Below are 70,707 nucleotides of genomic sequence, written 5' to 3'. Positions count from 1 at the left end.
ACCCGATGACTTGCCAGCATCCACTGCTGAAAAATGAATTCATTTTTACTACAGTGGTTGTCCCTTGATGCTTTTATGAATCCATCATTCCTTCTTCACTTATTAGTTGGCATTCTTCTGTAAAGAAGAGCTTTCCCTCCTCCTCCTCCTCTCCTTCCTTCCTTCCTTCCTTTTTTCTTTATTTTGTATTTATCAAGGTGAATTCATGGATTCTTCTATTCAATATGTCATAATCCATTGTCATCATTATTCAATGCTCAATTGTCTCCAATAAGTCAATACTCAAATTGTTCCATAGTTGGCAGCAGTGGCCACTTCAGGCTGGCTCCTGCACCTTTTTGGTATATCTCCATCATTCTTTGGTCATTTCCATACTTTCTGCCAAAACTTGATGTTCCAGGCTCATTTGTATTTTTCCTGTTTCGGCCTTGGAACCATCCATTTCCCCAAATTGCCACAGTTCCTTTTACTGTGGAAAGACATTTATGAGCTGAGATCTGTGTGCTCATTGTTACGGGGGTGTCATTGATCCTGTACCTTTCCAGCAGAAAGAACCAGAAATCAACATTCATTTATGTTTTAATGTATTTATATTGTGAGCTCATACTTTCACCTCAAATTCCAGTCCAATACCACAGGCTTCTTTTTCATCATCTCCCTCCCATATTTGGACCTTCCCTCCTGAAAACCCTAACACTTCGACATTAATTAATGTATTTGCTCATTTGCTTGGTGCTACCATAACTGCAAAACACCTTTGGACCTGGTGAGCAACAGGAAACCCGATTACGTAAAGTTCAGGCTGTCTTTCCAGCTTGGATTTGTTCTTTGTCCCCTCTCTGTCATATCCTGCTATCACGGGGGTATGATATCAGTTTGTTAGAGTTAGATGAATTTGTTTTGGTTTGGATTTAATTTTAGGTTTTGCTGAGTCTTACTGATTTGATTTAACACCTTGCTTAAATCCCCTCTGCCTCTACTTCCTGCGATGTTGGACAACGTCCTGGGCTAAAAATGCCAGGGTGCCGCAGGTGCTGCTAGGAGCTCCTTGTGCTTCAGGCTTTCCCCTGCTGCATCTCTGGCAGAGATTATTTTTGTTTTTATTTATTTTTTAAAAGATTTCATTAATTTGAGAGAGAGAGCACGTGCGCGCGCGCACACACACACACACACACAGAGGCATGAGCAGGAGGAGGGGCAGAGGGAGAGGGAGAAGCAGGCTCCCCTCTGAGCAGGGGTTTCCCCATATGGTGCTCCATCCCAGGACCCTGGGATCATGACCTGAGCCAAAGGCAGACTCAACCACCTGAGCCACCCAGGTGCCCCTGGCAAAGAAGATTTTTATACTGACTTGGCAGTAAATCACCTGGTGAGAAGTGGATTCTTTTTCTGATTCCCCTTCATTGTCTGATGACTTCTGGAGGCAAGTCTCAGGTTGCAGCTACTCTGGCTTTAATGGCTCCCTAGCACTTGCTCATCTCTCTTTGTAACAAAAGTTGGAGCCCCGCCCCCCCGACACAGAGCTTATAGAAGGCAGTGTTATTTAGGTAGAAGACAACATTGGCTTATTCTTCTCTGTGTTTTTTAGAGCCAGACTGCCTGATTTCAGTGGTAACCTTGCTGCTTTCCTTCTGTGACCCTGGGCGAGTTACTTAAGGTCACCGTGCCTCAGTTTGCCCAACTCCATGCTTGAGACATAGTGACTACCCAGTATAGGACTGTTACAACGGTGCATGGGGTCATGTTTGTAAGATGTCTAGCAGAGAGCCTGGCAACATGGTACGCATCAGCTATATTCATTTGTATGACGACCCTCTGTTGATGGGAAGTGATTCTAGCTTTCCATTCAGGATAATGATGCAACACTTCCTTTTAAGATACATTTAGCTCAGCGAGCCAATGAAAAATAAAGACTGAATTTAGAAACAAGTGGTCTGCAGATTTAGCACAAAGAACGAGACACTACAGTGTGACTGTGATGAGGCAGATCTTCGGGTTTCCTGCTGCCCGTACTTATCAATAAGAAAGAGCACTGGAAACTGTAGAGTGCTCTCCTCCCCTCCCCTCCTTCCCTCACTCTTTCCTCCCTTCTATCTTCCTTCTTCCCCTCCTCCCTCCAGCCCACCTTTCTTTCCTCCTCCTCCCCATCCTCCTTCCACCACCCAACTCCTCCTCCAGCCCTCTTCCCTCCCTCCTCCCTCCCCCCTTCCCTCTCCCTCCTTCCACAAGTAATAATAAAGACTACCCCTAGGTGCTGGGCTCCAGAGGTGAGTAAGTCATGAAGCGTCCTCCTGGAATTCACAATCTGGTTGGGAAGGCAGACTAGTAACCAGATAATTATGAGCCTGTAGTAATTGCAGCGATGGCAGATCTCAGCAGAGCATGTAATTGGAGCAGAAGGGGGGTGGGATTGCCTCACACAGCAGGGGTGAGGGTGGGTCACAGAGGGTTGCTGACGTCAGAACTCCATCTTGAAGACTGCATAGGAACTATTGGGGTGAAGATCGGGAAGGTGTTTCCCACGGGGAACTCCACCCGTATGAAATTGTGTGGCCTTAGAGAGGGTGTGTTTGCTCAGGAAAACGTGAGCATGTCGGGGTGGTGGGGTGCAGGGCGCAGGGCTTGGGGGTTGAGGCACAAGGCTGGGAGAGGTCCACAGGTGTCAGTGATGAAGGAACCAGAAGGTCAAGTCAACATCCTGGGCTTGATCCTGGACTACCGTGAAGCCACGGGAAGAGCGAAGTATAGCCTAACTTGGCCACATTGCATTTGGGGAAGGTCATTCGGATGCCGGGCAGCGTGCCTGGGGGGGCCAGCCTGGAGTCGGCATTTGGGGAATCTCTCAAGCTTGACCCCACAGTCCCCAGACCCCATGCCTCTCCCTGCTCCAGAGGCATTTTGACCCACTCCCTCCTGAGCCATTTTTGAGCTCAGGTCCCAAGACAGAGGCCCCATCCAGCATGGTAAAGCGAAGACTGAGTCACCCTCATCCACTATCCTAACCCAGCTCTGTCATTCTCTGGCCGGGAGGTCTTGAACAAGTCACCTCCCATCCAGAAGTCAGTTTCTTCATTGGCACCATGGACAGAATCCCACCTGCTTCAAGGATCACAGTGAAGATCAGTCATGGAACCATAAGGGAGAGTCCCTAATGCCTTGTATAGGGCCATGTCCATGCATGGGGTGGGTGTTGGCACCCAGTTTCTCAAACTCCCTTAGCACCTGGCTGAGTCAGGGCTTCAACATGCTTTGCTGCCCTGTTCCTAGCTCCAGGCCACCCACCCACTCCTGTCCTTTCTAGCAGATGTTCTAGGTCAGGTCTCAGGGTTCCCTCATTGGTGCTCTGTGCACATAAGAGGTTGCCAGCCCCTGATGATGGCCTATCCCCAGCTCTGACAGCTGCCCCACACTGGATGTCCCTCCCCATACTAGAGGACCCTCTTACCGGAGTCACTGCTGCCATGTCTGCCAATCTACTTCCTGTGAGTCAGGAGGACAACAGGAGCTCAGGTCAAATGGTCTTGTGTCCATCCATCCAACCATCCATCCATCCACTTCCATTCAAACTCCAAGCCTCCATTCATCTTCCCTGAGCCCCTTTCTCAGTGCCAGGCACAGAGCTAAGCTGAGGAGAGAGGGATGAAGGAGATGGGTGCGTACCTGCTCTCATGCACAGTGGGTTTGTTCAGGAGAACAGGAGCATGTCCGGGTGGGGAATGTGGGACTCAGAACTTGGGGGTAGAAGCACGAAGCTGGAGAGGTCCAAAGGGGTCAGAGTAGAGGCCGATGGGGAGATGACTGCACACAGGTAAACGAGACCACTTTAGGCTGGCATAGTATCAGGAAGGCAGGGAACAGGGCCCTCCAGGGAAGGATGGTTGGGTTTGTTGGAGGGCTGGCAGTGGAAGAGGGTGAGACCCTGGGGGCTTGTGGACCGGGCTTGCTGATGGGTGGTCCCCAGGGATGGTGAGGAGGTGCCACCAGAGAACTTGGCTTGCCCTCCAGGTGGCTCTGAGCCTTCTGGATGCAGGCAACCATCTGCCCCAGCGTGGGTTCCAGTCTGGGGTCCTCTACTCCCTGGTTGCATGATCTTGGACCAATCACCTTCCCTCTTGGACTCTCATTTCATTATCTCTAGAATGGGAATCATGACACTACTGTCCTTTTGAGTGATAATGATAAATACACATCAAATAACATCAAATAACTCAGCAGGGTGCCCGCACCCAGGAGGTGGTAATAAATGCTAAATTTTCGCAGTCTCTACTCCTTTCTTCTCACCAGGGGCCTCAGGAGTTCCAGAAACTCTGAAGACCCTACTTGGTGTGGCTCCTGCTACAGCTTCCCCATCTGTAAAATGGAGTAGTAACAGTGCCTGGTATATAGTGAGTGCTCGGTCAATGTCAGTGGCTGCCGTGATTGCCTCAGCAGCCAGAGGAGCTGTTAGCTTGCACCTTGCAGAGCCCTTTCTGAGAGTCTCGCCACTGCATCTGCCCCTGACCCCACTGCCACCTCTTGCCTCCTCCCCACGGGTCTATGGACTTTCATGCCTCAGGCCCTTTGCTCAAGAGGCTTCCCTCTAGCCAGCTCCCTGCTGCTCTCCTTACTCCCAGTCCTTGGGCACCCGATCACATCACTCTTTTATTTTCTCCAGGGTCTTATTTTTTGCTGGGATCGGAAAGGATCTTTCTTACGTCTTCTATTTATCTGTTTATTATCCGTCCCCCTTAGTTTGGGAGTTCTAGACGGCAGAGCCTACATCTTGCTCCCTGCTCTGATCCCAGCTCATAGCACAAGGCCAGGCACACAGTGCATATTTGCTGAGAGAAGGAAGGAAGACAGGAAGGGAAGGAGGAAGGAAGTAGAAGAGATGAAGGAGAGGAGGAGGGCAGCGGTGCCTGTGGAAGGAGGGAAGGAGGAGTGGCCAGGGGTGAGGGAGCCTCACACCTCCTCCCCTGCTTCTCCACACAATCCTTTTTCACATTTCTGTGGTGACTTTCACCTGAGCTTGCTTCCTTTTTTATTTTATGGCGGTAAGAACACTGAGATGAGTTCCATCCTCTTAATAGATTTTTAGGTGCACGATACAGTGTTAACCACAGGCAGTGCTGTACTGCAGACCTCTAGAACTTACTCCTCTTGTGTGACTGAAACTTTATACCTATCGAAAAGTAACTCCCCTTCCCCCTCCCCCCTGCCCCTGGCACCCACCACTCTCTTCTGCTTCTATAAGTTCCATACCTCATATAACCAGAATCACGCACTATCTGTCCTTCTGTGACTGACTGATTTTCCTCAGCACGGAGTCCTCGAGGTTCCTCTGTGTTGTCACATATGGCTGGATTTCCTTTTTGAAAGGCTGAATAATATTCTGTTGTATGTCTATACCACATTTTCCTCACCCATTTATCTGTCCATGAACATTCAGTTTGTCTCCACATTTTGGCTGTCATGACTGATGCTACCCCGAGCATCAAAGCAGATCTTCCGCACAGCGAAGGAGACAGGAAACGGTGAAAAGGCACCTCACAGAACGGGAGAAAATACTTACAAACCATATGTCAGCTAAGGGATATAGATCCAAAATATATAAGGAACTTCTACAACTCAATAGCCCAAAAGTGAATAAGGCTTAAAAAATGGACCAAGGACTTGAATAGACATCTCTCCGAAGAAGATGCCACAACGGCCAACAGATATATGAGAAGATGCTCGATGTCACTAATTAATCGTAGGGAAAATGCAAATCAAAACCTCACCCCTGTTAGGATGGCTATTATTTTTTAAAAAGACAGCAAGTGTTGGTGAGGATATCAAGACACTGGAACCCTCACGCACTGTTGGTGGGAATGCGCACTGGTGCAGCCCCTATGGGAAACAGTGTGGGGGTTCCTCAAAGCAAATTGTCAGGGCGCCTGGGTGGCTCAGTGGGTTGAGCCTCTGCCTTCAGCTCAGGTCATGATCTCGGGGTACTGGGATCGAGCCCCTGCATTGGGCTCTCTGCTCAGCAGGGAGTCTCCCCCCCCCCCCCCCGCCCCGCCCTGCCTGGGTCTCTGCCTACTAGTGATCTCTGTCCGTCAAATAAATAAATCTTAAAAAAAAAAAAAAAAGCAAACTGTCACATAATCCAGCAATCCCACTTCTGGGTATATATAACCAAATGAATTAAAACCAAGCTTGCTTTTGAAGTGGCCAGTACTCTCCTTCCCCAGGCTTCTATTGGGCAGAGGTGACTGCCCTCCCCCACCCCACTCCCACTGCCCCTGGGCCTCGGTACTTTGTTGGGGCATTTGGTTCAGGAAGCACCTCTTGATGCGATGGAATGAGCTCTGGGTGTTACGTGCAAATGATGAATCACTGAACTCTACCCTGACACTAATAATACACTATATGTTAGTTAATTGAATTAAAACAAAAAACAAAACCAAACCTGAACCTTCGAAATCTTATATGTTAGTTAATTGAATTAAAACAAAACAAAACAAAACCTGAACCTTCGAAATCTTGTTTCTCATCGGTGAATGAAGATTTTGTTGAACAAGGGGCCTCTGTCGCCATCTACTGGGCATCTGGGGGAAAGGGCTCCTACATTCCCCTCCTGACATCTGGGCACTTAATTAACAAAAGTCAAGAACAACAGCGAGAGCAACATTCATGATTACTCTTTGTCAGATACTGTACCAGGTGCTTTAAAGACATGATGTCTTAATCTCCAACAGCCTTGTAGTGTGGCTGGGGTTACACTCCTGTTACACAGAGAGATGAGGAAACAGACTCAAAGAGAAAGAATGGGCAAGGTCACACAGCTAGTGAATGGCCAAGCCTGGGTTCTAACCCAGGTCTCTCTGGCCCCAAAGGGGAAGCTGAGCAGTGTCCTGGAGAAGGGCAGAGGGGGAATGAGAGAGCAGGAAGGAAAGATGGGAGAAGGGAGTGGGGTGGCGGGCCATAGAAGGCTCTAAAACTATTCCTGGTGTCCTTCCCAGGAAGGTTTACTCGCAATCACTCTCAGGGCACTGATGCTGTCCCAGCGCCTTGCTCTGAGCACCCCCTCAGGGCATCCTCCCAGCCACTCAGAGTGCTAATGCTGGGAAGCCTTCTTGCAGTCACCTCTGTCTGCCTCAGGTCCTACCCTCCCTCCACGCCCCACCTGCCAGGGATTGGTAGCCGAAAGACCTGGGGCAGTCTTATCTCAAAATATGTATCTGATCAATGAATGAAGCTCTGAAATGCACATTTTTATCCCCACCTTGCTGACGCGGAAACTGAGGCTTGGAAGGGGGGAGGTGATTTGCCCAGGGCCACGCGGCTCTGTTGGGTAGGACCCAGACAATAGCACCCTGAATCACCTCCCATGAAGAGAGCTCTGGGTGGCTGGACTTCCTCAGGGCTAGTTGAAGCCCCCAGCTCAGGCTTGGGATCAAAGGCAGCACCGCAGGAAGCCCATCCCATCCCGACTTCCCCAGAACTAGGACAGGCTTTGACGTCAACACATTCACATTCCTGCCCTCCAGGCCCAGGGCGGGGGCACTGATTTCCTCCCTCCAGCCCGGGCATCACAAACAGGAAGCTGGGTCATGTGGGTAGGTTGGGGCGGGGCAGCAGCAGGGATGGGGGCGGGTGCCCAATCCAGGCAGCAGCTCCCAGCCAGTGCTACCTGGCCAGGGCCCCTGAGGAGGGTCAGGGGCTGGCATCATATTGTAACCCCAGGGCACCCACAAAGGGTTCTCAGGGACTTGGTCCCTGCCGGTCTCCTCTAGCTACTGCACTCGCATCATCGACTACCACTGGGTTGAGTGCCTCACGGGAGTCCTCATTTAATTCTCGTACACAATCTTCTTATCTTCCTTTGCCAGATGAGGGGACTGAGTTACTGGCAAGCTAAATCAGTCGCCCAAAGTCCCGCAGCAGTTGGGGGTGGGCATGGCAGGGACTGTGACCGGAGTGTCCACACACAGCCTCCTTCCCTGCTCAGCCCCTGCCACTGCAGTGTGGGAAAATGCAGATCAGATCGTCTCTCCTGGGCTAACCCCTCTTCCATGGCTCCCCTTGGCCCCAGGGACAAAAAAACCTGTGCTCTGAGGATGGCATTCTATGCCCTTTATCTCCTGTTGCCCTCACCTCCCTGGTCAGCTTTCCTGCGTTCCGTGTATTGAGCCCCTGCTGATTCTAGAACCAACATTTTTTTTTTTTTTCCTAATGGCCTCTTTCATAGAGGAGGAATCTGATGGTCAGCAGGGATGGACTTTGTATCAGATCCCTAGAAATGTTGAGAGACAGCTGTGGCTGGCCCTATGCCTTCCACGTGCAAGGTGCTCAAATGTTAGGAGGCCTGTTCAGAAGGCAGCTTCCTGGGCCCAACCTGGGAGATGCTGGAGGGCCTGGGAATCTGCATTGTCGGTGATCTCCACCCCCCACCCCACCCCCGCCATGAGTTTGAGCTCCTCTGCTCCCCAACACTCTGCGGCCACCAGGGCTGTCTGGTGGACTCCCAGGTGTCACAGAAATGGTAAGACTTCATCTTGTGGGACTTTTCCAGCCAGTGGGCCCTACCCACCTAGGGGTCTTATCTGCCGGAGCCCAGCTCAGGAGAAGTAGCTTGTCTTCTCACTCCCCTTCTCCCTCAGAGTCCTGCAGGGACTACTCCACGCTCTCCTCCCCCTTTGTCTCACCTCCCCTAGGGGCAGGTACATTGTACAGACCTGAGGAAGGGCTTGATGGACCCAAGGATGCCCTGGAGGGCTCTAGACCCAGAAGGCCAGCCCCAGCCTGAATCCCTGATTTGGTCAGGGGATACTCCAGCTGATTCAGAGCTCCACCGTGAGAACCACAGGTGTAGAAGATGGGAGATGCATGGGAGGCCAGCCAGCAGGCAGGGTGTGTGTGTGTGGTGGTGGGGGGGGGGGTCACCGTTTTCTACCATGTACAGCTGTGCCTCAGTTTCCTCATTGACCCACATTGGGAACAAGAATACCTACTTCTCAGAATTGTGCTGAGGTCTGAAGGGTGCATGAGAGCAAGGGACTAGTATTTGCTTTTCTTTCCCACTCACAAGTCCTATTCTAGGCTGGTTCCTTCCACAGATGTTTCTGAACAAATGCATGTTTCTCCCCTGAGGCTCTTGGGCTCGGGTTCCCACAAGGGCAGGGAGGATTTTTGCCATTACTCTGATTTCCATGGGACTTAAAGCACTAGCTCTGTGGGGCAGGTGCTGGTGGTTCAACAATCCCATTTGACAGATGGGGCTATTAGTGGTGACTGAGCATCCTCTTTGCACACAGCTAGGAAATGGCAGGGGAGAGAATCAAACGGGGTCTCAGTGTCTAGTAGCCCGAAGTGCTTCTCAGGGAGACCACTGCGCACACGCCAAGGGAGGAGACCCCGGGGCGCCGGACTGCATCCCCTGCGTGGGGCTTAGGGTAGATCTGGTCTTTGGGCCGATAGTTCAGGTTATAGCGCCCTCTAGTGGTCCTCGTGCAAAGGCGAGGAAGGCCTAGAGATGAGAGGCTTGAAGAGGAGTTAACTAAGAGGAGAGAGTGGAGATACAACAGTCGTGGCTATCTCTTGGAGTTTTAGGCAGCAGGCTCCGCAGGTGCAAAGGCCGTGAGTCAGGAGGAAGCCTGGTGAGTGAGCTGGTAGGATCTGGGCTGAGTGGGGTGGATGGGAGGAGGACAATGATGGGAGAAAGGCTCTAGAGGGTGTCAGACCCAACCTCACAAGGTCTTCTGAGCCTTAGTGGGAAGTTTGCTTGTCTCTGTGGTGCACCAGTTTGGTGTCGGGGCTACGGGGTGGGTTCTGGCCCTAGGCATGTGGGTTGAATCCTGTCTCTGTCTTATGCCAGCTGGGTGACCTCTGGCAAGTTGCTGAAGTTCTTTGTGTCTCGGTTTCTTCCCTTGGGGAACTGGGATGTTAACAGAGCTCCCCTCTTAGGGCTCCTGTGAGGAATGAGTCTGCACAAGTGACACTCCTGGAACAGTGGGGGCCCCTTTAAGCCCCCCTCCTTCCCCATGAGTGTGGGCGGATATCACTGCTGCTGTGCTAGTTATTTGAGAGTTGTGGGACGGGGTGACAGGATCTGAATCCCAGGGGCAGGAGGACTCTGGCCTCTGAGGAGGGTGGCTTGAAGAGGCCTGGAAGCAGGGAGAGCAGGGAGGGGCTGCTGCAGCCCACTGGAGGGGAGAGGATGGTCGTGGGGACAAGGGTACTGGTGGGGAGGAGACACATTCCACATGTATTGAGGAGGGAAGATCGATGGGGCTTGGTTGATGGGTTAGATATGGTAGGGTCAGGGGCACAAGGGAGAGAGCCAGTCCAACATGACTCCCAAGACCCAGGACTGCAGGGCTGGATAGAATACGAGATGAGGACCAGGGGGTTGTTATTGCACTGATTGGTTTTATGTAACCAATGGGGGGAGTGATGACATATGCCGGAAGCCCAGGGCTAGTGCACAGCTTCGGGGAGGCAGCCTGAAGGAGGTGTCTGGCAGAGGGTGGCTGTGAGGCACAGTGCTCCAGGTGAGAGGGGCATTCTGGGTCACCTGCGTCGAGGCCATTATTAAAGCCAAGATTGAGGATACCTCCAAGACAGAGAGGATGCAGATGTGAAGGGGGCAAGGCCTGTTCTGAGCACCTAGGAGAGCCCACCAGCAATGGCTGGTTAGGGAAGGGTGAGCTGGAAAAGATCTCTGGGGCTATGGTTTCTGGACCTCACAGCATCTGGCTCAGGAAGGCGCATTTCTATCTGCCGGGCCTGAGGGCTCTTCCTCAAAGGGACTGTTCAGCTCAATTCACCAAGAGCCTTCTTCTTGTTTCTTTTTTGTTTGTTTGTTTTGTTTTCTTTTAAGTTTTTTAAAATTTATTAGAGAGAGAGAGCACAAGCAGGGGGACCAGCAAAAGGAGAGGGAGAAGAAGATTCCTCACTGAGTGGGAAGTCCACGGTGGGGCTGGATCCCAGGACCCTGAGATTATGACCTGAGCTGAAATCAAGAGTTGGATGTTTAACTGACTGTGCCACTCAGGTCCCCCCTCCCTGTTTCTTTCAAATGCCCTTCTCCTGCTGCTTAGCCTCTACCGCTAGGTCATTCCAATAATACCTTCTACTCTTTTGCCTCCCACTCTTTCCATACCCCTCCTCTGTGCAGCCCAATCAGTCCACAGAGTAAAAAGATTCCACCAAATGCCCCATACCCTCAGCTCCTCTCTATGTGGGCCATTCTCTGCTTATAAGATTTCCTCTTTGTCTTTGGTTTTCAGTCATTTTTCTATAATGTGCCCGCGTGAATTTTGATTTGAATTTGCTTTACCTGGAGGATCTTAGCATTTCTTCTAATTGTGGCTTAAGGTCTTTCATAACCTTTGTAAAATTGTAGCCACTATCTCTTTGAATATTCCTTCCACTTTTCTCATTATTCTCTCCTTTGAGAATAGATTTCATGGATGTGCCGTGGGCTGAATTGTGTCCCTGCCTCACAAACTCGTATGTTGAAGTCCCAATCCCAAGGACCTGAGAATGGGACTGTATTTGGAGAAAGAGCCTTTAGAGAAGAAACTAAGGTAGATTGAGGTCTGTGAATGGAGATCCTGTCCTCCTGGAGCCCCCAGGCAGGTTCCCAGGTGACTCGCATGCCCAGGCAAGAATGAGGATGGCACACAGTAGGTGCTCAGTAAATGGTTACTGGGCAAGAGGTGGGAGGCCGCAGAGGGAACATGCAGGGGGGAGTATCAACAAGCACCTTGAAACGTGGTGTTAGATCTGTATTTCACGAGTTAAATCAAAATAAATTCTAGATTACTCCATTACCTAAATGTTTGTTAAAACCATATAAATGTCCTATAAGATAATATGGGTGAATATATCATCTTTGGGTTGAAACATTGTTTTAAAGATTTACCCCAAAGGCAAAAGACAAAGGAAAAGACTGATAGCCTTGGCTACCTGAATTATCATTTTTTCCTCTTTACATATAAAACATCTAAGCAAAATTGAAAGTCAAATAAGAAACTAGGAGAAATACTTTCAACTTATCTGGCCAACAAAGGATTATTGTTTTTACTAGCATTCTTAACTCTTTGGCAATAACACTCTGCCAAAAAATCCACGAAGGACAAGGAAAAGGAATTCACAATAAGATAGGCAGTACTCAAACAATAAAATGCAGTGATTGCCAATAATAAAAAAAAAGGCATTGCAACATCAAGGAGAGGCCATATATTTAAAGTATCTAACTGATCGAAGATGAAAAATAAATCCTACCCAGAGTTAGTGAGGTTATAGGGAAGTAGATAGTCCCACGTTGCTGGGGAAGTTGTAAATTGTTTTGGTGGCTTTGGAGAGCTGTTTGGCAGTGGAGGTCTACTGTCTTAGATCTTTGCATATTTTTGGATTAACACTTCCTCTGCAAGGAATTCCTCCTATAGGAATTTCCTACAGAAATTGTAAGATGAGCAAAAAGAGCTTCAAGGACCTGCAAGACAGGGTTGTTAACCATTGGAAAATGTCGCATACAATTTAAATGCTTATTACTAGGGGAACAATGAATACATTTTGCATCATTTACTCAATGGAATAGTATGCATTTCTTAGAATTAATGATAAAAATACATGTAGCAATTTGGAAACTGCCCATACATGGTGTGAACCCTGGGGAGCAGCTGTCCCAGAAGCCACCGCTCAGCTGAAGAAGCCTCCAGGCCACAGGAGTAGAGCAGGGTGAGAGCCCATGTCCCTGGGAGACCCTCAAGGTGACCCCGCCCTGCCTCCCAGCCCTCTGGGCCTTCTGTCTTCTTCCAGACTTTCCCTGGGGCCAGTGGTCCCTGTACAACCCCTCAGCTGGCCTGAACCTGCCCATCCCCCTCTTCTCTCTCCTTCCCTCCCTGCCCTCTCTCTCTTCCACAACACGCACTCCTGCATCCACACACTCACACCCTCTCTCACACACACCAGCACTCACATGTACCTGCCCACATTCACACACTTAACAGTCCCAGAAACTCACACCCCTCCCCACAGGAACCCTCAGCCACCGTATATTCTGACATGCACACACACGTTCACACCCGCACTCACACTCAACACATCCTCGCACCACCCGTACACACGTACACAACCGCTACTCCCACACACATTTGCACACTCATCCACATATTTGCACCAGCACTAACACATTTTCACTTATGCTCCTGCACTCACACTTGACACGGGCATGCACAGGCACGCTCAGTCACCTCCTCCTGCCCCGCCCTCCTCTCTGAGATTGGCTCTGAGCTGTCCTCTCCTCTCCTCCCTGGACTGGAGCTGGGCTGCCCCTGAGGACAGGCTTCCTCTACGTGTATGAGGGGGAGGACGTGTCCACATCCACGTGGGGTGCCTGGGGCCAAGGATGGCTCTGCAGGTTCCCAGCTCCCTCTCCTTGAAATTCTATCGTCTGGCCATACTGCCCTCCCTTCCGCCTCGTGGCTGCCATCTGCCACCCCACCAGACAACCCCTCCAAGTCACAGAAGACTGGAGCTCGCGTGGGGGGACTTGGAAGCTCACGGGAGTGCCCATCCATCTCCTGAGCCTCATTTCCTCCCACCTCCAGTGAACTCCTGCTCCCTGGACCCTCAGCCCCCTGACCCCACTGCACGCCCGGGACCTTCCATCTTCAGAAACCACCGCCCTGCAATCCTCCCATGACTCTCTAGGTTTCCTTTCCCATTCTGAGAACACAGCTCCCCCCTCTACCCTGAGCCCTGGTTCTCTTTTCTGAAGCCCTTTACTTCTCCCGGACTCGCAGCTGATGATCTCAGCTCATTCTTTGTGGAGTAATAATAGAGGTCTCCAGGGGCAAAGCTCACATCCGCACCCCCAAAACCTACCACCTTCCCACACAGTGGACACCTCCTCTCTCTGCCGCACAGCACAGCGAATGTCCTTCTCCCCACCATAGCCACCTCGCCTTCCGGGCTCTGGATCCCCTCTGGCTTTCTCAGAAGCCTTGCTTCTTTGATTTTCCCTCCCTTCAACATCACTGATGTCTTTTTTAGCTGGTCTCCCTACAGCTCTTGGGAGCTCTATGTGGGCCAAATCTCGCCTGCTAATCCCCTGAGGGCAGACCACCTCCATCATTGCCATGGCGGCAGCCAGCCCGTCTGTCTGCTTGGCCGCTCCCAGCCCCGGGTCATTGTCCACAGCTTCTCCCTACCTTGTGCTAGGTTCTGGGGATTCAAAAGTGAGTAAGATAGACTTGTCTCTGCTCCCGTCCAGCTTCTGATAGGGTGAGAGAGAGAGTAAACTGACAGAATGTGAGAAATGCTATAAAGAAGGGGCGCCTGGCTGGCTCAGTCCATTAAGCAGCCTGCCTTTGGTTCAGGTTATGATCCCGGGGTCCTGGGATAGAGTCCTACATGGGGAGGGGCCGGGCCTTGCTCAGCGGGGTGTCTGCTCCTCCCTCTCCCTCTGCCGGCTGCTCTCCCTGCTTGTGCTCCCTCTCTCTCCAACACATGGATAAATACAATCTTTTAAAAAATGCTATAAAGAAAATGGGATGCAAGGAATCCACACCTGCGGAGTGTGGTCAGGATGGGTGTTTCTGAGTGCGTGACCTTTAAGTTGAGACTTTGATGCCGCAAGGCCTTGCAGGCCCTGGTGAAGTTTTGGGCCGGATGGCAGAATCTTTGAAGGATTTTTAGCAGAGGAATTATGTAATTTGGTTTATGTTTTGAGAAACTCCCTGCAGCTGTGGTGTGGCCAAGGGGTGAGGCGGGGCGAGGTCAGGAGGAGGTGGGAAGTGTGGCCAGGCCAGGCCATGTGCACAGCTTGCAGCCAGGGGAATGATACCTGCTGGCAGGATTCACACAGATGAGAGTGGGGTGGGATTTGTCCCCTGAGGGAAACTGAGGTGCTGTTTCCAAAAGGAGGGGAATAAAGGCTGAGTGGGACAAGAAAAAAAAAAAAAAAAGCTGTCCACATCAGTGACCAGAGTGGAAGATATTGAAGGGATTATCATGGAGAAGAAGTGCCTAAGGATGGAAAGGGCCGTCTACACCTGGGACGTGCAGAGACTCAAAGAAAGTGTATGGAATGAAGAGCTCACATAGGTAGCAAATATGGAGGGCTCTGCACTCCAGAAGGGGAGACCTCTCTTCCCTTCTGCTGATTCAGGAGGAGAGTTAGCAGCGTTCTATGGTGGTTTCTCAAGGGTGTTCAAGGTTAAAAAGCTGTGGTCCACATGGACCAGTCTGACAGAAGCCAGTTTCGGCAGCTATCAGAAATAACGCCCTCTTGGATACTTTAGCCCGCTCTGTCTTCCTCACTTACCGGTGGTCATTTGCTCAAGTGGAGAGCAATCTGGGGGTGCCTTCTAAGAGGTGGGCACTGCTCTGAGCACCAGAGATCCAAGAGCAAGCTAGATCTTATCCCTCCCCTTGAGGAGCTAATGGTTTACTGAAGGAGACAGAGAAATAAGCAAGTTAGTACAGATTAACTCAGCCTGGTGGTGCAGGGGTGAAGGGTGGCATCTGCCAGGGAAGGCTTTCTGGAGGAGGTCATGCGGGAGCTGTGAGGTTTGAATGGAGAATGGGTGAGTAGGTGTGACCCAGACAAAATCTGTGTGTATGCACTTGGAGAGGGGGCATAGAGGGAAGCATGTGTACCACGGGTCTGAATCTCAATCCATAAACCCAGGCTTGCCTGAAGTGAACTTATTTTCCTCGCAACTTCATTTCTACTTGGAGACCCCACTCCACTGGGGTTCCCTCCCTTTACCCCAAGGTCATGGCCAAGTTGCAGGGGCTGGTATCATGCCAAGATATTGATGGGGTATGGACATAGAACTCAGGAGCTGGTCCTCAATTCCATCCACACAGTGACCCCGACTGGTCCTAGAGCATCAGATTAGGTGCTGAGCCCTTGCACCCTTTGTGCTTTCTGCGCTGTGGGGAAGAGAGGTCCCAGATAAGGGAGGGAAAAGGGGAGCAGAAGAGAGATCCCAGATAAGGGAGGGAAGTGTCAGGGGTCAAGGAGACTCGGTTAATATTTAAAAACTAAGAGCTTTCCACTTTCATAAAGTTGGCAAAGTGCAGGGTCAGGGTGATGGGGGGTGGGGAATTGTAGGGGAGCAAGAGGGAAGAGTTGGGGTGGACCCCACATATCCTCTTTCTTTTATCCATGAAGGAGAAGGTGGCCTGAGTCTCTCCATCATCACTGTTCTCTCCATCAGTGATGGGTGGGCTCTTGAAGGCCATCTGGGGGTCTTACAATTTCACTCTTCCCAGATCCTGTAGTGAGCGGTCTTCTAGGTGGTTTGGGGCTACCACATACCTCTTGTGTTACTACAGAAACCAAAGGGAGCAAGCAAATGCCAATCACTTTGCTGGGGTCATGCTGCTGACAGAGCTCACTTCTCAGCTCCTACCCAAGGCACATCGCCTGTTTTCCTTGTAAACAAGTGGGGAATGATAAACAGCCCTGGGACACTAACTGTCCTGATTTAATCTGATTTAACTGCTTAGCATTAGCTAGGCAATTTTGCAATTTATCAGGAAAACCACTGCTCTGGGGAGAGGCTTAAAAGGTGAATCAGGGCTTAAGTGTTTTCTATTTTATGTGAAGGAGGGAGGGAAAATGACAAGGACTATTTACAAAGAAATATTCAAAGGCTATCGGCAAGGTGCAGTATCCATCCTCTCCAAACCAGCTCCTTCTTATACCTTTGTTCTTGTTGTTGGCCTGATAAATCACCCAGGAACCCACTGTTCCACCTATGTAGAAAACCCTTTCTCCTTTTCTCCACCTGGAGACCATCTGCTCCCCCTTCAAGATGCTCCTCCCAGAAGTCTTCCTTGACCCTCGTAGGGTAGACCAGGACTTTCACATCCTCCTGGGTTTAGCCAGGCCACTCTGCTGTAGTGTCTGCCACCACCACCGCCGCCGGTGGCACGTTTGGTGAGGCTGAGGGTGTGCTGTTCCATTAACCTGCTCCCTGGGCTGGGCGCCCCTTGGCTAACTCTTTCCAGATGGAGGCGGCCTTGCCACGTCAGATCTCTTTTCCCACTGTCCAGACCCTTCCTGCACCAAACAAGGATGATGACCCTTCCAGGAGTCATATGCTGAAAGCCTGATCCTTCAGAGCCACTGCCTTTGGAGATGGGGCCTTTGGGGAGGTACGGGGGGTTAAATGAGGTTATAAGGGTGGGCTCATCCAGGAGGACTGGTGTCCTCATAAAGAGAGGAAGAGACACCAGGGATCTCTTGCTCTACATGCACGCAGAGGAAAGGCCATGCCAGGATGTGATGACGGGAAGAAAGTCACCAACACACCACCCTGACAGCACCTATCCTTGGACTTCCAGCCTCCAGAACTGTGAGACAATATGTTTCTGTGGCTTAAACCACCCAGTCTGTGGTATTCTGTCATGGCGGCCCTAGCAAACTGGGACAGGGGTGTAGGGAAGCTTCCCCTTTGCCCCAACGGCCAGAGGGACAGTTTTAGCAGCACTGCCATTCCTCATCTATATTTGAGAATTTTGTTTTTCTTTCCAATTAAAAAAAAAAATTGTGGTAGGCGTGCCTGGGTGGCTCAGTTGGTTAAGCATCTGCCTTCAGCTCAGGTCATGATCTCCGGGTCCTGGAATCGAACCCTGCATCGGGCTCCCTGCTCAGCGGGGAGTCTGCTTCTCCCTCTGCTGCTCCTCCTGTTTGTGCTCTCTCTCTTTCTCTGTGTCAAATAAATAAATAAAACCTTAAAAAAACCAATTGTGGTAAAATAACACATAACATAAAATTTGCCATCTTAGCCATTAAAAAAAAATTTTGAGAGAGAGAGAGAGCAAGAGTGAACAGGGGGATGGGCAGAGACAGAGGGAGAGAGAGAATCTCAAGCAGACTTCACGCTAAGCACAGAGCTGGATGAAGGGCTCAATCCCACGACCCTGAGACCGTGACCTGAGCTGAAATCAAGAGTCACCCGCTTAACTGAGCGCTCTCCCCAAGTGCCCCCCACCTTAACCGTTTGTAAGCATATAGTTCAGTGGCACTAAGTACATCTTTGTTATGCAGCTATCGTTACCGTCCATCTCCAGAATATTTTTCATCTTCCCAGACAGAAACTGTGTCCATTCAACAGTAACTCCACAGGCCCCTCCCCCAGTCCCCGATGGCCTTCTGTCTCTATGAATTTGGCTATTCTAGAGACTGCATGGAAGTGGAATTGTCCAGTATTTGTCTCTTTGTGATTAGCTTATCTCACTCAGCATCATGTCTTGAAGTCTTCTTTTTCTTGCATTTCCTCCTACTTGTTTAATTTTAATGTGCCTGACACAGGGCTGTATGTGTAGGTTAGACTGAGCCAGTCAGATCAGTGGCCTGAGGTGAGGACCAAAGTTAGGGGCCAGGTAGTATCCTCCTAGTTTTGCAGTGTCTGGGGAAGGAACCTGTCCTGGTCCCAGCCCCAGTCCTTCCCCACCAAAGCTTCAGCCGAGTCCCAAACTCTGATGTAACCTCAGCCTGGACCTACCTCAGCCCAGACCCAGTGTCACCCTAATGTGTCCTCCTCAAGCTTCCCTGGACCCACAAGGCTACCTGCAGGAACCGGCATTCTCAGGCCATCTGGTGACATCTTGAGGATGTGTCAGGGATGGGGTGGGAGCCGTAGATTCATCCAGGGCCCGGACCTTGACTGCCCATCCAGCAGTTTCTTTCTGCTTGTCTTTGCTCACTCTCCCAAGACCAGGAGAGGGCGACCATGCTCCATCTTTGGCAAAGAAACGGCAGGCCCCTCCCAAGGAGCAGTCTGGAAAAACCTCTTCTCAGGACCTCAGGACTTCCAGGTTCACCGCCCACCCAGAAGGTGAGACTAGGGAAGAGCTCCTTGTTCCAAGGGGTGGGGGGGCCCACCCGAGGCCACCTTGCTTCCTGACCTCTGCCCAGGCTACTCCACGGCCCTGTGTCCCATCCGGAGCTTGGGAAGCCTGGCTTGTGGGAGAAAGCCCACCTAGAAGCCAACTAGGCAGCAGAGTCCTGAGATCCTCTTGGAGAAAGACAGCCTGGCTGTAACAGAAGGAAAATGTCTCCTGGGGCCCTCTGTCTGGCCCCTGGTCTGCTCTCCCAGCAAGCAGCCCCGCGTCCTCTGCGCTGGAGCATCTCCCTTCTGCACTGGCCAGTTTGCTAGCCGTCTGCTGTCCACCCACCAAGGCGGACCAATTGTGTGACTTGCTCAGGGAAGCCTCGCCCAGGCCTCTGTTTAGAACAAGGCCAGCTGAAACCCCCCTCCCTGCCCCAACACCACCCTCCACCCCCAAACCAGGGTGGATAGACAGGAAGACTGGGCCGGGAGGGATGGCCCCGGTCAAATCTAGACAGCCCTAGGACTACCTGCAGCTACCTCTCAGAGGGGACAGAAGCCGAAGGGAGACTAGAAGTGCTCAGAATAATGGAGAGGGTTCTGGGATTTTTTTGAAGCTGGGGTGGGGGGTGGTACCAGAAAGGGAGAAGAACACTAGCTAGCAAGGGAGACTAGAGGGGGAAGGCCAGAGACATCTCACTGGGAAATTTCTTTCACTTCTGTCCTATGCTGGCAATGGGTATCTTCTGTCTTCTACCCACTGGAGGTGGGGGGAGTGCAGATCTCCCTGGGGGATGTGGAGGTGGGCATGGCCGGTGCTGAGGCTGTGAGCAAGGCCAGGCTGCAGGCAGCTCCCCAGTCTGGTCCTGGCCCTTCCCACGCCCCTCCTGGAATGTAGGGCTGCTCCTGGGAGTTGAGCGAAAGTGTGACTTTCCCTCTGGAGTATGAGGTCAGTCAGCCTCCCAGGCCTGGTCCAGCATTCTTGATGGGAAGCCAAAACAAGCAAGGGGTGAGGGGCCAGGGCACACTCAGAGGCCTGGCAAGCCCCCGCCATCTGATTGCCTCTTCCTTTCATTCCTTGTGGGAAGGAGGTGTGTTAACGCCAGCAATTCCACCCCGGGGGGAGGGGGATTAAATACCAAGGTTCTACTCTTTGGGAGACCCTGTGTGATCACCTGTAGATGCTGCTAATAGTGTCATGGGGGCCAACCCCTGAGGCAGTACGGGCCTGAGGGAAGGCACAGGGGACTGTGGAAGACTGAGGCCCAGCTGGGACGTGGGGGGTGGGTAGTGGGACGAGGTAGGGAAGGGAGATAGCACAGCTTATAACACTGGTAAAAAGAAGAACCACCATTGCTGAGCACCTCCCAAATGCCAACTACTTCCTGACCCAGTTGGTTCATCTTGACACAATCCACAAGGGGGCTGAGACCATAAAGATCCAGACACTGAGGCTTAAAGAGAGTCAGTAACTTGTCCAAGATCCCACAGCAAAGGCAGGCCTGGCCCGCAGGCCCTTCTGTCTTCTCTGCTGTGCTCTCATCACCCCTCACCTCCACCACCCCACACCCTACTAGGCACCAACAGGCTGCAAACTGCTGCTCCAAGCTTCGAAGCCAGGAGGCAGCCTCCCTTGGGCAAAGGTCCCCAGGAGACATTTTTTTTCTGCCACAATCTGGCTCCCTTCCTCCCCGCTATGGGCTTGAGGGGATGGTCTTAGAGGCCCCACCTAGAGGCAGGTAAGTGAGGCATAGAGAAGGGGGCTTCCCACTGTACAACTCCAGAGGCCATATCCATGCAAGCTTCAGGATGAACAGCGCTCCTGGGGCTCCTGATTGTTGGCGGCAGGGCTTGGACGTGAGTGAACTCAGGTCAGTTCTGCGGACTCCTAAGCAGACCCTTTGGGCTCCTAGGATGATGGCTCAAGCCTCCTCCGGGCAGCTGGGGAGAGGCAGGAGAGGGCAGGCTGAGGCACTCCACTCAGGGAGAAGGGTTACACCTGGGCAGGCCAAGCCAGGAGGGGGGTGCCGCTGAGGAAAGCTGACTGACTGCCCCAGGCACTTTGTGTTGATGCAGCCGCCCCTGGGCTTCTGGAAGCTTCCCCTGGGTGCATTTAACAGCCAAGGTCGGGGCTCTGTTCCCACTGTGGATGCCTGGAATATTCGTGTTTTCCACATCCCTGTGTGGGAGCCAGAACCAGCTTCCTGAGAGCCAGCAGAATTGAGCCTGAAGGGAGAAGGGAAGATTCTCTGGCCCTGGAACCACACTGATGGCCATTGTGTAAGTCAGGGACCCAGCTAGGCAGCTTTCTCCCTTTGCCTTTCTGGGTGCACAACCTGGGTCCCTCCTCTCCTCCCCCACTTTTCTTCTCTTTTTTCCTCCCCCTCCTCTTGCTCTTCTCCTCCATACCCCTTCTGATAATTTACCCACAGACAAGCTGCGATGCTGTGGGAAGAGTCAGATCTGGTTCAAATCCCCCCTCCACAGCTCACAGGTGTGTGATTTAGGGCAGGTCATTGCCCTTTCTGAGCCTCTCTTACCTTGTCTGCAAAATGGGAGTATGATATCTGTCTGACAGATTGTTGGTGGGGTCAGTGAAATCATAAGGACATATGTTCTGGGACCATTTGCCCTGGGTCTAGATCCTGGGAACTACTTTTGTCTTTGAGAGGCCATATGGAATGGCATAAAGTTACTTAATCTGAGTCTTGGTTTTCGTTTGTATAAAACAGAAGTAATGATGGGACCTACTTCAAAGAGCTAGAGTGAGGAGTCAGACATGTCATGGAGGTCCTTAGCACATAGTAAGTGTCCAGTAGATGATTTGTTCTTATCTTCGCAGAGGATTGTTTGTCCTGCAGGAACCCAGGAAATAAGGGAAAAAGAATTCTCCATACAGAACTCCGCTGAGGCTAGCTGTGCTTCCGGCGGCGGGATGGTGAGGTTTGGGGCACAGGCTTTGTACATTAAAGCCTTAGAAGAGAAATATGGTGTACGAGGAAGCATGACCCAGGCATCAGTGAAAGCCTGAACAGCCAGGAGAATGAAGGATGTTTAAATTATATATCAGTAAATGATCTATGGTCTTTATGCCTTGAATTTGATCTGTCCTAGCAGCCGCAGGTCCACACCAGTTTGGACATGTCTCTTTATGAGTCTGCCTTCCCCTCTAGATTGGTTGGTCCTTGAGGGCAAGGGCCATGTCATCCTTGGTTTTGTATCAAGTGTGGGTGTGTGACAGAAAGTGATTTAGGGATTGGACTTTTGATCCAAGGGGTCAAAAGACAGATGCCCTGAGACTTTTCCTGAAAGGTTTCTAAAGGGTCACTAAGCTGGTATGATATGAGTGAGGAGCCACTGGAGACCATCTTGGTTACCACAGAGGGAGAGCCTGCCTGAGAGTGATGTCAACCCAGAGGAAAGCAGAACTGAGACAGAGGCAGATACCTGATGATGTGTGAGCACCTGGATCTAGCCATTACTGAAGCAGGTTGACCAGTTTAGTTGTGTGAGTTGTTTCTTAAGTTGTTTTTCTTGAGTTGGCTCTCAGTCTCTTAAAATCCAAAGAGTCTAGATTAGTATGGTCTTTACCCCTCTTTATTTAAAAAAAAAAAAGTCTTAATTTTCAGATGATATCTGTGAAAATGTCCCCTGGCCTGCTAGAAATGAATGCTATCTTTCAGAGGCACATTTTGTCTTAGCTCTGGAACAGCCACATCTAGGGTGGCTTCCTTCTTCTGCCTTGAAGGGACCTTGCTTCCCTCACCTGTAAAATGAGGAGACCAACACTGTTGTGAAGATTCATTGAGAGAAGAGGAAAATCATGATTTCTTCGGCTTCATAAATGCAACTTCATTTTTCTTGCCCCATTGTTCCCCAAACTAAGTGTCACCAAACCAGGCTATTGCAGCAAGCCAGGAAAAGTAGGTGTGAGCAGCTCCACCTTCTCCCTTCCCCGGCTACTTCCCATACAATGCAAGGCTCCACCCCCAGAAATCTGGGCCTTAAAGCCTGGCTGGGAGAAAGCCCAACCAAAATGGTCAGCCTGGCCCGGTCTCCACTGGAAGCTTGCAGGCCTTTATCTCCACTGTGACTAAATTTGGATCTCAAACTTAGACAGTCAGCCTGGGAATTCCTGATGAATTCCAGCAAGGGCTAGCTGTTTTCATCAGTTTTTGCAGGGATGGGAAATACTTTTTCCAAGTAGCATGTTTAAATTAGAAGTAATAATTTGTCATTACAGAAAATTTAGAAAACACAGGGGAGGAATGTCCAATAATACCATTATCCCAACACAGCCCCCTGGAGATTTTTCCTTCTTTCCTGTTGGTCATTCCAACACAGTCTGGTTTGGGGGCTGTTGTTTGTTCATTTGCTTGCTTGCTTGTTTTTACAACCACGAGATCAAAGTGTATGTGTAATTTTATATCTTGATTTTCCCACCGTGTTTTGACATAAACATGTTCCCGTGTTGTAAACTCTTTGCTGAGCGCCAGACGCGGTGCCTAGCACATCACCAGCACGATCTCAATAATGCTCACACCCATCCTAAAATCAGGGAACTTTAGGATTCCTGCTTTGCAGATGAGCAAACTGAGGCACAAAGAGGTAAGTGTCTCACCCAGTGTCGTGGTGAGGATCAGGCCGTCTGGCTTCACGGGTCATACCACTAACTAGGTACACATCTGTATCATGGTTCGTTCAACCTTTCTTAGAGAGAGTGATGCCTGTTGTTCCAACTTGCTCAGCGCTAGTTCCTCACTGGAGACTGCGATTCCCCACTCTCAGTTCTAGGAGAGCAGCTACTGGGGGGAGTTGAGCGCCTATGGTAGGTCTGGTCAGTAAGAGGCCTGGATCTCCCTGGCCTCTGTGATTGGCTCAGAGCGGGGCATGTGATCCAAGTGGGCCCACACAGGAAGGCTGTAGGCTGCTCCTACCCCATGCTGTGCCCAGTTGTCTTGAGAACCCTCCTGGGATTGGGCCACAGCAAAGGAGGACAGTGTGAGAAGCAGGGGAGACGAAGTCCTATTGCAGCATTTCAGACTCTGGATCCAGCTATACCTGAAGTGGCTTCTTGGGTTCATGACACTGGACTTTAAAGGTAACTGAGTTTTTAAATCTCCTTAAACCAGTCTGAGTTCGGTTTCTGTCACTTGAAACCAAGAGCTCTGGCAAGTTCACCCTGGTTTGTTGGTTGGCTGGTTTAGGGTGGCTTATACAATTTTTTTTTACCATTATAAATAATGCCGCAGTGAACATCTTTGCATATAGAGCTTATCCTTGATTAGAATGATTTCCTTGTGATATTTTCACAATAGTTACTTCGCAAAAGGATCAAACATTATCAGGACTCTATGGACATAATTTGCAAAATGTTTCCTCAAGGTCAACAATGCTTTGTACCCCTCACCTTCACTCTCCAACAGTATGTGCTACTGTGATTTTTAAAATTGAGTTCTGAAGAAGCTTTCTTTTTTAACAAGCCAAAGTTGTATTTGTTTTTTAAACAGAAAAAATTATGTTAATATAAAACAGATAAAAATAGACAAAAACCAAAACACACAACACACAAAAGCACAACACACAGGACCAGTGCAAACCCTTCCCAACCCAGTCCACCCAAGTTTTAAAATCTTTATTACAGATCCCCAAAGATTAGATTGTATTGGAGAAGTCACAGTATTGAATCAGAAAAATAAGAATAAGAGACATTTTTAAAAAGGTCTGTACACAGGTAGTGGGGAGATGGGGTGAGAGACGTACACTTCATCACTCCTACATCAAAAAACATAATGCAGAAGGGCTTCTGTGATTAGCACATATTTCTAGAATACTACTAGGTATGCTAGTCCCCTGCCCACTTTTTAAAGTTGCTTTTAAAAAGGATAAAAAGTGCACAGACACTTTCATAAGGCACAGACAGATTGTTGTACAAGTTGTTTCATTAGGGGCTTAGGAAAGACAATTAAATACCAAGAAATGCCAGGAGGCCACGTGTTCCTGAGCAGACATCCCTCTGTCGGAACTGGGGCAGAGATGGGATTGGCCAGGGGGAGGTTACTGCCTCTCATTCTTCAAGACTTTGCACAAGCCCGTCTCTACTGGAACTGACGAGGTTCTCTGGGGGACCAGGGGATTGTTTCCAGCAGCCACTCCCAAGCCTGAAAGTAGCAGGTAGCTATCACCCCAGGGGTCTCCCTGGGGGGACTTGAGGGTAATCATCAAAAGGTGGAGCCTTTGAGGGTTCTGCCCAAGGCCATTTTGGTAGCAGCTCGCTGACTACAAAGTGCCTGGCATTTCTAATGCTGAAGAGGCTTCTCGAAACATGAAGCTTTCAGGAAGGCTCTGGGGCGCTCACCAGGATAGATCCCCAAAGGCAACAGAATGGCCGAGAAAGACCACAGGATTCTGTCCCTAGCATCTCATTGTCCTCTAATGTCTCTACTTCTGAAGGCAGAGCTAGGGCGCTGTCCTCTCAGCTCCACATCTCCAGCACCCAACACCTAGCAGGCACACAGATGTTTGTTGAATGACTGTGTGCATGTGTATGTAGTGTTTTACCACAGCCCTGAGCCCATGTAATTTGATTTCTGGATTTCTTCCGTAAACCTTTAAAGAGTACCTACTATGTGCTAGCACAGGCCCCAGTGCCTGATGGGGCACATGAAAGGTTATAAATCTGCCCAGCTCCAGACTGTCAGCTCCCTGTGGGCTCTGTCTTTAGTCCGTTTCCAGTGCCGTGTCCAGAACATAGGCCATGTGATGAGTGGGTGCTGAGCAAAGTGTTGCAGCACTTAGGGGAGCAGCTGCCCTGGGTAAACCCCAGGAGACTCCGAGTTCTGGGATTGGACTAGGGAAAGAAGCTTGTTTTGACTTGGAAACAGCCCAGTTTCTCTGGTGGTTCAAAATAAACAGGCACAAGACCACAACAAAGGTGTATCTTCTGGTCTCCCCCTTCTCAGCCCTGGAATCCCTTCCTGAGGCCCAGAAAGGTGGTGGGACAACGCCTTGGCTCCTCCACAAAGTGGCCCCGTGTGTGCTTCTCTGTGTCACAAAGGAAGCCTTCGGGTTGGACTCAGGATCTCACATGGCTCAACTCTGCCAGAAGGCAGGCAACGGGAAGGTGAGCCTGAAAGGAAGGACACTTGTCCTTCTAGGATATGGGTGGCAGAGGGACCACAGTCTGGGGCAGGAACCCTCCATACAGGTGCAGGTGCCCAGGGTCCCTCCAGGGGCTGCCCGGAGAAGGTTCTAGAAAGAAAATGCAAGGTAGTCTCAAGCTTTCCGGGGCTTGGGGCCAGGCAGCCAGGGAGTGGGACTGAGCACCAGACACTGCTGGGTTTGAATCCCAGCCCTGCCACCTATTGCGTGTGATCCTATTACTTCATTCACAGGACCTCAGTTCTCTGACCTGTCAAATGGGAATAATACCATATTTTATCGATTCTAAATAGCAGGGTTCCCCCCCCCCACCTCACATTTCAAGTCTCTGATTAGAATGAATCCTGTAGCTGAGGCATCTTAGTTAAATCTGCATATTTTCCCCTTAGGGGGACATAAGGCGGTATATTTTATCATCAGTGATGTTTTAGATCTGACTCAGTGGGGTAAGAAGGCCTGCCTCGCAGGACCCCTGTGCGGGGATGCCTCTCCAGCCCAGCGCCGAGGCACATAATGGCGTGAAGTGAGAAAGAGGGCTTCCCTTTCCTCTTTTTCCCGCCATGTGAGGGCCATGTGGGCCGCCCCTCTATAGCACTGAATAAATCAGTTTAGAGCATCAGGAAATGTCTGGTTTTTAGAAGATAAACACCCCCTTAATTCCTTTTGGAAACAAGGAGGTTATTTATAGCAGCTGCGGAACAAGTTAAACAGGCCACCAGCTCCTTTTGATCTGGGTAACGGGTCACCAGGGGCACGGCCTGGGGCCACGTCGGGTCCAGGCCCTCAGTCACTGGTTTCCCAGTGATGGCTGTACATGACCCTGGCTAGAACCCAGGGGTGGGGGCAGTTAGGAAGGGCAAGGAATAGGGAAGACCAGCTGCCTCCCGCGGGCTTCTGAGACCACCAGAGCTTGGGACTGGCTCAATCCTGTCAGCGGCACTGCTGCCTGGAGAACCAGCTCTAGTGGGGAGGAGGTCACGCGTCCTCTCCCATGCGCTGTGCTGACACCCCGCATGGGAGACGTGGAAGGCTCCTGCTGGCCAAATGCAGCTGGGCCCTGGGTGCTACCGAGCTTCTCCAGCTCTTGTCCTGGGGCTCCAGTCCTTCCCCAAAAACTTACATCACAAAATTTTTGAAGGTGGGCATGTTTCCCAGATTCACTAGGGAAAAATAGCCAACCGGGGTTCCTTGCAGGGGCAAGGGTGGGGGTTCTGGAATTGAGATCAGGTCAGAACACTATGACCACTTCAGACAGAGAAGAAGCAGGTGGTCCAAGAGCATCGCAAAGACCAACTGGTCTTACGGGCTTTGATTTGATGAGGGCCCAACTGGGCTGGGCTCTGGGCCCCCAGACACCTGGCAAACATGTGCTCTATGAATGCAGAAACTCTCTGAATGTCCTCCATTCCCTGCCATCATCTGTGTGGCAGAGGAGCAGTTTAGGAATTGTAGTAAAAATGTTACCCATTCGTTGCAGGGTGTCGGGCTTTTTAGATGTTATGCTGGTCCTCTCGTGGGTTCTGGAGTGGGCAGGTACTGGGCCTCATCTTAGACAGATTGGGAACTGAGAATCAGAGAGGCCCAGGGGCTTCCTTAAAGGTATAGCACAAAGTAGGGCAGAGGTTAGGCCCAGACAGAACTGGAGGCAAAAGGAAGGAGCTGGCCTGGGCCAGCCTATCAGCCCCGGGGTGGTCTGGGAGTCTGCAGACGTGGGCCTCAGCAGGGCTGAAGAAGTCAGGGACAGGGCCAGGTCCCAGGAAATGCCTGCAAATGGTCCTGGACTCTCCCTGAAGGGGGGCGGGGGGAGTCCTACGGTCAGCATTTTAATATCTCAGCTATTAACATTTTAATGATCATTTAGGATCTTAGTAATCAGCAGCGAAAGAGAAGCTGAGAATCAGAACCAGTTGCAAAGTCTTTTCCTCCTCCCACTTCCCCAGCAGCTTGCCCTGCTGGTGCCCACTGCTGCTGGTGAATGCCAGGCCCGGGGTGACAAAACGAAATGTGGAGAGCCGTCTGCGGGATGGGTGGTCTTTCCAACTGCAGGGGAGTCAGCTGCCTCCTGGGTTCTTTCCTCCCCCAGGAAAAGAGAACCTGCTGCCTGTCTTCTTGGGGACAGCAAGGGGTGGGACAGACAAAAAACATCTAGAGGGACCGAGTCAAGGTGCACTATGCTTATTATTAGGCTATCTGGGGTGAAGGGGTGAAAGGCTTCTGGGGATGACAGCACCCAGAGCTCTCAGTGGGCAGCACCCATCCAATCTCCTCTCCAGGACTGAGGAAGAAACTAAAAAAGCAAATTGTTCTTTTCTGTTCTCCACCCACCTTCCCCCCAAGGCGTTGCTGCTTGGGAGCTGTAAACAATGAGCTATTTTTTTCCTCCCCTTAGAAAATCTGAGTGTCCCTTTTCTATACCATCCAAGGGAGTCCTCTTTAGGTGCAGGCTTCATACATTCAAAACCAGCTGACGTTCCAGCCCCAGAAAGTGAATAATCTCGAGTCACGCTACCGTCTGGGCTCTGGATTGCACATTTCTTAGTGTTAAATAACCTCCTAGAGCCAGGATCCCTGGATAAATATCTATGCGTTCTCGCTCACTCATTCTCTCACACACATTCCCTCTCTTTTCTGGCAGCTCCCTCCCCTCACCCCCTCTCACACACACTCAACCCAACTCCAGCAAAGAGCATTGCACAGAGAATGCTGTTTCCCAGCTGAGAGGTCACCAAGGGACAGGGTGGTCTGCCAGGCAGTTCCTGAGCTCGCTGCTGGGACGGCATTTTGGGGGCAAAGCACTTTTGAGCCAGAAGCAGCCCTTGCCTGGGCTCAGACCCCCAGGGCCTCATCTCCATGACTGTCATGCCTTGCCCACCACTGGAGAGTGGCAGACTGGATGGCCACTGCACTCGGACCCCCTGGTGGCCACAGCGGTTGCCTGGCCCAGGGGGCCTTCAGAAAGGTGACCTTGCTCTGGCCAAGGCCCGTTGGCAGGCCAGGCTATGGCCTATAGATCTTAATGACATCCTTGATGGGCCGCCGGCAGATGGGGCAGCAGGCGCGAGCCTGCCTCTTGAGCCGCAGGCCACAGCTGTGGCACAGACACATATGTCCACACGTGTAGATGACTGTGTCCACTTCGCCGTCAAAACACACCGTGCACTCGCCGTTCTTGCTGCCTGCCGGCTCTGGTGGGGAGAACACGGGGGACACTGGGGGGCTCAGTGGGGAGCTGGGTGCGGTCACTGCAAAAAGGGAGAACAAGACAGACCATAATAATGTGGTTTTCAGGGGGGCTCCACTGGGGCAACCCCAGAAGCCAGAGCTTCTGTGGCCGAACTTGTGGGGAAATAATTTTGAGAGACACTTGGGTTTTTCTTCTGGGCTTTGCCCCTTCCCTACCCTCCTTCCCCCAAGCATCAAACACCATTATCTCCCTTTGGGATACGATATGTAGATATCTCCTCCCTCCAGATGAATGTACAGCCGGGGAAGGAGAGGATGCAGGGGGCAAAGGTGGCCATCCTTGCTCAGTCTCAGGAAGGTTCTGGCACAGCTGAAGGGTTTATACCTCCTTACCCAAGGATGACTCAGATGCTGAGGAGGACTGGTTGACACTGAAGGCCATATCAGAGTCGCTATCATCCTGGGAGCCGCTGAGGGACCCTGATGGGGATGTGGTCGCAGGGCTGGACTGCAGGGTGCCTGAGACCAAAGAGACTTCATCAGGGGAGGTGGGAGGTGGGTCCTGTTCTGCTAGTCCCTGGTTCTTTTGTACCTTAGCTTCCCTATCTGTCTAATGGGGGGGGGGGGTGGTAAAAGTTACCTCCCAGGTTTCTGCTAAGGACTGATGGAACCGTCTATGTGGGGTGGACACCTATTTTTTGCCTGCTCAGCCTCCATTCCTGTTTATTTCAGAAACAGTACCAGGATTTTGTTTGGGGCATTGACTTCACCCTCACTCACATGATCCAGGCCAGGACAAGAAGAACTTCCACCCCTTGGTCTCACTGATGGTTTAGATAAGGCTACATAACCTAGTGGAGGTCAAAGAGGTCTTCATGAGAACAACTACAACTGCTGGGAAAGAAGGGGCCCATTCATTCGGAGGTAGGTCTGGCACCGTAGAGCCTGCTTGAGAGGCTCTACAGAGGGGAAAGTGAGCTTTGGGATGGGATCCTGCTGGCATGCTTTCAAAACCTCAATCCAGCTGCTCCTGAATCCATCCAATATAGTCCCAGACTTTTGAGGTATGTGTACCCATACCTTTCCCTTTCAGTTTAGGGCACTTTGAGTGGGGTTTTGTCACTTTCAACTACAAGATTCCTGACTAGTAGTATTCAACAGGAATGAGTTTTCTTCCTTGTGTTCACTGCCATTTCGGATAATAATGGCTTATTTATTAGGTGAGAGAGATGTTCCTTCCCTTACCCTACTTGAGGATGGATGGACAAATAATGGAGTGCTGGGGTTGCTGTCAGGTAGAAATCAGGACAGCAGGTCCCTGGCCTCCAAAAGAAGTTGCTTCCATTCTATCTTCTCTTCCTGACCACTCAAGGACTCACCCTGGTTCCTCTGGAGGTGCTGGGGAGGAACGTAAGGAAGACTGATTCTAGGCTTAGTTCTTGCCAAAGCCACAATGGAAACTTAGGCAACTCATCTCAGGGTAAATGATGACTATATCTGGTCATCCCTTAAACAACAACAACAACAAACGATGACCTTCCTTCTTGTTCTTCTGCCTACAAACAGCAGTCATTGATGTTACTGCGTATTAAACATGCTGTACATGGCAGGCACCTGCTGGAAGCATTATATTAACCTCATCATTTCACCTTCCTGACGATGCCACGATGCAGGTGATTACTCCCTCTCTACACAGAAGGAATCCAAGGCTCAGAGAGGGTCTGTGATTTGCCCAACATCTTCATGGCTGACCAGCTATCTGACTGGGACAGTGAGTTAATCTCTCTGTGCTTCAGTTTTCTTTCCTGTGGATGGGATAGTGATACTGGTCTCACAGAGGCATAGAGTATAAAATTCAATGAGAAAACATGAAGTGGTCATCATTTCTGTTACCATTTGGACTGACTTCTTGAATCATGAAAATGGAACGGGGCTCTCTGGGAGCCTTCCCTGACCACCACCTCCTTTCTACCAAATGGGAGAGAAGGCCCTCTGCAGTGGCCCACAGCGTTCCATTCAGGGGTGTCTGTAGGGTCCCCCTGTGCTTAGCCTGTGTCTTGTCCTCTGCCATGCCCCACCCTGGAGCCTAGCGCCTGGTCCACAGCTGGGGGATGCTCCATGTCTATTGGTGGCAGGAATGAAGGCAAAATCGTGTCAAAATAAGATGGTTCAAGCCTCCATCCCATTTTCTGTAGACACTGTTATTTTGATGTCCTCTCAAGTGTAGTTGTATTTGCTTTTTCTTCTACAACTTAATATGCCTCATGTATGTAAAAAATAAATATGTGATATAGTAAGTCATAACAACAGAAATAAAAATTGCACTGACCATCTACCGACTGCATGAAGCCGTCCAGGCCCTAACCCCAGTGGGAATTTAGGTTGGTGTGGGCAAAGGGTGGGCTTGGGAGCAGCAACATGACATCCCTGGGACACTTGTTTGAACTGCATTTCGGGGCCACCCTGACTGAATCAGAAACTCTAGGTGGAGGCAGGAGGGTGCTAACATGCGCTCAAGCCTGGAAAGCGGGCCTGGGCTTCCGCCGTGGCTCAGCTACCCTGCGGACGGCCCCGCGCATGCGCGGTCGGTCGGGGAACTCACCGAGGAGGCGCAGCTGGCCAGCGGCGCCGCCGCGCACGGCGAAGAAGGCCCAGAGTGCCTGCGTGGTGTCGACGCACAGCAGGCGGCCGCGCGGGCGTCCGTTGACGCCCAGGAGCACGTCGCCGCCGGGCCGCAGCGTGAAGCTGAGTGCGTCGCCGCCGCTTGGCACAGGCCCGGCACGCGCCACCACCCAGTACTCCTTGCGGTCGAGCAGCGCGTCGGGGTCGGCCGGCAGCTCCGCGGGCCGGAGCCCGCCCGGGTCGCACGACGTGATGCCAAAGGCCAGCGCGCTGGGCGCCGCTAGCCCCGGGCGGCCCACCTCCACGAAGAGGCTCTCGCCGGGTCGCAGCGGGCGTTCGGAGAAGACGAGCGTGCGGCCGCCATCGGGCCGCGGCGCACAGGCCACTTTGCGGTCGGCGGACAGGCTCACGTCGGGTCCGCGCGTGGCATGGAAGCGCAGATCAGCCTCGAGCAGCGCCGGCGACGATGCGGGCCGCGGGCGCTCGCGGGGTCCGCACGGGATGGCGGCGGCCGAGGCGTCGGCGGGCAGCGGGCCCAGGGCGCGGCCCAGTGCCAGGTGGCCCAGCTTGGCCACCACCTGGTTGTTCTCCAGCTCGTTGTTGTCGAAGTTGGCGGCGTCGTGGCTGCTGGGCGGCAGGCAGGCGCTGAAACGGGCCTGGCTGAGGCGTGCGGGCGTCAGCGTGTCGGCGAAGGCGCTCTCTGCTCCGGGGCAGAAGGGGGGTGGTGAGGGTGCGGGCTGCTGGCGGGGAGCCCTCGGTGCACCCACTGCCCCTCGCCCGTGCCCCATAGCCCCTCAGTTTTTTCTAGTTTATGTGTGTGCTGATTCAAGAACCACAGGTGCACAGACTCTGAGTAAGCACAATCCTGTTGACTTCTCTTTGGGTTGGGCAGGTGAGGCCTTTTCTGTTTTCCTTCCTTCATCCCTCCCTCCCTTCCTCCTTCCTTTCTTCTCCCTGCCCCTCCCCCCTTCCTTTCCTCCCCCACTCCAGAGGTTTTCTTACACTTTGGAAGATTTGAAGACCCTTTATTGTTGGCCTCCCCAGCTAAAACATAAGCTCCGTGAAGGAAGACTTTTTGCTTTTTATTTGTGGCCTTATGTGACAGGTGCTATTGTTAAGCTCCCTTGGTGTGTTATCTGAGTCCTCACACAACCTGTGAGGGGTGTTCTGTTATTACCAGCCATTTAGCCAAGAAGGAAGGTGAGGCACAGAGGGGTTAAAGAATGCGACCAAGGTCACACAGGTACTGGCAAAGCCACAAGAACCCCCAGCTCTTTAGGACTGTGCTGACACTGAAAGAACGCAGCACAGAGCCCTGTGCCTGGGTGCTGCACAAACATTGAATATGTTCGCTTTCTGCGAGACAGCCTCATTTTATAAGACAGAAAACTAAGAATTTTAAGTCACCATGATGAAAATATTTTTGAATAATTTTTAGTGGTATGGAACATGTTCTTGATACTATATATGATATAGTTAAGTAAAAAAACAAAATAGTGTTTCATTTAGGTAATACAGGTCTTCATACTTTGGTAGATTACTTGCCGATTGTCTCTCCAACAAGAATGTGAGTCCTTGCCTATCTTTTCACTATCACCTTCTCAGGGCTTAGCAGTGTGATGGGCAAAGACCTCCATTCTTTATTGGATGGATGGATGGATGGATGGATGGATGAATGAGGTTTGAGGAAGACTGCCACTCTGAGTAACAAATCAGGGAAAGAAAGAAACAGTCATTGAAGTATTATGAAGTTTTTTTTAGTGATAAAGATATCCTCATTAACCATAATAAGTAAAGCAAGAAAAAGTGTTTTTCAAACTTCTCTAACTAGACCCTTCTAGCTAAGATTTGTCATTCTGTAATTTATATCATGGAAAAAAACTATTCCTCTTTTTAGTTTTCCAAATATAAAATTGTCATAATAATGAATATGCTTTTTCAAAAAGCATGCCCTAGCCCCTAGTGCGAGTCTGGTATGTTACTCCCTACTCCACCTGCAGAAATCTACAGGGCAGATTTTATAAACTGGCCATCCCTGTTCTGACCCTGGCTCACAGAACTGTTTGTTTGGCCTACTGGTGTATTATTCAATATTTCTATAATAAATATATATATTATAAGTCTTATCAGAAAACCCCAATATTTAAAAAAAATCTTTTTTAAAAAGATTTTATTTATTTGACAGATGGAGATTACAAGTAGGCAGAGAGGCAGGCGGAGGTGGGGGGGGGGGGGATGCAGACTCCCTGCTGAGCAGAGAGCCTGATGCGGGGCTCGATCCCAGGACCCTGAGATCATGACCTGAGCCAAAGCAGAGGCTTTAACCTACTGAGCCACCCAGGCGCCCCTAAAAAATCTTTTTAAATCAGTAGTTAATAATGTGGGAAAACACCAATGATATAACATTAAGTGAACAAAAGAAGATACAAAACTGAATATATCATTTGATTCCAATGGTGTATGTATAGGATGCATAGGAAAAATACAGGGAGGAGATACATAATCTGAGGATGGTTATCTCTGGTTGTAAATTGACTTCTTTACGGTTTTAGATTTTCTCACTTTTCTCTAGTGAACATGTATTGGTTTTGTAATCAGAAAAAAAAGGCACATATAAAAGACTCATGTGTTTTAGTTTTTTTTCTTTTAAAGACATTTTCGATAAGTGGATGTTTCTCACGTAGCATCCACTTCTGGTGGAGCCTCCTGATGCACTTTCCCAGGCCTCTCTGTCCCACCCATCCTGCTAGGCAAGCCTCAAGGCATTATCCTCGGGCTTGCCCTGGGCCTCTGCCCTTGTCAGTGTCTGCTGCTGTCCCCCACCCCAGTGCTGCTCCTCCTTGCCCCAGCAGCTCCACACAGGAGTCCATCCTTCAGTGCGGCATTCTCATTAAGAGCATGGCCTGTGGAGATGGTTCAGGTCCTGGGTTCTGCCCTTCCTGGCTACGTGACTTTAGGGAAGTCACTTAATCTCTCAGAGCCTCTCAGCTTCAAGTGGGATAATCCTGGTTCCCCTCCCTCACGTGGTTACAGAGAAGACATTAGATGTTGTTATGAATAGTGTAGCCCAGAAGATGGGACAAAGTAAGTGCTCAAAACATGTTAGTTATTATCACTATTCCCTCAGTGCTTTTTGAACAAAATGTATAGAGCGCTTGCCATGTGCCAAACACTGTGCTGGGTGCCGGGTAAAGAGAGGTAAACAAGCAGGCATGGCTTCTGTGTTCATGGAGCTCCCCTTCCAGTGGGTGAGGCAGACTTGAATGAAGCACTGACATAAAACCACGTAAGGACAAACTGTGATGAGTGTTACTAAGAGCCGCTGTCCTGCATGGCTCTGTAGAATGAGCATGCTTCAGTGTGGGAACTCAGACTCTGAAAGGCAAGGAGAGTTACTCCACATCATGCAACCAGGGAGTGACAACTGGAGTTCTCTGAGTGTGTGTGAAAGGGGGACTTGGTCAAAAGTGAGGCCAGAACAGGTCTCTGTGACAGTGAAGATGGAGTGAAGACCTGAAGGCCAAGGGAGTAGAGGGGTGCCTGGGAAGTGGGATATAACCATTCCAGGCAGAAGGGATAAACTGAAGAAACAGCATTTCTGAGGTGAAAGGTTAGTCTCTAAGACTGGTCTAACAACATATGTGACAGCATTTAGGCTAATACCTGGCACACATCAGCCCCTCAGTAAAGGTTGGGCCTCCTCACTTATCTCTGTGCGAGGAACTTTGTCCCCATCAGACATTGTCCCTGAGTGAGACAAGCCCAAGTCAGCACACTTCAGAATCCACCTCTCAAAAGATTCTCTGTGGAGAATCAGAAATCCCACAATACCAAGAGACCCCCAAGGGAGCTTATCAAGACTTCCTAACTTCTAACCTGTGATTTGCCTCCAAACTCTCTAGACCTGATGAAAGTACATACATTTTTTTGAAACCCTGCCTACCAGATGCAATTTGGTGCATTATCCCCATCAATCCTCACCACTATCTCATGTAGCTCTGCAAAGTGGGTACTTTTCACAGCAGGAGAACACCGAGGCTCTGAGAGGTGGAGTGAGTTATTTAAGGTCACACAGCCAGGGGTGACAGAAATGGGATTCCATCTTAGGCTGTATGACTCCAAAACCAGATCCCCTGACCACTAGCGGTACTGCCTCCAAAGTTCACCTGTCTTTGTTCCACTCTTAGAGCTGCCAGCACGTGGACTCAGCCTTCGGCCAAGTCAGTCTCGGAGTTGCAGTCCCCACGAGTTTAATATGATCTCTGAGAGAATGAGTCTGGCAGTTCTGTTCCTGCCCCAAACATCTACTAAATAGCAGTCCAGGGGCGCCTGGGTGGCTCAGTGGGTTGAAGCCTCTGCCTTTGGCTCAGGTCATGATCCCAGGATCCTGGGAACGAGCCCTGCATTGGGCTTTCTGCTCAGCAGGGAGCCTGTTTCCTCCTCTCTCTCTCTCTCTCTGCCTCTCTGCCTACTTGTGATCTCTGTCTGTCAAATAAACAAAATCTTTAAATAAATAAGTAGCAGTCCAAGGCCAGGCACAGGGAGACTGAGGTGGCTAAGATTGGCTCCACAACCTCCAACTCTCCCTGGCCCATATACAGAGCCTGGCTCTGGATCTGGGAGAAAGTTGGATTCTTTCCTTTCCCTAGCTCTCTCAGGTCAAATATATCTGGGACTAGATGGAAGCAGAGCTGAATTTGTCTCAGGAGAAACCATATTTGTGTGAAGATGAAGGAAGCCAGGAATGAATTAGAGACAGAAAAGACCGTTCATCAGTCACTCATTGTCTCCAAAGGTGTTTTAGGACATGCTGGCAGAATGGATGTAAGGAGAGGAAAAGAGGAATTAGGAATGACTCTTGAGGTTTTGGATCAGTCAAGCAAGTGGGTGGTGCCCTTCAGTGACAGTGGGGATGGCTGCCTGAATGTGTTCAGTGTGGAATGCCTGTTGGATGGCAGGAGGAGATGTGAATAGGTAAAGGGAGGCATCAGGGCTGAGAATATGGACTTGGGAGCCAACATCCTAAAGATGGGATTCAAAGCCTGGTGACAGGCTTGGATCATCATCTGGAGATAGGGTAGATGAAGATATGGTCTTGCTTTATGATGGCTTATTAAACTTCACATATGTTTTGTACACTTTTCTACATGCATATTGATAGAGAAGAAAGCTGACAATAGAACCCTGGGGTTCTCAGCATATGGAGACAGGCAGGGAAGAACCAGAAAATAAGCCAAGGAGGAACAGCCAGGGATTCAGGAGGAAAACCAGAAGCTTGTGAAACCAGGAGGCATGAGCAGGTCGGAGAGGCAGGGAGAGATGACCGGTGCCAAAAGTGAGAGGCCAGGTAAGAGGACAAGCCTGAGCTCTGGATCTGACAGCATGGGGCTGAAGGGAGAGCTTGCAGGCTGAAGTCTGGTGAGACCATGAGGACAGCTTGGGAGCAGCCAGATTTCAGTGCATGAGGCAGAAATTGGATAAAATCATTGTGAGGAAGTACATGAGCACCCGCTACCCCATGTGTCACTGCTACAGCTGGGAACAACTTTCTCCAAAGTACCTGCTGGTGAACTTAACCCAGGAGAAGATGAAAATGAAGGACTAAAATGCTGACAGATATTGGTCATCAAGATCAAGTCCAGCCAGACTGGGTCACTGCTAATTGCATTAACTGGTAGAGACCAAATTTTGAACCTCTTCAGTATCCATTTTTTCCTGTACATACTACAAAGCCTAAGGAAAAAAGTTGTTTTGGTTCAACTTTAAGAGGAAGCCTTGTTTATAGTCCCTAAAAATTACAAGCTGGTAGCTATACCATTGTTTGAATTGCATGACAATACACCAGGCTCTGGACCATCATTTCTTGTCTCCTTCAACTTCTGAACAAGTTCAATTTTATATACAGCTAAATTCTGTGCAGTGGTGAAACGAACACACAGCCATACACAGTGTAGAATGAACATGGTAAAAAAGTCTTTTCAGGGTTATTTCTTTCCCATTCCCTAAATTGCTACCTACTTCCTACTGTTAGAATAGTAGAGTTAATGTGGAGAACCATATTATATATGGCCATGTATATACATATGTATGTATATATGTATATACATGTAGTATAAACAAATGTGATATATAATTTATTATTGTTTCTACTCATACTTCTTTGTACATTAAAGAAAGTGGACTTCTTTTTGTATTTTCTTTTACATTTCTTTTACATTTCACAATTAAAAAAATACATATTACTGGGATAAGATAAAGAGGATTGGGATGAGCCAAAGAGGGAGGTGGAGAGGATAGCAAAGATATTTTTGAAAAAATTTTGCTCTGAAGAAGAGCAGAGAAATGAGAAAGTAGTTGGTGGAGAAGATTGCCAAGGGCATTAAAAAAAAAAAAAAAAAGATTTATTTTAGAAAGAGCACGAGCCAAAGGGATGGAGGGAGAGAGAATCTCAAGCAGACTCCACGCTGAGCACAGAGCCCAACGTGGGGCTCAATCACCTGATCCTGAGATCATGACCTGAGCCGAGACCAAAAGTTGGAAGCTTGACCAAATGAGCCACCCAGGTTCTGCAAGGGGATTTTTTTTTTTTTTTTTTTAATGGAAACCAGACCTCTTTTATGTGCTTCATGGGAATGATTTTGTGGAGAGGGCGAAAGTGAAGGTGGAAAAAGAGACAAATGATAGGAGCAATGTCTCCAAAGAGGCAGGAGGGAACAGGAGCAGAGCTCCTTCAGCCATGGCCATAGGAGGGCTCGCAGCAGGGCAGGGGTATTAGGGCTTAAGAAGGAAAGATGCAGATGCCAGGTCTGTGGGCCACCGAACCCATGCTTTCTGACGGAAGAAAACTGGACCAGGGGAGACAGACCTCCACTGGACCGTGTCCGGTCCTGGATGTGACCTTAGTTTCCTTCTGCAATGTGAGGACCTTCATCCCTGTCTGATAGGTCCGTGGGAAAGGTTAATGGCAGATCTGTGGAATAACAACGACTTGGTACTGTGCCTGGCACAGAGTAGGCCTTCAGGAGCCTGGGAAGCCACAGTCCTTCAGGCAACCCTGCCAGGCAAATGCCTTACTATCAAGACAGGGAGCTGGGTGCTGGCCTGGACCATTTAGAGAGAATACATTCACTGCAAAATCCAGTTCCCCTGTGTTGCTCCCCACTGAGGCTCTGGATGAAGCCACCTGCAGCCATTCCTCCCTGTGTGCTGTGGGATGCTCACAGCTCCCATGCTGAGGCACCTCCCCCCAGGGTCCTGGACCCAACCCTCTCCCCTAACATGACCACTTATCAGCTGGGTGACCTTGAGCAAGTCCCTGCCTCTCTTTAGGTCTCAGTTTCCTCACTTGAAGCATGGGGTGGTACAGTTGACCTGTAGGCCTTATATCTGGATCCATAAGTTCAAGTCTTGGCCAAACACTTTTTTATAACACTAATAAATAACAAACATCAACTCTAACACCACCAACTGATAGGTAACCTTGGTCAAATTATCCATCCATGCAGGGTCTGCAAATGGGGACGATGCTACTTCCTGCCTCACGGTGTTCTAGTGAGGACTGGAAAACAACATCCAGGTAGTTCCCGGCATAGTGCCTGGTGCATAGTAGGTAACTAATTTAATGAAGGGGCTAAACGCTTTCAAAAAGGGTAAATGGCTCCCCTACAAGGCCTATATAGAGCTACTGTTTCTGGGTGTATGGCATCCAACCCCCCTTCTTCAGGCCCAGTACCCAGCTTTTGAGAGAACTGCCCCACACCTACCTCCCGACTCCACTAATTACCCTGAGGAGGAGGCCTTAACTTGGCCAGTCACTATCCCACTGCCTGACAATGGAGAGCAATGACGCTAAACCTTGAACTTTAGCTAGACCTTGTAGGAAAGCAGCTGCCCCGCTAGATTTGCTAATCTGGGAATGGAGCTGCTGGTGGCCTCCCCCCCCCCCCAAAAGGGAGCCCAGCTGAGGATGATGCTAATAAGGATGACAGGGCAAACAATAAAGGGAGGCCAATATTTCAGGTGCTGTTCATTGAATGCCTGAATCAAGCCAGCTTTACAGGTAGTCATTCTCCTGAATTTTCTGTCACATGAGACATTTTCTTTTCCCTGCTTGAGCAAGATTGAACTGTTTTTTGCCACTTAAAACCAAAGATTTCTGACAACATAACCTGCATGCCATGGCCTTGGATTGGTGTTGCTTATTTGGTCTGACCAGCCTTCCACCACTGGGCAGAGGAAGGACAAAGGGGCTACATGACAGTGACCACTACTGAATCGTCTGGAAGAGGGACAGAGGTGCCTCAGGACATGGGGCCTGAACTCCAGAGCTCCAAGAAAGAGCTTCCAGAGGAGCCAGGGACAGGAGGGGGAAACCTGACTATACCTGCCTCTCCTGGGTCCAGGAACTACTAAATTCAACAGAAAGTCATTTGCCTGGGCTCAGCCCCTTCTCTTTGGCCCAGAGGAAAATCTAGAGAAATCAGTTTCTCAAGATGGACCACTCCGGGGTCCAGCAAGGCCATCCTGGTCTGTGCCCCAGACAACGGTAAACCCCAGCAGCCACAGTACAGCCCTGTGGGAGAGTATGCACTGCAATGTAGTTCGCTTGAGGGGATGGGGGGACTGGTGGCGTCCTAGTCCCATCAGTGCAGAAGCTCATAGGGAATAAGAAACCAGCAGGTCTACAACAGCACAGACAGATCTAAAAATGAGGCAAGTGGAAAAAGAATAATGGAATAAGAATCTTTGCACAGTCTCATCTATCTATGCATGTAAAACTCTACATGTTTTTATAAAAATACTAAACATAAGAGTAGTGCCTATCTGGGCAGGGGAAGGAGTGGATGCGAATTTAGAGTAAGGATTGGGGATGAAGGAGTAAAGTCAAGAGAAGGGGCTTTTGTCAGGGATGACCCCATGCTTTGAACTGACATGTCTGAAAAACTCAGCTCAGCACCCAGCAAGGAGGAGAGACCGGCACCAGTGCAAAGGGGACTGTTGTGGTCACAAGCCTGGCCACATCCTGGGATCACCTGAAGAGTCTTAAGAGATCTAAAGCCTGGGAGCCATGCCCTGAAGCACCGATTGAATTGCTGTGGGTGCAGACACGGCCAAGAACCACGGAACTAAGGACAGACGAATGCATCTGGGTTCTAATCCTGGCTCTGCCACTCACAAGCTTGGTAGTTCTAGACAGGTCACTTCCCTTTTGTGAGTCCTAAATTCTTTATCTAAAGGGGCTAAATCCCCGTGTCTTGAGGAGAGAATGAGCAGGTCACCAGAGAAGGCGCACCAGACACCGGGCTCTGTAGCTGGAACCCCTTGCAGGAGGAGGCTGGGCTAGGAACACAATTCCATCAACTGAAAGAAATACATGAGGCCTATGAACTTTTTCTTTCTGAGACTTAACTTTAGCTCAAGTTCCAGGGCAAATAAAGGTTCCCCCCCTTTCCACAAGCCGGGGGGAATATTTCCCAGATGAGGGATAAAATCCGGGATGCCCAGTGACATTCGAATTCCAGAAAAACAACAAATGCTTTTATAAGTATGTCCCAAATATTGTTTGGGACATACTTGTACTAAAAAAATCCTTTTCTGAAATTCATATGTAACGAGGTGTCCTGTATTTTTATTCAATTTGACAAACTCAGATGACACTTGAGCTTGTTGGTTTTCAGTCTTTATCTAGTGGGGTCTGTGAGAGGTGAGGACGGGGTAAGGGGTCTCTATTCTGGGGTTTTCTATTCTGGAGTTTCATAGCTGACAGTCTCTAAAGGAACTATGTCAACTCCTTGTTCCTTGTGAGGAAAAGGAGATCAGAGGGTTCTGGATTGCACAAACATTGGCTGACTTGTATTTATCTACTTGGTACCTTAGACACTGCCATTAGAAAGCCCAGTTCTAAGAACTGGGAGAGGGAGATCCCATTTAGGGTGGGATTTCTGTGGTTCTCATGTTGTCTCACCCCTGCTGCTACCAACAGTAGGGTATCTGTTGCCTGAACTCAAGCCATTAAAAAATCATAAAAAAGGTTACCTTCCTTATTTTTATTATAACTTTTTTTTTCTGATCATGAGTTGTTAGTAACTTTGGTGGTAGTGGTGGCAGTGGTGGGGACCACCCATAATCCCTTTACCCAGATGTACCCAATGGCAATTTACTCTTCCCCTGGGAAGGAAACATTAAGCTTTGATCACATGCCAGAAACGTCCCCATTATCTCATATAACCTTCAGAAAGAAAAATAACTTTATTGCCCTTTCTGATTGTAAAAGCACCATAAGCTCTTCACACATATTTTTTGGTAAAGTAACTCATAGAGGTATAAAGAAATGAAATTCACCTAGAATCCTATCACTCAGAAATGGAATTCCTTCGAATCTTACTTGTACACCTGGTCCTGTAACACAGGTGCTTCCTGTCAGCCCGCACATCTCCCGGCACTACCTGAAGATTAGGAGACTGAAGAGCATGTCTACCACATACACTAGTGTTCCAGGGGGCTCTCTCCCTTTCCTCCAAGGGGCTTGGGGCGTTGAAGGGGGCTCAATAAAAGTTTGCTAAGTGAACAAATGTGCGGGGGAAGAGTCCATACTCCTCACAGATTTATTCATATTAAGTCCTCAAAGGCGGCTTCCAGTTTGTAAATTTTCAAAAAGCCCTAACCCAGATTACAGGGTGGATAGGATTTCTTAGTGGTTACTCGAACACATGGGCTATATGAGAAAGCAGGTGAATGAGGTACGATCATTTCCCTGCTCTGAATAGAGACCTCCAAAAAAGAGTGACAGGAGATCAAGGAGGCTTTAGAAACTTACATCTCCTGAAGGTGAAATGCGAAAACTTCTATGGAAAAGTGTGGGGGGGACATGGTTGAAATGCCCAAGTAAGGCCCCAGCTTGTAGGCTGGGTAGCTATTCATAGGCTGTTTTGCCTAAGCCTGGAATTGAGACATGTGCTTAGCCTCACATGCTAATGGGCTGAGATTCTGCTTTCTTAGCTATTATTTCTCGAGTACCTTCTATGTGCCAGACAGTGTGCTGTGTCCCTTTCATATACCCTCTCAGGTCACCCAACAATGCCAGGAGGTGAGTACTACTACCATGAACCCATTTTACAGGTGAAGAAACATAGAGGTTTAATCACCTGGCCAAACCCACAGAGCTAGCAAGTCGACAACCAGGTATAGCACAGAGGTCTGTGTGACTTTCAATCTTCTATTCTTAACTACTCAGAAGTTATGCCTTCCTTCTTCGAGGAAAGGAGGGCACAGCCGGGGTGCATGCATTTTCCGGCCTTGCCCAGTGGTGGTGCGGGTGGTAGTGGTGAGCGAGGTGAGGGTCAGAGTGTTCCCTCAAGGTGCAAGGCAGAAAACCCAGAAACCGCCCAGATATTCAGATCCACCAACTATGGTACCTCTCTATCATGGGATATTACTCAGCAATTAAGACGGAACAAACCACTGATTCACACAGCAACAACACGGATGAATCTCTAAAGTAATGTGCTGCGATAAAGCAGCCAGACAAGCGCATATGCTGTATGATTCCATTTATGTGAAGTTCAAGAATAGGTGCAACTAATACATGGTGAGAAGTCAGGACACAGGCTGCCTCCAAGAAAGAGGGGAACCTTCCTAGGTTATGGCGGTTCTATAAATCCATCCAAACTCAAACTTAAAAAACAAAAACTTTAGATCTGTGGATTTACTGCAGGTAAATGACAGGCAGGGCTGTGTCCAGATGCTCTGAGAAATCTGATCTCCCCTCCCCCGGAAATCAAGGCTGGGCTGGCTCACATGTAACCTATGAGTTCAAGAGCTAAGGTCACAAATACAAAGCAGGTCAGTGGTTGCCAGGGGCTGGAGGTAGGGAGAGAATGGGGAAGGACAGCTTAATGGGTATGGGTTTCCTTTTGTGGTGATGAAAATGTTTTAGAACTAGAGGCGATTGTTGTCAACTGAATGCCACTGGATTGTACACGTTAAAATGGTTACTTTGACATTATGTGAATTTTAAATCCTTTAAAAAGGTAAGAAAAGAAAAAAGGTCTCAAGGGCTTCTGCCCCTATGGATTTTAGCATTAGTGGCTGCCTCCTCCGTTAGAACCACGGCTAGCCAGGCTTCTCTGCCCGCCTCCCCAGTGGACCTGGAGCCCCTTACCGGTGGCCACTGTAGATACACGAGGACTGGGGCATAAATTTGATTGCTAAGTGGATGTGTGAGTGACTGAATGAAAGAGCAAATGAATAAGTACCTGTGTGAATGACTGAATACAACGAATGAGTGTGCAAACACATGCATAAGAGAATGAGTGAGCAAATGAACAAGAGAGTGAAGGAATTAGCAAAGGAATGGACAAAAGAATGGGTGGGTGAATGAGCAAGTACCTGATGTATTAATGAACCTGACCCAGGGCCTGGACTCTGGACCCAGCCCTTGTGGGTTTCAGTCCTGGCTTTGCAACTCAAGTTATTTAACCCCTCTGTGCCTCAGTTTTCTCACCTGTAAAATGAGTATGGCAGGTTGTGGTAAAATAATGAGTTAAAATGTGTAAACTGCTTAGAACAAGGCTTGGCAAAGTGAGCCCTTCCTGTTTGCGAATATTGAAAAAAATACACGTCCATGCGCACGGAGAACCAGTGCCTGGTCCGGCCCGCAACCTACCGAGGAGCTGCACCTCATCAGTGATGCCATAGACGTCGATGAGTGCCCAGAGCGGGCCGCCCACGGCCACGCCGCAGTGGAAGAGCACGGGCTCGCCGTCATTGACGCTGTAGAACACGCGGCCGTGGCGGTCCGCCCAGTAGGCCAGCACGGTGTCGCGCAGCGCCAGGTTCTCGGGCAGCGCCTTGGCCCAGTAGCCAGGCCGCGTGACAAGGTCGGGGCAGGCGTACTTGGGGATGTCCTGGGCGCTCATGAGCGACGGGTCATGCGCCGTGAAGCCGAAGCGCAGCGCGCCGCTCCAGCCCGGGCGCACCGCCACGAGGCGCAGCCGCACCTGCTCGTACAGCCGGATGGGCCGCTGCGTGAACGTGACGCCGTTGCAGAAGCTGTTGCGTCGAGTGGCCCGGCGCGAGTGGCCGTCCAGCCGCACGTTCTTGCCTTTGGCCTGTGCGTGGAAGCGCGGCGCTTCACCCAGCACCGGGCGCCGCTCAGGGCCGGGGCCGCAGCACGGCCGGGTGGCCAGGAGGCGAGCCGGTGGGCTTGGGTCTGCGGAAAGAGACAGGCAGGAGGGTGAGGGCCCTTCAGAACTCCATGAACAGGTTCGTCTTTTTAAAAGTCATTTCCTTTTTAAATTCCATCTTAATTAGACACTAATAAACTCTGAGTAGGTTCCAGCTACCGCCAGCCTGCCCAAGGCTATCACAACAAAGTCACTGTATTCTGTGACTCCCCCTCATTCCCCCCCCACCCCCGCCCCCCAGCCATTTACCCATAGAAAATGAAGGCATTCTTTATAAGCAAGGTTGGCTTTTCTAGAACATGCACTGTTGAGGATTCATTTCTAAGGGAATTTTGCCCCAGAGGACCTGGAGAATCTCAGGAGGGTCTTGGTTCAAAGGAGCGGGCTGCTGGCCACAAACTCGGGTGCCTGAGAGTTGAGGTGGGGGCTTCATCATTTCCACCTGTCCTCCTCCATCCCAGGAGCAGTTCCTGGCTCTGGCAGCCTGGGAGACGGCAGGGTGGGGAATTATTGCACGAGTCTGTGCTGCTCGTTCACAATAGCAGCTGAATACAGTTTTCATGGCAAGGGCTTATAAACCACAGGCAACCCCTGGCCCATAGTGGTCTGCAGTCATGGGAGAAGAATAGTCACCTTAGGGAATGAGAGGCTGTTGTGGGGACCACTCCTCCCACACCCAGCCATGGGGTTCACTGCGCTCTGGGCACATTGTTGGGCTTCCACTAATACTGAGACAAAGGGGAGCGAGGACAGGGGAAAATGAAGAGAGGTGTAATGATGAGCTAGGGAAGCTATGGTTCCCCTCTCCAAGCCTGTGCGGGGGGGGGGGGGGGGGGGGGGGGGTAGAAGGCCATGCTGGGAAGCTGGAGGCCCCTCTCCAAACAGAAGCCAGTAATCCCTAGAAGACAAAATATAAGGACAGAAGCCAAGGTCCTGCAGAAGGAGAAAAAAAGAAAAGAATTTAAGGGACTCTAATCATTCGTTTAACAAATCTTTAATGAGCACATAGTGTTTTAGCCAGGTACCATGCTAGGCATCGGAAATACAGTAGTATCCAAGAAGGATGAGGTGGACATTCTGAGGCGGGGGACAAAGACAAGAAGTAAGACGTACTCTACCTGGTGGGAAGCGTGACAGAGAAATGCAGTCAGGAAGTGGGGAAGAGTAAAGTACTAGGTTCACAGAGGGCCTCTTGAAGCAGTGACTTGAGCAGAGGTGAAGGGATTGAGCCATGAGGGTAGCTGGGGGGGGGGGGGTGTCCCTTCCAGGCAGGGGCAAAAACCATTGCAAAGACCCTGAGGTGGGAATGAGCTGGTGTGGCTGAGAAACCGCAGGGAAGCCAGCGGGGCTGGTGTGAGCAGGTGTGGGAAGTGGAAGCAAATGAGAGCAGAGCTGGAGCGGGGAGTGGGGGAGGGGGAGGAGAGGCCGTGGTTGCTGCTTGTTTTTTAAGCCAATTTACCACAGTGAAAGGGATGTTACTGGAGGTTTCTAGCAGAGAAGTGATGAGGCTGCTGTGTGGAGAGGGGACTGCTGGCAGGGGGTGGTTGAGGGAGCTGGGGGCTGAGGACAAGGCTACTGGGTTATTCCAGGCACAGATGATGAAGGCTGAGATTGGGAGGTGGGGAGGTACCTGTCAGGGTGGCTAGAAGGGGTCAGATTCTGGATATGTTTTGAAGGTAGTAGAGATTGCAAATTTTGAGGTTTTAATAAGCAAGGAAATATTCCATATACTAGCTTTGGGTGGTTAATATAGTCGATAAATAAGACAAAATGGATACTTGACGGGGAAGCAGAGAGGTGGTGAGGAGGGATAGGGAGATACTAGGGTTGGATCCTGAGGGCAGGGGCTTTTTCATTTCATCTTTGATTCTCCCTGTGTGTGCCAGGCACACTTCAGGCACTGGATATATCCCAGCTGCTGCCTCTATTTCAGAGCTAGAGCAGACTTCAGAAATCCTCTTCTCTGATAAGCCCATTTTTCAGATGGGGAAATGGGCCCAAAGAAGGAGAAGGGCCTGCGGAGTTCAGGGTCAGTAGGGGTCCGGGCAGACCACCTCTGAGGCAGGAGGCAGAATGGCAGAGGTTACTTCCACCCAAGGGGGATAAGGAGAACATCTTTTGCTTATAAGCCACGTCGAGCCAGGTTTCTGATATTTGCAACCCAAACAGCCTTGATTGATAGTAACCTTGTATGGGGCAGGAGGGAGAGGGGGCTAAGAAGGGCCTTCAGCAGAGCAGGCTGAAAGGCAGGGGCTCCCTGGGCAGCAAGGAGGGTGAACCCCGAGCCATACTGCAGGCCATCTCCAGAACCACAAGGATAAGAGCAAGGGCCGGCTGGAGAGCTGTTTCAGGGGACAAAAATCAAGCAAGTCGAGGAAGTACAACCCCAGTGTAAACCATCAAGAGAGGCCGCCCAGGGACCACAGAGTCCACGTTCTCCATGCACACTGTAGCCTCGTGCAAGCCACCCAGCTTCTCTGGGCTGAGACACTTCCTCCAGTGTCCACAGGCTGAATTCTCCCCAAGGTCCCCACAGCTGGCACAGTCTCCAGGAAACACTAAATATGACCACAGATCAAAAGCGCTTTTCTGAGCACCAAAGCCCACAAGCCATGGTTATGTGATTATTTTCCTCTCCCTGACATCACTGTTCTTTCCCCAACCTTCTCTCTCTCAGAATTTCTTTACCCAACAGCTTGGGAATCCTAGTAGATGTTCTTCTAGAGGGGGCTGGCGGTTGAAATGAACGCTGGCTGGGGAGACCTACTGCTTTGTTCCTACAAGGGGAAGTTTCCTGTAAAACCAGCTATATGTTAGGATAAAATACAGCCAAGTGACCTGCGATGTTTACATACTTGTTGAATCTTGATAATACGATCCAACTTCCTTTAGGGAGTGAGGGATAAACACTCTTTCTACCCGCTCAGAATCCACTGCCCTGGCATGAGGTAAAAAGACCAGAGTGAAAGTGTCTAAGAGGATGTGTTATTTATACAAATTGAAAATGCTTAAGATGAAAGAACAATAATTAATCTCCCAATTGTACATCGCTGTCTGGTTTTAGCTGGGCTCAGGGAAAGTGGCTTCCACAAGAAACAGAAGTATGAACGCGGGCCTCAGGGACTCTGCAGAACATCCTAGTTTGGAGATGTCAACAGAAAACCTGAAGTTGAAACGCCACAGCCATGTTATAGAAAGTTCAGCAGGGAGGAGAAAAATACCTCCTTTCTCTCTCCCTTCACACCCTAACTCATGTGGCATTTTCCATGGTCTCTGTCCGGCCCTTCTCCATGGAAGGGCTGCTGGCTGTGCCCTCCCTCTATGCTGTGCCTCATGCTAGATGTCTCCTGGGACATGGGATTGTAGCTACTTTTCAGAATCTTCACCTGCAGGATTTTCTAGGTGAGAAACAAAGCTCCTGGCAGCAGAGACCCTTCCCCTCAGCTTCGAGAAGCTGTGTTGTGATGTAGGCCCAGCAACACCTGATCCCAAACCAGCATTCCTTCCTCCGGTCCCAGCCTGTTTCCGTAAGCAGCACGCACGTACTGAGTACTAAGTAGTCCCAAGCATCTTTTCCAACTTCCCTGCAGTCAGAGCCCACATCCAGTTTTGCTTCCTGCCTTTTTTTTTTTTTTAAGATTTTGTTTATTTATTTGTCAGAGAGCGAGAGAGAGAGAGAGAGAGCAAGCACTGGCAGACAGAGTGGCAGGCAGAGGCAGAGGAAGAAGCAGGCTCCCTGCCGAGCAAGGAGCCCGATGCGGGACTCGATCCCAGGATGCTGGGATCATGACCTGAGCCGAAGGCAGCTGCTTAACCAACTGAGCCACCCAGGTGTCCCTGCCTTTTTTTTTTTTTTAGAAGATTTAAAGATTTCATTTATTCATTTAAGAAAGAGACAGAGCACAAGCAGGTGGAGAGGCAGAGAGAGAGAGAAGCGGACTCCCCACTGAGCAGGGAGCCTGACATGGGGCTTGATCCCAGGACCTGGAGATCATGACCTGAGCTGAAGGCAGACACTTAACCATCTGAGCCACCTAGGTGCTCCTGCCTTTCTGTTTCTTAACTCGACATTATATAAAAAACCATTTTCCCCACATGGCTCCTGGAGCCTCCCAGTGCTTAGGTTTCATGGCTGTGGAATAGTCCATCGAGGGCCAGAATGTCCCCCACTGTTCCCCTCCTGGGATTTGTTCCCCCAAGTGGCCAGGTCTGTGGGCACAGAGGTTCCTAGCTGCTGGCGCCAGCACCAGATTCAAACAGGCACACTGTCAGGGGTGAGAAAGCCTTTGACCAAGAAGAGGACCCCACACCATGTCCGGGAACAGGCCCCAGGCCCCCCTCCTTCCCCGGAAGGCTGAGCACCTGCCAGCCTTGTGAGGGTACCCACTATGTCCAGGGAGCCCCCTGCTCTTCTGGTCAGGGAATCCGACCCAGGGACTCTAAGGACAAGGCAGGGCAGAGGGGGTCTTGTGCAGTGGGGTCCCAGGAGACTGCTGCAGGAGCCCATCCCATGCGTAGGAGGGAGCAGGAGACATTCCTGGCCCAGCCTCATAGTTGACCAAAGGCTGCTCCAGCCCTGCCAAGACCACAGGGAAGGGTCTTTCCAGCATTTTGTCAGGGAAGCAGTGCCTGGACTCTAAACGTAGGGGCAGGAGTGCCTGGGGAGCTCCTTCGTAAAGTATCTGCCTTCGGCTCAGGTCATGATCCCAGGGTCCTGGGCTCCCTGCTCAGCGGGAAGCCTGCTTTTCTCTCTCCCACTCCCCCTGTTTGTGTTCCTTCTCTCGCTGTGTCTCTCTGTCAAATAAATACAATCTTTAATAAAGAATTAATAAGCATAGGGGCCGTGATGGGGGGGGGCACATTGAGTGGCTATGGACAGTTAGGGAGGATGGGACTCTCTTCTGACTAAATAAATGTTGCCACTGCCCAGCCTTGGACAAGTCCTTGGGTAAGACAGTGGACAGAAGAGCAGCTTGGGTGGTGGCTATGTGCTTTTCCCACGTCCATCCTTTAGACCACCCCTCCTGGGCTCTGGGTTCGAGCCTGAGCTTTGCTGCTGATTTGCCTGGGGGCCCTGGGTGGTCACGTCACTTCCCAGTGGTGCAGTTTTTCATCTGGAATGCTGTGTGACCTTAGGCCCCTGTCTTGGGCTGCTGAGAGGCCGGGAGAGCACAGAGATCGGGCAGAAATCCTGGCACATAGTAGATGATCACTGAACGTTCCTTTCCTTCCCTGTGGGAACAGCAGATCCAACTTCTGGGGGAGCCCTTCACCTCCATCTCTCCCAGAGTCTCATTTCCTAAATCTCCGTGTGAGAGGCAGTTAAAAAGAACACAGGCTTAGAGTCCGACAGATGTGGGTTTAAATTCTGTTTTATCATTTCATAGTGGTGTGATGTTAAGGTCCATGCCTAACTTCTCTGGGTCTCCCCGCCCAGACCTCCAATACTGGCAGGAGTCCTCATCATCCTGCAAGACCGCTGTGAGCAGTTTTGAGTTGGCAAGCTAAGTTCCTCAGACAGGATGCGTGGCACGTAGTAGGTGTTCACTAAACACGTGGTCTCTCCCATCAGCCACCTTACTTTGTTCCTTTGACAAGAAAAGCTTTCTAACATCCTTTGACATCAGAGAAGTCTACCTGTAGGTCTGGGGAAATATATCTGGACATGTTTCTCCATGGAGGGCTGGTGACCTTGACCAGGAAAGGCCTCTTAAAAACCCTGGGGTCGCCTTTCCTTAGTGTCCAAGGACAGGCGCCCATTTTTTAAGCCATCCCAGCAGTGTCCCAAATGTGCCTCGCTTGTCGTCCCAGCCCAGCCACTCCATTGATCTGAAAAGAGCCTGAGCAAATGGCATTTACGGCCAAGAGGATGACAGGAAGCAACACCCCAGCTTCTCTGGCCGCTGAGATGACAGCTTCCAGCGTGCTGGCATTCAGCAGATGGCATTCTGGCTGAAATTTTCAGCAGATTCCGCTCCACAGGGAAAGGGAATCGCCAGCCGGGAGAACGGTCTATTCCGTACCCTCCTTTCACATGCAGCCCTTTACTGAACCCCTGTTACGGGCCGGTGATTGCCTCTGTTTATTCGATTTAGTCTCTGGGATGACCCTGCAGGATAGGTTTTACCACCTTCATTTTCCAGAGGGGAAAACCAAGGCTGCAAAGCTGGGCAGTGGCAGCAGAGGGCCAAGCCTGGGCCCTTCCATACCCCATCCCTTCTCCAAAGCAGCCCCCTGTAACCACTGGAAGCAAGTGTCATGGCCCTTGTGAAGGATGATGAAAGCTGTATAGGCCTCTCTCCCCCGAAAAATACTAACACTCCGTGAACATAATTTGGCATACAATTTCAGGAGCTTCCTAGACTCCTATTACCTCTAGGCTCAGACAGTATACCTCTGGTGAGAAGAGGCTGGTTCAAGTGACATTTGTCCAGGTCTGCAATTCAAATCAATGCTATTGGCAACATGGTGTGTGTGTGTATGTCCTTTACAGAGGAAAACACAAGGCCGGTATTGGTAAGGCTTCCCTCCACCCAAAGCCAGACAAGAATATGTCTTCTCTGGCAACATGAAGTACTTTTGCCATTGGTGGGTTTGAAAGTGGGCTAGGAAAAAAATAACCAACCTTCCCTCACCTCTGCCGAATGGGGCAGTGACAGGCACCCACGAGACAGACGCCAGCGTAATGGGACTTTGTTCTCTGTTTCAGAGAACCTGGGAGGCCAGGATGGAAGGGGGCCAGCCCACACTGGTGGTAACTGCCACCCTGCTCCTCCCCGCCCTTTTCTTTGCAAACAAAACCTGGTCACCCCAGCACAGCTGGGAAGGCCCCACACTCCTGTCAACACCTATGAGGAGCCTGGGGAGGGAGGCCGGAGGTCACGCGACGCTGCTTGTTGGGAGCAAAGCCTACTCCTTCCAGGCCTAAGTGGCAGCCCTCTTGGCTCAAGTGGGCTCAGATGCACCGAGTTCCCAGGGGGTGAGGTCATCCCAATGCCCCCTTGAAGTGTGCTCAGCGGAGTCAGGATTTTCTAGCCCATTCTGACCCTCTGCTGGGCCCCTTCACTGAGGTCTCTTCCTGATAAACTGCCCCAGGAAACTCCAAGCCCCAGGAAATTCCCAGGGGCCAGCTCCCCTGGTTAGGGTCCCACTGGCACTTTGGGGCAGGGAGCAGGGGGAAGTGCCTTCATTCTCTCTCAAGTACATCACTTCCTCCTTCATCTGACTTTTCAGGAGCACGCACTCCATGCCAGGGCCTGTTCTGGCTGCAGGGATACATACGCTGACAAGTCACACACAGTCCTTGTCCTGTGATCTGGGACTGGCTGAGGGGCAGACACCGACACCATGACTGTGCAGGGTGGGTGGTGGACAGGGCTGGGGCCATGGGGACGCTTCTCAGAGCCTCCATGCTACAGGGCTGAGGCAGAAGTGGCTAGGAGGTTGATAGGGTTGGAGAATTGTATATGATGCAGAGGGAATAGCACAGACAAAGGCCTGAAGGTGAGAATGAGTGTAATGTACTTAAGGAACTAAAAGGAGTGTAGGGCAGAAGACAGAGGGGAAGTTGGAGCCAGAGCCCAGGGCCGCATCACAAACGGTCTTAAAGGCCATGCAGAGGGGGAGAAGTTCCTCAAGAAGGCTCTGGGGACCATGGAGTTGTTTGGAGCAGGGAGGAACCCTGAGGATCTACCTCTTTAAAGAATGAGAGTCAAGCCCGGCTTCTTCCCATAGAAACTTCCTCTCTCTCTTCTCAGCCTATCAAAATGACCTAGCATAGCAGGAGTAAGAAAAACAGTTCAGGTTTTGAATGTTGCTTCCAGCTGCTGGTACGGTCCTGCCCCTCAGCACCTGCTTCTCCTCCAGGCAGCTCCTGGCAGCGGCCTGGTGATAAGCTGGCTGAGTCCACCAACTTTCTCCTTCTCTCTGCCGTGAGGACAGCCTCTCCCGTGGGCTGGGTGAGGCCCGGCCACCCGGCCACTCACTAACCTGCAGGGCTCCGGCCTGATTTTTTGGAACCATAGATCCCTGGTCCTGCTTCTTAGGCCCAAAGCAACACTGGAAGAGAAAGCCCTCCTTGAACTGCGCTGTTCCAGCTCCTGGAGCCAAGGCGGTGTTCTTCGCAGGCCCCACGGCTGGGCAGCATTGGCTGGCTCCGAGGGGCAGCGACTGTCTCTGTGGCACACCACGTGTGTGCCATGGGCCTGCCGTGTGGCCCCTCTGCCCCTCACCACCCACTGCCAGGTGGCTCCCAGATGACGAAACCAAGGCCCCTCTCTGGATACCCTCACAGAGGCCACCCAGCTTGCAAGGGCAGTGTCCGCTTTCGACTCTGGTCCTGTCTGACTCCAAAGGCTGCGCCTTTCCTGTTTCATGCCTCACTCCACCCCCAGGGTCTCTTGCTCGTCTCCTGACCTGCGGGGGGGGGGGGGGGGGAAAGAGCTAGACTATGTCCAAGTAGCTTAAGCCGCCTTCTGGTGGGAGCGGTGGAGGGATGCCCTGGCTTGGTCTTGGGGAGGGGTGGTGGTGGGGGGAATGTCATCAATCAGCTTGTTTTGAGCAGCTCAAAGGCCAGTTTGGCGGAACTTGAGAGGAACAATAAGCAGCGTCTAAAAAAGGAAAGCCGGTGACTGATTACAGCTGTGGGGGGAGGTGGTGGGTAGAGGGGTAGGGATGGGCCCCCCGGGCCCAGAAAAGGAATTGGGGGTGGGGCTTGGTCAGAGAGACAGACCTTCCAGGGGATAATGCAGAGACTACCATCGGCTCTGTGCTCCCCAGACCTCCTGTGGTCCTCCTTGGGGAGGCGACTGCTACCAGACCCAATGAGGCAGGGAGGCTCAGAGAGGTTGGGAGAGCTGCCGGAGGCCACACAGCCAGGACATGGTGTAGTTAGCATTTGAACCCAGACCAGCCTGGTTCACAAGGTTAGGGAAGAGAGGGCTCTGGCTGCTTCAGGCAAAGTGTAGACGTCATCCCTGCACGGAAGGAGCAGAGCACAGTGCCTGGCACACAGCAGGTTCTCAACTAATGTTTCCTTCCCTGCCACATTTGGCTCTGAGGCCCGCAAAGAAGTGACTCTGAAGGGTGCCTCTCCCACTCTGCTTCCCCAGCTTTCTCGTTTCCCTCCACCTCCTCCACCATGCTGACCGTCCTCCAAATGAGTGAGGACTGAGGTTGCTGCAGAAAGCCTGCATGGTTCAGGTGAACAGCTGGGTCAGGACTGGACTCTGACGTGGATCCAAAACCATGAGTGCTCTTGACCATTCTTCACAATGGCTTCTCCAGCCAACCAGTGGGTGTTCTAGTGATCTCTCTCGGGGACCTCAGAGGAACAGGACGACTGGTCCTATTGTTCCTCCCCACCCTCCACCTCAGCCCACCCATTTCAGGAGACAGCTTCCTCGCCTTCATGGAGTCCTCATCTTGTCTTCTCACAGAATTCCCTATTTATACCTCACTGCCTCCCTGTAAAGGAGGTACCATCATTCTCCCCCTTTTAGAGATGAGGAAGTGGAGGCTCAGAGAGGGACATGACTTGCCCAGGGTGACCCAGGTTAGATACAGTAGAACTATTTGAACTCAAGTCTTCCTCTGAAACCAGGGCTCTTTCCACCACCTCTCCTGGGATTCTGGCAAAGAGCTTGTCTGTAATTGCTGTGTGAACCAGCACAAAGCTCAGGTCCCCAGTGTCCCCATCGTCTGCACCTGCCAGATAGGAGGCAGGTTCCGATCACTCTCTAGTCCTAGGAACAGAGTCCCTGGGGGGACTTTGTCTGCAGAGATGAAGGTCTGGGCCATCCTCGGAGTCAGGGAAATTCCACTGTCCCATCTCCTGACCTTGAATTGCCCTGAACCTTGAGGGGAAGGGAAGCTCTTCTGTGGAGTGGAAAGTTACCAAGCCGACCCATCTTGGGAGACACAGGGTATGCGTGTGCCCACCCATCTCTTAAATCCATCATCCGTGGGGAAAAAGGAAAGAAAACACGTGCCCAAGGGATAGACTTGTAATATAAACAATGTGTAATGTTGAGGATATAAACAGAGCACACTTGTGAATAGCTGTGGGCACCGTGCCCAGGGCCAATACTGCCCCCCGACACCCCCACCCCACCCATTTCCCCACATGGCTTACTCGTAAAAGCACTTTCTCCTCACTGCACAGAAGTGAGGCATGAGGCCAGCTGAGCCTCAGTAATAAGAACGAAGAGAGAAAAAGGGACAAGGGTGAGTTGGGCCTGATGTCCAAGGACAACGGTCCCAGACCCCGGCAAGGGCAGGTGGCTGCATCTTTCTGTGTCCCAGTGTCTGAGCCATTAACTGGGCCAAAGAACTTCCAACCCGAAGAACCGGCCGAAGGATGTTATAAAAGAAAGACTGTGAAGGGGTCTGCAGGCGTTCAGCAGATGAACACCAGAGAGCACCCCCGTAAGACTCCAGGGGACCCCTGGAAGAGCATCCCCCTGGGATGGACGAACAGTTCATCCGGGGTCCATCTGACATTCAGTTGCCACCACGTTGCCCACATCAAGTCCCAGCCAGGCTAAATGCCAGTGCTAAACACCTCGCTGCCCTGCGGACTGCTTCCACAGTTAGAAAGTTCTTCCTTTGGTTGAGCTCAAATCTGCCTCCACATGAAGGCCCTGCACTGGTCCTGTCTGTGTTTGGTCCACGGTGCCCTTCCCCAGCGGGTCTGCTCTTTGACCACAGGGATCTGCAGAGCTCCCAGGCCATATCGATAGGAATTCTCTACTCCCCTGGGGATGACACGGGCCTCGATTTGCAGTCTAGAAAGCCCTCAGGACATCAGCTGTCCCCTGACCTGCTTTGAAAGGGGGTTGGAGAGCTACACATCAGGCTTTGGGGAATATCAGCTGGGGTCCCCTCGGTGAGCCCATAGGCCACTTAGAGACCATCCCCACCCCACCATGCCCAGAGGCAGGATGTGAGACAGACACCTAAGGAGCTGGTGAGCAACCAAAATCGAATGTGCCAGGATGCTTACAGATTTCTGCCTAACACCATGAAGGCTTCCGGGCCCACCCGACCTCCCACCCTGACTTGCCAGTCATAGTCCCAGACAGACATCCTCGCCTTCTCGAAGCGATCATGTTGGACTCCTCGAGCTGTGTGCCCTTGGGCAAGTTACTCTCCCTCTCTGTGCCTCTCTGTTCTCTCAACAGTCATAAGGGAGTAACAAGAGTAGCTGTCTCCTGAGGCTTGTTCTGAGGGTCAAATGCAGGGACCTACTCATAACAGCGTCTGGCACGGACCAGCTGTGTGACACAAGTGTGTGTCTTCTGGGTCTGTCTCCCTCAGGAGCGCAGGGCTCCGTGCAGAGCAGGGGCTGGTTTCCCCCGTGAGTACATAATCCTAACAGGCACCCCGTGGGAGCACTCACTATCTGTCAGATGTCCTGCATGCCTGTGAAGTGACATCATCACCCTCTTTCTGCAGAAGAGAGAACCCAAGCACAGAGAGGTCAAGTTGCTTGTCCGGCTAACGCAGGCACGAAGGGCCGCAGCCTGTGCCGTCACCAGCTCTGCTGAGAATGACAGCACAGTCCAGACACACGACGCTCCTCACCTGCAGGAAAGCCTGGGTGCTGGGTGACAAAGGGCTCCCACCTGAGCCCCATACCCTTGCTGACTGATGGCTGGGTGCTGCCTGGCTCTCTGGGCGGGCAGGGCCCATGAGTGGCTGGGCTCAGGGGAAGGGTGTGGGCGCACTGTGACACCTGCAAATGGCAGGTAGGGGTGGCCAACCACAGGCCAATGGTTACCAGGCAAGAACCTCAGACAAGGGGTGCAGAGATCAAGTTCGCCTTTCTCCAGGGCCACCAAGTCTACAGGCCCTGGGTGAGGTCAGGAGGGGTGAGGAGTGAACGGGCAGACAGAAGTAATTCATCTTCCCAAGGACAAAAAAGGTGGGAAGAGGCACCTGCAGGCAGGACCTGTTGACAGGGGTGGGGCTCAGGATGAGGACAAGGGGCAGCAGCCCCAAGAGGCCGCAGGGTGCCATGCCCTTTGGTGATGGAGGAGAAGGAGCTCTGGGGCTGGGCAGGCCTGGGGTCAGATTCCACTCTGCCACTTTCTGGCTGCCGGTCTCAGGGCACAGCTCCTTTCTCCTCTGAGCTCAGTTTCTTTTTTTTTTTTTTTTTTTAAAGATTTTATTTCTTTATTTGACAGAGAGAGATCACAAGTAGATGGAGAGGCAGGCAGAGAGAGAGAGAGTGAAGCAGGATCTCCGCTGAGCAGAGAACCCGATGTGGGACTCGATCCCAGGACCCTGAGATCATGACCTGAGCCGAAGGCAGCGGCTTAACCCCCTGAGCCACCCAGGCGCCCCTGAGCTCAGTTTCTTTATCTGCGGAATGGGAGACTACTTCTGGAAGGCTGCTCCTGACCGGTGAGAGAGGATGAACAGGTAAAGGCCCGGAATGCGGCAAGCCGGTGGGAGTTGGGAGCGCTCTGCTGCTGCCCAGGTGAGCGCTGACTACCTACAGGGCTCCACCCAAGCCTCCTTCCTTTGCCCTCCCCGCTGGAAGCGCACACCTGGCTTCTGGGCTTCTATTTTAAGCCCTCATAGAGCACCGCAAAGTACAGAAAGCCCTTTGGTCCAAAAGAGGGCAGAGCTGACTCTTCTTGTCCGTGGGGAAGATTAAACAGCTCTGATGGCCAAGCCCAGTGAAATTGCATGCCCCTGCTGGCAACTTCCGCACATCATCCCGGCAGGGAGCACGGCAGCTAAGAAATCGAAGCCTCCTGACGCGGGCTGGCCTGCAAGAAACCATCCGCTCCTCTGACACGGCTTCTGCCCACCGCTCTATCCCCATGGGCCACTTCTACTTACACTGGAACCCCCAGAAGGCCACAGCTCCCCACGTATGCCCCGTTCTCCCTCCGCTCAGGCCTCTGCACACCTAGCCCCTCTGTCTTGAACAGCTTTGCTCATTTCCTTCTCTTGGCTAACTTTTCTGCTTTCTGGTCTCACCAGACAAGTAACTTCTCCAGGAAGCCTTCCTGCATCCTGCTCTGGGCTCTCACGGCCCCCAGGGCCCCCCTACCCCACTTACAGTAACTGTCCTGTCCTTGTTGGTCTTTCCCACTAGACCTTGAGTCCCTAAACCCAGGCTTAACCCCAGGCTCAGCAGAGAGCCCAGCCTGGAGGTCTGGTGAACAAATGGAAATGGTAAAATGCAATCTGCCACGAGTCTTCTCATCAGAAATCTGGTGTCCCAGACAAAGCTGGAGAGGCCTTGGGAATTGCGGCTGTCAGTACACGTGAAAGGGATGCCTCCCAATACAGCCCTGGGTTCAAGGCTCAAAATCACCTGGACCGGGCTTTCAAGGCAGAAAGTGAAGGGCACCTGTCATTCGTCCCCAACAGGGAACCCCAGGGGCAGGCTCAAGTCCTCTCTTTCCACATAACCATGATAACCATGACCGTGAAAGCCCCAGGCACTGTGCTAAGATTACCTGCCCTTTTCCATTTAATTCTTGCCACCCCAACCATGAGGGCATTCCCCCTATGGCCCTCACTTCACAGTGAGGAAACTGAGGGAAGCACCTTGCCCAGAGTCACTCTACTGAGCAACGGCTGAGCTGAGATTTGAAGCCGGGCACCTGGATGCTAGGGTCCCTGCTCTAGACCCAAACACCAGACCTCCCGCTGCTGTGGACCAGTGAGTGGTCGCCCCACAACTCTTCATTGATGGGGCCCATGGAGCCCAGCACACACACATTCAGGCACAACGGAAACAAAATCTATGAAGAAAAATTCTCCTTACTACCTCAATGTGCTTGATTTTTTTTTGTTTGTTTTGTTCTATTCTATGTCATTAATTTTCTTAAAAAGCTGGTCATGCATGAGCCACAGTAGACAGACCAGTTGGTCTGGTGGCCAGGCCTTGTTTGGGGCCCTGGGCCCCCCCATGCCTCTCTCTCTGAGGCGGGGTTTGTAGCACCTTGTGCTCTCCGGGATATAACCAGCTACGTGTCCCGTTCCTCTTCCACTAGAGGCCAGCTCCACGGGAGCCTCTGGTGGCTTTCATCCCATTCACAGCTAGACCCCCGGGGCCTGGCACATGACAGGTGCCCCAAAATGTCAGTTAAATGAATGAGGATGCACACTCAGGAAAATGCAGGGCAGGACAGACCCTGGGAATCACTCTAGCCTGGGCACATGGCCCCTAAGGACAGATGTTGCCTGCCTGGAAAATGGGGCTAAATATAGTCCTCCTAAAGGGTTGTTACAAGGATTTGTGGGTATAGTCCTTGACGCAGAGCTGGGCACAGACTAAGGTCAACATACTTCTCTCACTCCAAGCTCCAGGATGCCAAACTATTGAACTAACACTAAAGAGGGCCATTGACTTGGTCAAGCGTGGACCAACTTAATGATTAAACCCAACTGGCAGTTTGAATTCAGTCTCTTCTCCAATCAGAACTGTGGGGGAGCCCTGGAGGCGCGCTGGCAGGAGGGTTGCAATGCGCTGGTGAGAGAAGGGGGAAGGGGGGGAGAGCCCCACCGCGCTGGAATTCCATCCTCCCCGAGCTCCATGTGTTTACTTTTATTTTTATTCTTACAAACCCCAGAGAAAGGGAACAGGGTCCAGAGAAAAGGATCATGTGGTATTAGGAATAAGGTCTTCTGGGACGCCTGGGTGGCTCAGTTGGTTAAGCAGCTGCCTTCGGCTCAGGTCATGATCCCAGCATCCTGGGATCGAGTCCCACATCGGGCTCCTTGCTCATCAGGGAGCCTGCTTCTCCCTCTGCCTGCCATTCTGTCTGCCTGTGCTTGCTCTCTCTCCCTCTCTCTCTCTCTGACAAATAAATAAATAAAATCTTAAAAAAAAAAAAAAGGAATAAGGTCTTCTAAACCCAGCTTTGCCTCTGCCAACCTGTGTGAGTTGGGTCAACTGTTTGAACCTCTCTGTGCCTCATTCTCCTCATCCATAAAATGGAGAAGCATGGCACCTTACTCCACAGTACTGAACTGCAACTAGAAAGACACGGGTGATGCATACAGTAGGAGCTTGGCAAATGCGAGTTCTTGCGCTGGCTCCTGGACATTTCTCTTTATAGGGCATTCGTCTGAATTTGCTGATGCCCTTTGTGAAGACTGCCAAGGGGCTTCCCACGTCAATCGTAAAGGACACTCCCTTTCTTTGGCATGTCATTATTGCACACAGTGACATGACAGAGTCACTTGGGGGCACCCAACACAAGTTATCTGAACCATGGATTGGGAGGGTACCACAACGCTGGAGGAAGAATGTAGAACTTCGGAGCCAAATCAACCTGGATTCCAAACGGGGGGAGCCGTGTGAGCTGGGATGAGTCATTTTATCTTTCTGAGCCTTGGTTTCCTTATCTGTAAATGGAGATGATGATCCATCCCTTGCAGGGCTGTTGCGGGCATTACATTCATTCATTCATTCAACAAGCATGTACCGAACATCTGTATACTAGCCCCTGCTCCAGGTGCTGAATATACAGCTGTGAATAAAAAGACAAGATCCTCCCTGGGGAGACAGGTGATGAAACAGCTATGTACACACACCATGTGGCACACAGTGATCATGCTAAGGAGAGACACCAAGCGGGAGAGAGCAAGTGGGGCATGCCAGGGGCAGGGCAGGGGAGGTTACGGCAGTACCCACACTGGAGCAGGGAGGTAAAGGAAGCGAGGGGGAAACCACGTGGAGGTCTGGGGGAAGAATGCTCCAGGCAGAAGGAGCAGCAAGTGCAGGAGCCTTAAGGAGAAGCATGCTTGGCATGTAAATGAAGCCACATATGCAGGAAGCCTGGTATGGAATCCAGGTGCTCAGCAAATGCCAGCTCTCTATTTCAAGTCCCATAGAAGGAACCCCACGCATGTGTCCTTTTCCTGAGAACGAAAGCACAAGGATTTCTACAGGGCAACACTGAGCCAAGTGTTCTTTCAGCCTAAGACGCAGGCAACATGTGAGCTCTACCATGGTTTTTGAGTGCCTGCCAGCCACTAGGCTCTGGGTTGGGCAACCAGGGATACAAGATAATCAAGACATGGTTTTTGTCCTTAGGCAGCCCCGAGGCCAGTTGTGGAGAGGGGTGACGACGATGCAATGTGGTCGGATGCACAAGCAGAGCCATCAGAAGGTCTCTAGGTAGCAGAGTGAAGGGTGGGATTGGTGTGGGTGGTCAAGAAAGGCTTCCTGGAGGAGGTGACAGCTAAGCCAAATTTTAAGAAATGCACTAGACAAAGAAAGATATTTCAAGTGTGGAAAGCCTTGTGTGCTGACACAGAGTTGTAAAAAATGGCATAGCGTGTGTGAGAAACTAATGACACACAGGCGGGAAAACAATAAACGGCCCTTCATATTCTCAGTACGGCAACCTGATGTGCCTCAGAGCTCCAGCTCTGTCCCTTTCCTCAAACTCAGGGCAAGCATCAGCCCCAGTGGAGAGTTTTAATTTTTCACACTTAGCTACTGCCGTGAGAAAACAACCTTAACCCCGGGCTCTTAGCCTGGGTGGCCCCCTTCACAGAGCAAGAGCCCTGTGGGATGGAGAATATATAAATCGCCAGCTATTTTTAGCCTGCCGGGCTGTGGCTGTGTCTTCACCCACCCTAGGGCTGACCCACAGGTGGCAAATCGGATTTTTTTTTTTTTTAACTAGAACAGCATAAATATTTTTAATTAGGAACTCTTACAAAGGGGACCATGCTGCAGCCAGGTATCTGTGGCTGGGAGAGTATGTGCTGCCATATTGACCAACAGGCCTGGACACCCCCGGGGCCAGGTGGCTGGGTCCTTCCATCCCCATCCAGCCAGTATCCCTGCTCAGAGGAGGTGGAGGCCCCTGGTCCATGAATGGACCTGGGTTCAAATCCCACCTCTGCCTCCAACTACCTGATGATCCTGCTGGTGACTTCACCTGTCTGAGAATATGGGGGTTTTAAATGCAATGGCCCTAAAGCTGCCCAGAAGCTTATAAAGTAGGAGCTGGCTCCTCTTCCACAGGCTAGCCTTGGGAATCCCAGGCACAGCATCCTCCATTTCAATACCCTCCAGAGGAAGAAACAACGAATTTTTTTATATAAAGCCTAGAAGGGGCGGGGGGGGGGGGGAACTATATGGGAGTGTTAGAGCACAGACCACTGATATGTCTCTCTCCCAAAACCTCATACTAAATTTGCACAGCAGCCGACTTGCTTCCCCACTGAGCTGGGCCTTTGTACTTTAAAAATACACAGATCTCTCACTTTCTGCCTAAAAGACGCTACCGATGTCCAGCCTTAAGCCAAAATAAAGACTTTTTCTAAAGACCCGGGTGTGGGGCTGACTGACATGGGGCCCAACCCAGACTCGCCCCCAATTAGCAGTATGACCTTGGGCGAGTCATTTCTCCTCCTCTGAGCCTCAATTTCTTTATTTGTAAAATTGGGATAAACATCTTGACAAGGAAAAACTGCTTTGCATGCCGCCTGGGCCCTGGGGTGTATGCAAAGTGCCAGACAAGGAGCCCCCAGCGCAGTGATCCCAGTGATCCGTTACCACCAGGTATTCTCTAGCAAGTCCTCCTCTGCCCTCTACTCCCACCTTCCCACCTCACCCCCATCCCCTTACTCTGGCCCCGGAAATTCTAGGGTGATGTTAACTAGGGGGTGATGGGCTCTGTAGTGGTGACTCCGAGGGACTAGAGAGCCCCCAACTGAGCGGACACCAGAGGGGGGCGCAGCCGGGGTGCGTGTGGGAACATGGCCAAACCAAGGCAGCATGTGCCGCGGGGGCGCTGGCGGCTGGAAATTGGGGTACCCCTGCAAGCGCCCCCCCACTATCAGCAGCTGCAGTCTCGGCACAACGGGTGGTTCTGGGCGTCGGAAGCCCTGGGGAGCCCGACTCCAGTCACGCCCCAGGGCGCCCCGGGCTCCCTCCTCAGCGCCCTCGGGCTGAAACAAAGGCGAGGGGGCGAGCGGCATCGCCCCAGCGGCCCCTTCGCGCATCTGGCCAAGCAGGAAGAACGAGGACTGGGGTCCCCAAGGTAACCGGGACGCGGTACCCGTCCTCCTGGAGCGCAAAGCCCAGCCACAGGGCGCGCGCGGAGCCGGGGTCCAGGAGGCACCGATGACTCCAGCCCGCTGCGCGCCGAGGGCTCCAAGTGGGTGGGGTGGCTCTCCGGAAGTCACCCAGCGGGTCCCCTGGGGAGAGGAGAACCCCAGCGCCCGCCTCCCGGGCAGGGCTCCCCGGCATACCTGGCAGGGTCCTGTGCACGGTGTTGCCCATCGCTGCGTCGGGGCGCGGCGTTGGCGGCGGCGCGCGCGGGGTGCACGGAGGCTAACAACGCGGTGGGCCGGGGACCCGGGCCAGGGTAGGGCTCCGGGGCATCGCGGCTGCACCGGCGAGCCGGCGGGCGGCAGCTGGGGCGGGCGCCTGGAGGGAGGCGGTGGCAGCAGGAGAAGAAGGCGGAGCCAACCGGCCCCAGCCTGTTGGCTCCGCCTCCGCCACCGCCTCCCGCTGCCTCCAACTGTGCAGGCAGAGGCGGGGCGGTGGCCGCCGCATCTTTTGAAAGTTTGGACCCGGCGGCGGGAGCAGAACCGCCGAGCCTCCGGCTCTCGCCGCTCCCGCGCCCGGGACAGGAAGACGCGCTGGCAGTTGGGTGCCCTCGGGGTGCCATACATTTCACTCATTTCTTCCAACACTTGGATAAGGCCTAGTGTGTGCCGAGCCCTGTTCCAGGCGCTGGGCCACAGGGGGCCAAGCCTTCACCCTGGCGGTGCAGTTATGCGGGGTGCGGGGTGCAGGGGCTGTAGATGAACACAGCAGGCAGAAGGTCACCCACCTACTTGAGGACAAGCCAGTCAGGGTGACCGTGGTGGGGGTGTGACCACGGACCTCCAAAGGTTGAGAGGAGGGAACATATTATAACACTTATTAAGTGCATGCCAGGCACTGTGCTGGACATTGTAAGTACAGACGAGGCATGTGAGTGGTGAAAACCTAAATAACAAGCATTTTTTAAAAATTTTTTAATTTTATATTTATTTTAAGAGGTTTTTTTTTAAGATTCATTATTTTGAGAGAGAGAGAGAGAGCAGAGAGAGGGGGAGCAGGGGGAGGGGCAAAGAGGGGAAAAGAGAGAGAATCTGAAGCAGACTCCCTGCTGAGCAGGAGTCTGGGGCTCCAACTCCAAACCCAGAGATCATGACTTCAGGGGAAATCAAGAGCTGGAAGTTCAACTGACTGAGCCACCCAGGCACCCCAAAATAAAAAGCAATTTAGATCGCACAATATGATGATCAAAGCCAGCGAGAAAATAAGATAACTGTGATATAGTAACTTTGTTTCGGGACCTCAGGGAGAACCTGGGGCACTCCAGCTCCATCTGAAGAAACAGCAAGAAATCAGCCATGGGAAGAGCCGAAGAGCATATTCCTTGCAGAGGGAGTAACAGGCATTCCTCATTCATCCATTCATTCATTCACCCCACCAGTATTCTGAGCAGCTCTCCTGTACAGAAACCAAACCAAACTCAATGGGAACTGAAGCCTGCTAGTTCCTGCCTTCACTGGGCTCCATTTTGCAGATAGGAACACTGAGGCTCAGGATGTGCAATGAGTTACCCAAGAAGACCCAATTCTCAACCAGTTTTTTTCCCCAAGTTTACTTTCCATGCTCTTGTATCTTCTATGAAATATATGTTACTATCCCCACTTTGCAGATAGGGAAATTGAGGGTCAGGGAATGGAAAAGAGGTGCCCAAGATTTCCCAGCTGGTAAGGGCCAAAACTGGCCTGGAGCTATGTGAATGAAAAGGAGGCATCTAGGACAGAACCCCCAGGTCTATTTCTCCAACACCTTCTGCCTAGGTTCCTGACCCATCCCAGAGGGTTTTCATTCTTCAAGTTTAGCACAAAGCTTCCACCTCTGGGAAAGCTTCTCTATACCCCCACCCACCCTGACTCACTATGTCTGCACATGAAGTTGCCTTCTATTTGAGTCACTAATTTCTCATCTTACAGGTGCTCTGTCAGTTACTTAATTTTTAAACACAAGTCCTGTTCGGGAAAGGTACATTGGTTCAAAATACCCTCAATGCATATGAGCTTGGGACCATTATAGAGGTCAGAATTATCACCAAAGAAGCCAAGGAAATTTTCCTCATGCAAAGCAATGTGGTGCAAATGGGACTTTGTGACTACAAGGGTCACCAAGGGAGGGTCACAAAGGGTGAGTGCAAGGGAGGTTGGTATAAACAGACCTTTTAAAGGTCAATTTCAGAGCATCCAAGTAAGTGCCTGTGTTGTGCAGACCATAGTACACACTTGGAGCAAATAAAGCCTCAACTGCCCCAATGCTGTACAGATGGTCCCTGCAGAGGACACACAGTGTGCAGTGGCCAACTGACATGTGTATCTAAAAGGGCTGTGTTTTAGCATCTTGGTCCCTGTGAATAAGATCCGCTGTGCACGGCCACCTGGGTGGCTCGGTGGGTTAAGTGTCTGCCTTTGGCTCAGGTCATGATCCCAGGGTGCTGGGATCGAGCCCCATGTCGGGCTCCCTCTTCCTCTGCCACTCACCCCGCTCATGCTCTCTTTCTCTCTCAAATAAATAAATGAAATCTTAAAAAATATCTGTGGAAACTAAAAAAGCACCCCCCACCCACAAAGCAGATGATGGGGATACCGGAGTCAAAGCCACACATGGAGGGTTTGAACCAAATAGTTTCTTGAAATTTGAGAGTAGACAAAGGCAGTCTTTCCAAATTAATATCTTATATAACATTATTTAAAATATGTATATCTTGCTAAAGAAATAACTACTGGAAGTAGATGCCTATTTTATCTTCACCGTTTAAAGTTTATATTATTCATCTTTATTGTGCATCTTCTCATTGGGGGACAAGGGATTGCCCTTAACCTTTCTTTGAGTTGTCTTATATTTGTGAATGTACCGCCATCGCTCACCCCTCTGAGGCCTGTCTGCTCTTTGTCCTGTCCCTCAGTTACCATAGCTGTTACCCTTGCATCCACTCCACTGGCAGATGGGAAGCCTCCTGTGGGCAGGACCCAGCTCATAGTCTCTTTGAAATCTCCAGTGCTCAGCACAGGGCTGGCATACACAGATGCTCAGTACACTTTTGAATAAACTGACCTCGGAGATGCATTGCTCTGAACTGGAAAAAGAAAGGGAAGAAAAGAAGGAAGGGAGGGAGGGAGGGGTAGGAAAGAGGAGTGAAGGAAGGAGGATTGGTTGATAGTAGCCCCGGACCCTGGTGTGATCACTAGTGATACATGTAGGGGGAAACAAGTGAACAAAATAGGGGTGCGTTCACAGAGGTAAAGTCTCTAGAATGAAGCAGGGGCTTGCTGTTCTAGTGCACGCGGATTGGGTCATTGGAGGAGAAGATGCTTTGGCTCTGGGTACCATAATTGAGAAGCAAGGCAAAGCTGATCCACAAAGGTGGGGAAGGAGGCTTTGGGAGAGAGTGATCCCTGCCACAGGGGATGTGCAAACAGAGGCAGGAGACAGTGGAAGCGTCCTTAGACTTGGGCAGCAGCCTCTGGTCATAACCTCTCCCGGCTTTGAATTTCATGCCCCCTACCCTTTCCCTTAATCACACCCAGAACCCCACAGACTCTGCTTACTCTCCCTTAGCACCAGAACCCGTACTTGGGTTACAGGGGCCCTTGGGTGGGGCTGACTCTCTTAATAGTGAAGTGTTGGCACAGCCTCCCAGGGCAGTGGGTAGAGAGGGGAGGCCCTGGCCAGGCTAACTGGCATCACTCCCACAGGGCTTGCCCTGGCAGGCACGGCCCCATGCAGTAGGACGCAGTCAGGTGCACCTTGTAAAAAGGGCACACACTGAGCTGGGTGGGGGGGCATGTGTGTGAAAAGACCCCTTCCAGGGAACCGAAGGGTGTTTGCCTGCACTCCTGCCCACCACTCATTCAAGAACACAAAATCCAGGTTGCCATCAAGCCACAAAGCTGGGTTTTTAAACTGCTCCCTGAAGGCTCTACCTTTCAGTAAACTCCGCCTATCAAACCCTTGGTTCCCAGCCCCAGCAGGGCTTCCCCTACAACAGCAACGTTTTTCAGTGCCTGGTTACAAAGCAGCCACTGGGGAGCGGGCACCAGGCTGTGCCCTGTGAGTGATCCTCCTCACAGTCTAACGGTGTGGTCATTGACACAATTCCCACCTTGCAGGAGAGGAAACTGTCCAGTTCACACAACCAGGAGGAGGCAGAACTCAGAGGGTTCTCTGTTCTCTCTTTTTTACAGAGGAGGAACAGGCTCATAGTGGTGAGGCCACTTGGCAAACCAGTCTGTGTTTGTGTGGAACAGAATCTGCTGCGTGTTACCCAGCAGCCAAGGCAAAAAGGGAAAGAGGCTTGTCCCATGCTCTCTTCGTCCTGTTGCCTTGCAGATTCACGCTTGGTGCTGGACCCGGTGCCAAAGCGGAGCCCTTCCTTGGCGCGTGGGAAGGCTGATGGGCAGAACCTTCCTCCTGAGTTTGCCCAAAGACACCTCAGCAGTGTTCTAATGGCCATAGAAAAGGTCAAGGGCTGGCCATTTCCTGGAATCTGGGAGAGGCAGCTCTATTAGAGGCTGGGGTCATAGGGGCCTGGAGCTCAGCTTTATCATAACACAGGGACAGAGCTCAGACACTCTGAAACATATAATCATTTTGAGTATGTCCCATGAGCAAGGCAGGGGCTAAAAGGGAATTAATTGATGATTCCAGTAACTTGCATTTACTGTGCAGTTATGGTGGTAATTATGATACAGGAATAGCAAACATTTATGGAGTCCCAGGAGCTGTTCTAACTCCTTCAGATGTATGAAGCTCACAATAGCCCTAGGCAGTGGTACTGTGAATATGCCCATTTCACCGAGAGGGAAACCGAAGGCCAGAGAACGTAGGTAGCTTAGCCACCCACACACAGGCAGAGAATAGTGCGACTGAACACAATGGGTCGATTTATGTAATCCTCATAATAACCCTACCAGATAGGGAGGGAGCTAATGGGTGAGGTATTGCATCCCAGTCCTTGTATTGGTTGCTTTTTAAAACCTTCATCTCCATCCAAAGGGGCCTGCTGGGAAACTCAGAGAGGTGAACTGGGCCTCACACCCAGGATGGGGACCCAGCCCACTCTGACCTCAGAGTCTGTGCGCTCCTCCTCTTGGCCCCTCAGGTAGCGGAGAGATTGCAGAGCCCAGCCCAGCCCACCTAGAGCAACCAGCAGGCAGGCCTATGCTGACCCATTTTCAGGGTCCAATGCCCAACCCTGGTCTGACCCTGGGAGAGCCCGCTGCTCCCTGCTGACTTCCTGGAGCTCTGGCGAAGCTACCCAGGAGAACACAGACTTCCAAAGAAAAACTGGAGTAACAGATTGTAAATGGCTCCAGAGTCCAGGTTCAGATCCTAGCTTAGCTACTTACTACCTGGGCAACCTTGGACAGGCTGCATCTCCTCTCTGTGCCTCAGTTTCTGCATCTGTAAAATGGAACTGATAGGAGCCCACACTTCGTAGGGTATTTGGAAGAGGAGATGTGTCCATCATCGTGGCCGGCATAGAGTAAATGGTCAGGATAGGTGAGCTTGGGAAGGGCTCGTCTTTCTCTCTGCTCTCCCACTCCTGGACTCACCCCGCAGGCCCACAAGCTGGTTGCAGCCTTTTTCTGCCCCAAACCCTTTCTGCTGCAGAGAGGATCCAGGTGGGGCCAGGGCAGGCTGGGTTCAAGTCCTGGTTCTGTCTTTTCCTGGCTGGGTGACTCTAGGCAGGTCATTTTATCCCTCTGAGGCTTTAACTCCTTCTCTGTGAAATGGAGAGATCACCTGCAAGCAGCCCAGGCCTGGCCAGGCCCACGAGGCCCACGGCCTCCCGCCTATGCTGTCTGCTCACTCGGGGCGTCTGCAACCTCCAGTGCCACTGACCCTCCCGTCTTGTGGCTGTGTGTCTTTGTAGTTACTAAACCTCTCTGAACATCAGTGGCCTGATCTCTAAAGTGCGGATGGTAATAATGCCGACCTAATAGGTGATAGAAACTTTCAGTGAGATTGTCTTTGGATTGCTCTTAGCACAGAACAGGTGCCCAATAAATGTTTAATGAATGCATGGACGGACAAATCCCAGGGGCGGGAACTGGGTCTCACTCACAGATCATGAGATGTTGGCCAAGGGTTCAGGCCTTGGAATCAGGCAGCTGGGTTCATTGTCTGGCTTCCCTCTTATCTAGTCGTGTGACCTTGAGCATCTCACTCAACTTCTCTGTGCCTCTCTTTCCTTGTGCATAAAATGGGCTAATAGTTCTAGCCTTATAAGATTGTTTGGAGGATTCAATCCTTACACGCCAAATGCTTAGAACAATGCCTGGCACGTGGCAAATAATAAAAGTAAGCCATCCTCATTATTCATTATTGATTTTTGTTATTCCTGAGGTCAGCTGCTCAGCGAAGAGACACGTTTTCCTAGGGGAGGGGAATAGAGTGGGGGACTCGGGTGGGCCCAGTGGGGGAAGCCGCCTCTCTTGGCCCTGAACATGGCAGTGTCTCCATGTCTTGGGGCAGCTCCTCCGGGCTGGTCCAGGTTTGGGGAACCTGAGCAAGATCGGAGGGGTAGTGCCAGCCTGGGATTGATACGAGGAGCAGGGCCCATCTAGGGCACCAAGAAGCTTGGATGCCTGTTGTCCTATGGCCTTTCTGGCAGGCTTGGCAGCCCTCAGCCAGCCCTGCACTGGCCCAAAGCATCAAAGGAGTCCCAGAGGCCCCAGGGCCATGTGGAGTGGCAGCAGGAACCTGAGGTGGGGAGCCCAGGTTGGCAAGGAATTGAAGCTGATCGGGGGCGTGGGCAGCTGGGACACGAGTGTCCTCCTAGACCACACCTTAATGCGCCGGGTCCTGTTTGTTCAGAGGGCAGGGTGGGTTCAGGCGGGCTCTGGAGGGGGGAGGGGGAGCGGGGCACAGACACAGGGCTTTCTCCAGCTCCAGCAGGGGATGATGCAGAGGGGAGAATCCCACTCTGGGTCCCGGTTCAGGTGCCCACCCAGTGTGCTATCACCCGGCTAGGGGGTCCCTGAGCATGTTGTGTGCCCACTCTGAACCTCAGATTCCTCATTTTCCCAGCTGCCTGAGGTTCGAATAGGCTCATTTTTAGAATAAGATCCAGTGTAAAGCGCGCCTTTCCTCTAAAATGTTTGTGTAGTATAAAGCAAGATTCAAGGGCATTGCCAGGACCTTGGTGAGGCCGATACAAGGCTGGAGAACAGAGGCAGACCTGGTGGGGCAAGAGGAGTAGGGGGAAGGACGTAAGCCAGGGGGCCACAGCAGGTGCAGCAGGCTACGGTTAAGGGCCCTGGGGCAAGCTGGCTTGGGTTCAAAACCCCCGTTCTGCCCTTCCTTGGCCATGTGGCCTCTGGCAAGAGATTTCCTTCACTGAGCCTCTGTTTCTTCCCCTGAAAAATGAGAAGGGTGGGAGGGTCTGTACCCCTGGTTAATAGGAAAAGCAAATGAGGCCAGGTGGCCCTTCTGTCGCCTCGCTGCCTGGCAGGGAGCCTGGCACAAAGTGACCCTTTGGTTTCAGGAACCACCACTACTGTCCCAGGAGGAGACGGGCTGGGGTCTCTGCCTGCTTTCCATGCTGAGGGACTCTGCTTTTATTTAGGGATCCATGGAAACACTCAGGTGATGCTGGAACCTTCTCACTGTGGCCTGGCTTATGCTCTGAGGTTTCTGTCCTTCATCACCA

General features: G+C 51.3%; 1 protein-coding gene and 1 pseudogene across 1 annotated transcript; one reads left to right on the top strand and one right to left on the bottom strand.

Annotated features, from left to right (window-relative positions):
- Positions 1–26,288: 26,288 nt before the first annotated feature.
- NEURL1B (neuralized E3 ubiquitin protein ligase 1B) lies at positions 26,289–63,383 on the bottom strand. The gene is made up of 5 exons (XM_047730659.1): positions 63,209–63,383; positions 44,452–44,997; positions 31,768–32,487; positions 29,559–29,684; positions 26,289–29,224 (listed from the first exon to the last, which is right to left on the bottom strand). Exons 1-5 carry the CDS (start codon positions 63,237–63,239, stop codon positions 28,980–28,982), a joined length of 1,668 nt encoding a protein of 555 aa, XP_047586615.1. The 5' UTR covers positions 63,240–63,383; the 3' UTR covers positions 26,289–28,979.
- LOC125100172 (cleavage and polyadenylation specificity factor subunit 5-like) lies at positions 35,000–37,954 on the top strand (annotated as a pseudogene).
- Positions 63,384–70,707: the final 7,324 nt, after the last annotated feature.

This window comes from Lutra lutra, chromosome 5, assembly GCF_902655055.1.
Source record: "Lutra lutra chromosome 5, mLutLut1.2, whole genome shotgun sequence".
Classification (NCBI taxonomy): domain Eukaryota; kingdom Metazoa; phylum Chordata; class Mammalia; order Carnivora; family Mustelidae; genus Lutra; species Lutra lutra.
This window is presented reverse-complemented; position numbering and strand designations above follow the sequence as displayed.

What these genes read in the sequence shown, in the direction of transcription:
- NEURL1B (XM_047730659.1), bottom strand. Translation starts at nt 63,239, where the DNA reads ATGGGCAACACCGTGCACAGGACCCTGCCAG. An exon ending in TGGCCAGCTGCGCCTCCTCG is followed by an intron (nt 29,685 to 31,767) that starts GTGAGTTCCCCG and finishes CTTTGGTCTCAG; the next exon opens with GCACCCTGCAGTCCAGCCCT. An exon ending in AGCATCTGAGTCATCCTTGG is followed by an intron (nt 29,225 to 29,558) that starts GTAAGGAGGTAT and finishes CCCTTTTTGCAG; the next exon opens with TGACCGCACCCAGCTCCCCA.